Consider the following 64,266-nt stretch of genomic DNA (forward strand, 5'->3'; position numbering starts at 1 on the left):
GGACTGCTTTCTTATAACGTCACAAATAGTCGAGCAGTTGTCATCACATCGACGTGGGGGGTCATACGAAACATCTCCCAATGGCAGCGGCGCCAGAGCCGTCTGGACGTCAGCTGACTATAACTTAAACTCATCTCGTGAGACTGGGTGCATCGCTCTCATGTCAGACCGAGTGGCACGTTCTCACACAGCCCACACACTACGAGAGGAAAGCTGATGGCCTTGGACTGGACAAGCGGCAAGAACGGGCCACGAAGTTTCCCTCCGAATGGCAGGTGTGCTCTCCCTGAACCGGCGTCGGCCGGCGGCCATACGCCAGCCGAAGTTAGTCGTAGATCATTGCATTTGTGTTGGTTCTGTTTATCACTTTTGGAAACGTGAGGCCGAACGATGCAGAATTGGGTTTTAAGCGTTCTTTTTGCGTGCATTGAGTAAATAGTTAGTTATTGTGAACATCATTTTCATAATTGGCATTCAGCGTCGACATCAGTTTGCCCCCCTCCCCGGAACACTCAAGCTATTATATATATATATATATATATATATATATATATATATATATATATATTACCCATAAATAGATATGTATATGTAATGTCTTGTGGGGCATTTGACACTTACATTTAAACTTCTTTTGCGAAACTACGCCGCTAAAGACGTACCCTTGATATGCATTTACGAACATGCCTAAATATGTCCTCCACCGGCCCGCCCACCATGCGCGGCCGCTGATTGGTGTACCGGAACACCAAGACTGCGCCGACGACAGCCCATTCAAAGACGTCTGCGCAGATCCGCCGGGCTTTGCAATAAATCACGGGCCGATCAATCAATCACCAAACCTAATGGGTCGAGAGATATATCGTGTCTCAACGTTATGACAATGGGACTATTTGATGTGATTGATAAGGTCCGATGTAAGCGGAACCCGAATGTATGATAAGATCATGATAGTCCATGTTTGTCCACCTCATCTCAGCTCGGACCCGGGACTGGTGACCACAATAGGGTGCCTCCGCGCGCAGCGGTGATGTTACTGCTCTGCCCTGTTTGCAGCGTGCGTTCTGGCGCGACTGTGGAAGCAATGTGAGCGGCTTATAAACAAGCGTGCCTCGGTGCGCCAGCAGCCAATGCAGCGGCGGCTGCGTTTCACCATGTGTCGCAGCGACCGCCCAGTGTTCCGCCACAGCCAGCCGTCCCGCGAACGTAAGCAAACAGGCTGTCTGGCACTGTCGCGGGCGGTAAACACAAGGCCCTTGGCCGGCCGTGCCCTGCTCCGGCCGCCACGTCACCGGTCCGGGCGCGACCTCGCGCGGTCACCCCAGGGACAACCCCGCTCACCAGGCGGCGGTGTCAGACCGCCGGCGGCCGACCCGCCCCCGGGCCCGCCCACTGCGCGCGGCCGCTGATTGGTGGAGCGGGTCGCCCACGTGTGGCGCCTGCGGCGGCCGCGGGCTGGCGCTTCGCCCCGCCCCCTCCAGCTCGGTGCGTCGCCGGCTGGCCCGCGGCGGAGCGTGGACAGGGTGCAGGATGCGTGCGGCGGCGCCTGCCATCCGGCCACGCCCCCGACCCTTTACCACCACCGCGGTCACGCCCCCTGCCGCCAACACATAAACACATTGCGGGCGCGCAGTGAGGTTTGTCTAATTGCTCGTGACAGGCGTACACGTTGCGCCACGGTGTGGATATAAGGGTCATCTGGCGTGATGGGCCTTGTGGGTGCGGCTGTACCGTCTCACAACACAGCCCCGCATGGTTTATATACGTAACAGGGCGCAAGGTATGCCCCTATTTACAATGTGCATGGTCTTGTGTGGCGTTGCAGTGGCGTTCCCGAGAGCCTCCGGGTCTGTTGGTGAGTGGTGACCATTGCTCCCCACGCCCCACACCGATTCAGGTCACAGAGCCTGGGACGATGGGATGTGTTTGGGAAGCTCAAGATCACGAGAATATGTGCGAGCCCCAAGAAATGTCGGGAAGACACTTCGGGGCATGTCATAAATATTACAGAAGGAAGATTATAAAATAGTATGCCATTTTTGCCAAACTACAATGAATTGTACTTTTAAAGATCATTGAGGCAAAAGGAGTAAAGTTAGGTGTTAAGAACTGAATCGTTCAACCTCCTTGATCGCTCAGAAAGCGTTCAAAATAGTACACAGCTGGGTGGAAAGGGCCGCATGGATTAGCGACGTTACTAATCAGGCAATAGGACGTTGGGAACGACTTCGGCAAAACAAACCCCTTCCGGTGAGGACCTCTGGCCCGCTGACGTACCGCCCTGCCAGCGGCTGGTTGGCGGCCCGGTCAGTCCCCACTGGCCGCGCAGTGACCTCACACGGGCACGGCTACTGCCGAACGGGAGCAAACGCCGGAGGGGTGCTGGCCGACGGCGCGCAGGCGCCGAACACGAGCGCGCTTATCCGGCCGGAATCGGGGGGCGTATGGAACGGTAAGCCTTCAACAGGTCATGCAAGCGAGCTCGTGCAAATGTCAGCCCGCGTGACCCGGCGGCGCGGTAGCACCACGTGGTGGCGGCTGAATGGGACCCGGGCGGGATCCCTCGCCGGCCAAGACCGATGAAGTCCGCCGGCGCCAGCGGACCATGTAACCTTATGTATATCGCTTACAAAGAGGTTTGCGTAGGATCTGTTTGCATTTTATCTCCATTGTTTCCGTTCGATTCGGCTTCCAGCCTTCAGCTAATTCCGTAAGGCTGTCGTTTTCCACTTCAAGTGCTTTCAATCGTGGGGGTTTGATAGGCCAGCCACCAACCAAATACACGGAAGGACGGAATACCACGGCGACGCAGGCCGTCACAGGATCGGAGCCAAATGCACAGATACATGCGTGACCAATACCACTGTTAGCGCGCACGAGTATTTCGCACTTTTTATGCGCCTTTCCTCAATCCATCACCTCAACAATTTGTTCGGCTGGGGTTTGGACAGCTTCAGCCGATCAGGCGCCCTGTGACCTAGAGCACGATACGATCCGACCGGGTTCGAACCGGGCCGCCATTCCAGCAGCGATTGAACATACAGCTGCAACGGTGCAAAAAGGTGTATGGGGATGCACAAAGGTGTATATAGATGTGTATGTGCAGTGGTGCAACGGTGCAAAAAGGTGTGTGGAGATCTGCCTGGTAACGACTCCTGGCGCGATGCAGCGCAGTCTGAAAGCCAAACCTGAGCCCCGGAATGGTTGACCAGCCATGCCAGATCCTGTGACGTCACAAGCGCTGAATGGAACTGACCTGGTGTGACCTGATGCAAACATTATACAAAAAACCTGATGCGACGCGACATACGGGACGCATCAGGTGTGGATTGATGAGCACACAAGTTGACCTTACGTGACCAGTCATGGGGACATAAAGTGGTTTGCTCCTATGCGAGTGTCTGACCTTGTGTAACCTGATACACAAATCGACCTGTAACCAATTGCGTTAAGAGAGCATGGCGCACAGTTCTGGCGTAGGGAGTAGCTGTCCAAGTTTTTACTTCGTGTCAGGTTGCCTAGTGTAAAAGCAATTATTTACTTCAACATCGAATTTTACTATTCACAGGAGCAAGCGGGGTAGGATTCTTCTACACACTTCAGCAAGCACCCGCCAGGTTTCATAAACGCAACTGATTTGGCCGCTGAGTAAAATTTTACGTCGAAAGTGAAGTAAAATAAAAAGATGCCCTGCATCGTGGTAAAATGAACAGCTGTGGTCATAGAAGAGCCAGCGCAAAATCAAGAGCAGAGGCGTAAGACGTTTTTCGAACGGATGAACATACGTGGGAAATGTCTAGATCATTCCGGAAAATACGTTTATTTTACTTGCATCTCTGATGGTGGTGACTGTCCTACGTTTTCTATATGAACAAGCATGGGTTTCAAACCGCCTGGTCTTCCCGACACCGTAGCTACATGACGAGTGTTTTGGTCATTTGCTTTGGCATTGCCGTTGTGCCGGCTAAGTTGATGTCAAATGGAAAGATGATTTTCATTTTACCTACACATAAATATCATGACGACTGGCGGAGTGCGAGGATCTGCAGCATATATCAGAGGCGTAACAGCTTGTTGTTCTTAAAACGAGCCCTCCAGCCTTACACTCGCATACTTTTTTGTCTTTACATCACACGCCAATGCTCGTAATCCCCCCCCATGCTTCCAGGAACTGTTTTCAGATCTCTGCCGTGATCTGATAGGTTAAATCGGCCCTGATTTAGCCCACCTCGCCCGGCGGCACCGTGCACTAGCACCGTGCGAACAGCTGCTCACCGTGCTCAGGTGAATGATGTGAAAGTAATTCTGCCACATGTGAAGGCAGATTGATAGTTATGTATGAGGTAATTGTAATAAGCATTGGTCATAGATAGGCATGATATGATGTATGATGAATATGATGTACCATATCCATGGCTGGTACTGTTGGCACCATCAGCCGGACGTCAATACGTCATCTCGTTTATGCTGCGTGTAGTGCACTCATCGCATTGCACCCGCAACATGTGGCAGTAGCGAGGAAATCTGACGCTATTGGAAAGGAATGCCACGTGTAATAACCAACAAGACATGTGGTTTGTTTACTACGTCGCAGGCTATGCGAAGAATGTTTGGAAACATAAAAATGTAGTGGGACCTTAATTTCAGGTTCTTTGTATCCGGCCGGGTTTATTTGCTTGTGGCTGACGGCCTTTAGACTGCCGAAGACGACTGCATGCCACGTCATCCATCGTGCAAGCGCGGCAATACAGGCTCGACTAGCTGGCGCCGTGGCGTGCCCGACTGGACAAAAGCTCCAAAAAGCCCAGATAAAATTTTTTCCGTAGGCAGGGCCTTCTGGCTGTTGCAGGCAAGTGGCCTGCTGCCAAAGAAACACATCCGCACGACGGCCCTACACCTATCACGCCTTGGATAGCCCTAATCGTCACGTTCACCCATCACGCACACCGTCAAGTAGCGCTCCACACCTCATAATCGTGACGTTAATTCGAAGGCATTTGTTGCGATTGGTCGCCAAACAATGCACGTGTAATTCTACAGTTTTGTCCTCTAGTTTGGGTGAAGCTCTCCGCTCCGTTCTGCATTCAGAAAGGAATCTCATGCTTCCGGATATTTATTTCAGGGTGCGGAGATGGGACGCACGTGAACTTCCTCGTGGCAACCGATAAAGTCGACCGGTATACGAACCGCAAAGGGCAAACGAGCCTTAACGTGATGGTCGCCGCCGGACCGGACAGTGAGGTGCTCGCCCTCCCGGCCCACGAGACCGGCCATGTCCATGACGCCCCTGTTTCGCGGACGTCTGGCGCGATCGAGTTGTAAATGACGTGCTTTTGTGAAGAAACGATGCTTGCGATTAGCTCATACATATTTAAACGTCACGTGCTGACGCAACTTAATTGCAAGCTTTTGGTTTAAGCATGCCATCAGCTATGACGCTGTCTTACATGCTTCCTTATACGCATCATTGCGTGTTGCCATCATGTGCTAAGCAAAGTGGTCATTCTATAGAGAATGGTGATCAAACATCCCAAGTCGACTGGCGGTAAAAAAATGCAAAAGAGCGCCAGTCATGGCTGCACTGTTTGTGTCAACTGTATGTCGTTATTTCAACTGCTGCAGCTTTGAGAACGGAGGGCCAGCGGCCGGCACTCTCATCCTCGGCAACAGCGCCTACCTCAACCTATCCTGACTTATCGCGCTCGTTCCGGGTCCAAAAACAGCCGAAGAAAGGGGGGGGGGGTAAGTGTTGAGCATGGGCGCTTTTCATCGATAATTCGCCGAAGTACCTAGAAGGATAACCGCCGCCAGGGGCGCTTGCCCGCCACAAATATGGTTGTCATTGACAAGGAACGGGCGTGCCGGGGAAATTACTTCAGCCTCGACATTTTACGATCCTTTTCGGAGCGGTGATGCCGGTTTGTAAAACCCGCAAGGGAAGTAGGAAGCTACGCCGAAATTACTTTAGCCCGCCAGGGGTCGGAGGTAACTTTCATTTATGAAACTGGGTCCTGGTCCCAGCCACCGCAGACAAGCCTGGACCGAACTGGAACGACCGAACTGCCGACCTGTCGTGACTAACCCTGCCTCCCCGCCGGCCTGGCCTTGCCCACATTGCCCTCCCTCATCTGACCCAGCCCGGCCTCTGACCCGCCCTCGGCCGCCACTGACCTGGTCCGCCTCGCCCTCCCCTCATCTGACCCAGCCCGGCCTCCGACCCGCCCTCGGCCGCCACTGACCTGGTCCGCCTCGCCCTCCCCTCATCTGACCCAGCCCGGCCTCTGACCCGCCCTCGGCCGCCACTGACCTGGTCCGCCTTGCCGTAGGGGATGGAGCGTCGGCTGCCGTCCGGGTTATGGATCATCCGTCCGTACATCGGGATGCCGTGCTGCTCGATGACCTTCTGCTCCAGACCGACCCGGGCGAGCGCGCTGCGGCCGCGGAAGCTCAGCGCCAGGTTGATGCTGCGCCCCGCCACGTGCTCCATCTGGCGGATGTCTGCCGGCGCGGAAGACACCGCTGTCGGTGCGTCGAGGGATGGCTGGGATCGACAGGCCAGGCTCGCACGCAGCTGGCCACGACGGTGCTCAGAGCCGCAGCAGCCGCAGCCGGCCGCCACGAGGAGCTTCGTTTAACAGCGCTTAGTGCTGTTAAACAGTGCTTAAACTTAGTGCTGAGTTGCAAGAGGAACGGCAGCAGAGTACAGTTTAAGTCAAGACGGCGCGTGCGAAACAACATAAGGGAATGAATCAAGGTGCTGCGGTGGTGAACGAGCCACGGTGCCCACAGGTAAGGTCTAGCGAACTTGGCTCGGCCGCACAGACACGAGTGAAGCATGCGCCGGGGGCAGACCAACATGCCCCAAGACAGGCACGATTTTGGCATTTTTTTCCATGGCCAGAAATAACCGAAAATTCCATGGCCTGCAGATGTTGACCATGGCAGTTCGGAATATAATACGCTGCAAGAAACCGAAAACAAAAATGATCTTCCGATCATTAACGCGAGCTCAAACATAACCACCAGCTGCAGTGAACTGCCTTGATCATATCACACGCAAAAACTGACAAGTCAGCTCACAGGCATGCCGTGAGCTTGTTTACCACCCAAGATACGCTGCCACGCTTCATCGGCGCCGGCCTTGGGGGTCCGACAGCGGCCGTATTCCTAATGGACCAGGCCGACAGCGGCCACACGCACGCGTGCTGACGTGCCCCGCCAGGGCCTTGGAGACGGCCGGGAGCAAGACCACGCGCCCTGGCCGGCCCGGAATCCGCCGGCTGGATCGTCTGATCCCGATCGGTTCCGGGCCTGGGTCTGAGCCGCTTACGAACGTCCGGTCTCGACAGATGGTGGCATGTTTTCGTGTGATACCCTTCCAGGCGTGCGTCGATTTCATGCCTGCTGAATTCGTACCGGACGGTAGTTGTAATATCCTCAAACCGATCCAAGGCAACGGCCGTTAGTCATGAAAAAAATGCATCGCGTAGATCTGATCTCTAAAATCTGACCAGGTGTGTCCGACGCTTACACCTGCGTGGCAGGGGACCTGCCCCTCACGGCCGCCTGTGGTGAGTCACAGCTTGACCACCCGTCCCATGACGGTCCCACCATCCGGAACGAGGGTCCCAACAGCCGCCCCGTGGGGGTATCCCGCCGCGTACCTGGGTGAGGTCCTGATCTCACCGCACTCACACAATGCACGGCACCTGTCCGTACCGAGCGTGATCCCTCCCCACCATCGTCACCGGTGGCTTAATTTCCACACCAGCCGAAGGCGAGGACACGCTCCTAATCGCCTCCCCAGGCCGGGGCCAGCCCGACCCCGCTGCCGCGCCTCACGCCGCCGGCCGCCCGCGCGGCCGGCTTCTGATCCGGCCACCTGAGCCGCAGCGGCGGCTCCCCTGTCGTCTCGCCGGTAAGCGAAGCCGGCGCGTCGGCGCCCGGTGGGAGCGCGTCGACCGCGACGCGGCCGCGGCCGGCTCCGGTTCGCCGCCGCCGCCCCGGCAGCCGGCTCGGGTTACCGGCTCGGGCGCAGTCGGCCCGGCGCGCTGCGGCCGCCTCCACACGCGACGCCGCCGCCCGACGGTGAGCGACGCCGGCGCCAGGGGGCGCTGCTTTCCGAGAACTCCACCGGTCGGCGGTGCTCAATGGATGGCAAGGCCATTCAACACTCTGGATGCACATATCTGATGTGCAGCTCCCGTTAGGTGGGGAGCTGATACCCAGCAGCTACCCGGAGGGCTCGGGTGCCCGGTCCCGACACCACCCCAGTGTCCCGCCAGTGGTGCGTGATCGCGTGCTGCCGGATGCACGGCACGAGGAACCAAAACCCAAGCGTGAACTTTTAACCGTTGGACTGCTGACTATTTGCTGATTGACACAGACATCGACATTGACGATTGACACCCAACTCGATGACACGGCTAAGAGGCGATGAAGCAAATGCAGTCGGGCGGACGCATGTAACGTTATGTTTATGAGATAGCGGCCAGGCATTTGCCATGCTCGCGAACATGCAGCAAGGCCTACACGAACTACAGCAGCTGGAGCCACTTCAGACTACAATCTGTTCTGGTTAGGGCCATGCGTCTCGTCTTTGTAAGTTCATTCACAAGAGTTTGAGTTAGCTAACGGATGCCTCGTTGTTTGTGTTACGGCACTGGCCTCTTGAAGTTGTTCATTTATTCGTCACCTGAAATTGGCGTTACGCTGGTGCTAATCGCTTGCCGCTCATGAGGGCACCTATAACCCAATGACGTCGCAATGCAATATAGCTTTGATGTATTGCATTTCTATTTAACAGCGACGCAGTGCTGCTTAGTAAAAGTAAGGCGTGCCACTCGTCCTGCACCTCGATAATATGCATGCAGCCAATGCTTACGAAACGGCAGGATTATTCTGGTGATGGATCTCCTCTGCACCAGGCCAAGGCTGCCCTGCTCCATTTTGCACACCTTATTCTGACGTGTGATGCAAAGTTGGATATCATATATATATATATATATATATATATATATATATATATATATATATATATAATATATATATATATATATATGCGCATGTATATAAAAAAATGAATACCGTTAAATTATATTTTAAGATATAATTTTACGTTTTTGTAAAATATATATTTATGTGTCATCCCAATAAATTATGTAACACCAAACATGTTGGATAATACAACACATGACAGGCGTACTAAACGAGCACAATGTTGTTCAACATTGCTGTTCTTCAAGAACAACAACAATGCTGTTCTTCACTGCCGACCGCACATACAACACATCCACGCGTGGGAGTTACGTACCATCTCTGTACTCATACAGGTGTACCTCCACGCCGTGCCGTGCCAGATAGCAGGCATTCAGCGCTCCCACCTGCCAGGCCACAGAACCAGCGTCACCTCAGAGTGGTACGTCGAGCGCACTCCCTTCCCTTCCTCCCGCGTCACCCTAGAGCGGTGAGTCGAGCGCTCTCCCTCCCCGTCCTCCCGCGTCACCCCGAGCGGTGAGTCGAGCGCACTCCCTCCACTCCCTCCCGCGTCACCCCAGAGCGGTGAGTCGAGCGCACTCCTCCTCTTCCTCCCGCGTCACCCCAGAGCGGTGAGCCGAGCGCACTCCTCCTCTTCCTCCCACGTCACCCCAGAGCGGTGAGGCGAGCGCACTCCTCCTCTTCCTCCCACGTCACCCCAGAGCAGTGAGTCGAGCGCACTCCCTCCCCGTCCTCCCGCGTCACCCCAGAGCGGTGAGTCGAGCGCACTCCCTCCCCGTCCTCCCGCGTCACCCCAGAGCGGTGAGTCGAGCGCACTCCCTCCCCGTCCTCCCGCGTCACCCCAGAGCGGTGAGTCGAGCGCACTCCTTCCCCGTCCTCCCGCGTCACCCCAGAGCGGTGAGTTGAGCCACTCCCTCCCCGTCCTCCCGCGTCACCCCAGAGCGGTGAGTCGAGCGCACTCCCTCCCCTTCCTCCCGCGTCACCCCAGAGCGGTAAGTCGAGCGCACTCCCTCCCCGTCCTCCCGCGTCACCCCAGAGCGGTGAGTCGAGCGCACTCCCTCCACTCCCTCCCGCGCCACCCCAGAGCGGTAAGTCGAGCGCACTCCCTCCCCTTCCTCCCGCGTCACCCCAGAGCGGTGAGTCGAGCGCACTCCCTCCCCTTCCTCCCGCGTCACCCCAGAGCGGTAAGTCGAGCGCACTCCCTCCCCGTCCTCCCGCGTCACCCCAGAGCGGTGAGTCGAGCGCACTCCCTCCACTCCCTCCCGCGCCACCCCAGAGCGGTAAGTCGAGCGCACTCCCTCCCCTTCCTCCCGCGTCACCCCAGAGCGGTGAGTCGAGCGCACTCCCTCCTCTTCCTCCTTTGTCACCCCAGAGCGGAGTGTCGAGCTCACTACAGAGCGATGCAATGAGCACACCCCTCTCCCTCCTCCCCCGTTACCCCAGAGCGGTACGTCGAGCACACTCGCCTCCCCCTCCTCAGAAGCACTCCAGAGCGGTACATTGAGCACACACTCCTCTCCCTCCTACCGCGTCACCCCAGAGCCGTGTCCTCCAGCGTCGCCCCTGGCGCGCCGTACCTGCCGCAGCATGGATGGCGGGCTGCACAACCGGCGGCCGGTCCCAGCGTGGGCGATCGGTCAATTAGACCCCCCCTCCCACGCCTCCAGGATCCTTCAGCCACGTAGGAGGACCGCGTTGACGACCGGCCAACAGCCAGCACGGTTCGCAGAAGGACGGTCAGGGGAGCGCCATTTCGAACGTCAGATGGCTGGATAAACCCGGGGCTGGCCGGTTCCCAGGTCACACCGGCCCCCCAGCGCCGCGGCCGCCGCCGCCGCCGCCGGTACTCACCAGTCCACCGCCAACGATCGCCACCTTCTTCTCGCCCGAGGCGATGATCCTGTTGTTGCCCACGTCTCCGTTCATGGCGGCGCGCCTCGTTTCCCCGCCGTACCGTCCAGCGGCGTTCCCAGTCACAGACCGAATGGCCGGTGGCAGAGGCCGCGCCAGCCGCCCGGCCGATCAGCTGATCGCGGCGGCCGGCACTACGCGTTGCCAACGGCCGGCAGAGACACCTGGCGGCGGTGCGGCGTAACAGGGTCCAAGCTGGGTCGATCGTTCTCGAGGAGCGGTCGGCCAGCGGGTCGCAAATTTATAGCCGCGGGCCTAGCAACAGCGAGGCTGGGTGGCTTGCGGCTGTTGTAGTTTCGAGCTGAGACGAAGCTGACATGCGGGGATGCCCAGACGCAAAAACGTGTGATACTGTTCGTTGTTGCGCGAGGAATCAGCAAGGACCGCGAAACCCTTATGTGGCTGATCCCGGATCGGAAACGACTGCGGAATTAACCGACGTTTGGACGGGTCAAGGTGAAGTCGAAGTTTGGAGTTGTGTTGTCGGTCGGAGTCAGTTGGGTGAACCAGATCGTCAGTGAGTCGACTGAGACACAAATATACGCATGATTGTACATTCATACTCACACCTAGGCGCACACAATAATTCATACACGTATGCAAATATATTATAATTAGTCCGTCCCAGTGGCTCAGTTGGTTAGAGCACCTGTCTTCCGATCCACCCATCCGTGGCGGGGTGGGTTCGAGTCGCTTTAGGACGCTCGCTGTTTGCCCTCGACAGGTATGGCCTACGGCCGGTGGCAGTGGTCGCGTTGAAGGTCAGTTGACATCAGAGGGCAGGACGGACCGTGTCGAGCATTGCGGCACGTTAAGCTTTCGAACCCAAATTCTGCCCTTGACATGGAATTGCGCGATCGGGTGGTAGGGGTCAGGGTTCGCACAACAAGCACTGCTTAGCGTGAGCTCTGATCCCTGAAATCCAGCCATTCAAAGAGTTCGGACCAAATCTTTAAAAATATAATCAAAATAAATGCATCTATAAGAGCTTTAAAAACATAACATAACGGGTTACCTCCGATTCCATTGTCACATGAACCGACTTCATTGGAATCCGTGTCGTCTGAATCGGCTATCGGAATCAGTCCTAACAACAAACAATAGATCATTAAGACAGAACCGGAATCGATTCAAAGTTCTGCTGATCCCCACCAGAAGCCCAGATTAGAATCACCTGCATGCGCTGTGGTTCACACTCGGAATCATCTCCCCTGAAGCGAAATGGAGCGTGAAAGTCAAAACGAAGTGATGCGGAATTTAACTGCGTCTCACCGTGATCAGTTGTTGCGATGTTCCAGTTTGCGAGATGGCTGGCGTTCCGAGCATGGCTCAGCTAACCACCAGCTGCCACCATATTGTTAACTATCGTCCATCAAAACCCTTCCAATTGAAATGAGTATTTTCTTGGCGCACTGCACATATAAGTCATAATTATCCAACGCGAAGCTACAATGGAACAACAATCTACCATGGAACTGCATTCTACTAACATCCCACGCGTTCAAAAAGCAGTTCCTTTATGACGACCCTTTGGGCGCCACCATCTTGGTACGCAGTCTTGTAGCTCTCCTCCCTGCTAACACGTGCCATGACATGCATGGCACCGCACGCCCGTCTGGACTGACTGAGCAGTCACGCAAAAGCGCATGCCAGAAGCGCTGCATTCCGAGAACGCGGCGTTAGTGGCGCGGCACCGTGATTACGCCACTCCACCTCCATCTGCCTTAAAACGGCCGACCGCAGATGACGTGACGCGACGTGACGTGACGCGGAGCGCGCCACTGCCACCACGAGGAAAACCCCGCCTCGTATCTCCACGTCTGCGGCGCCCCGACGTCGCTCGACCGCGCACGGCGATGCGCATCGACCGGACGCGCCCGGTCGCCAGCCGACGGTGAGCGCGCGCGGCCCGGGTCAGCGGGGGCGGCACTCCCGTGCGGCGTCACGGCCGGGAGACGTCCTGCCGCACCAGATGGCCGCTTCCCGGTGGCAGATGGGTTTGAAGCGGTGCGACGGGCGTCCCGCGGGTGTCCTTTAAATTATCGGGCTTCGAATGCGCTCGTTTTCATCTGATGAACACCTGTGCACACGACACGTTGAGAGGATAACCCCATTGGAGGTATATAACTGAGTATGTTTATGCCTATTCGCCATGTCAGCGCTCGGACGTGGACCGCACAGGCCTTCTTCACGGCAAAAGCATTCACAATGACAGCTCAAATCTGCTCTCAATGCTGCATCCAGGGGCGCAATCGTTCGCACTTTTTGGTCTTTTCCTCGCAGCATTTCCCTCCGTGGCTCGGCGACTGGACGGTGTTGTGTATTGGTCGTGCCGGTAAGACCGCTGAACAGATCGGGGGCCAGCCTCCCCTGCATCGGGTTTTCATGCAGTGCATTTCTGGAGAGGACGCAAGAATGCTGTCCGCGTTACATAAGGCGACATCTCCACTACGTGAAGCTGCTCTGCAGCGCTCTAGTACCCGTTGGCATTTCCATGTGGAGGCCTGGGCGACCAGGTCCCATTCGCTGCCAGGCCACTTCTGTATATAAGCCACGCGATTCTTCGCGTTCGCAGCAGTCAGCGACACGAGTTGTGACACTAGCTCGCATGACACGAGCTTGTAACCTTTTTTTCTGTGGAACGCTGCCGCTCTGGCCCAATATTCATGGCGATTTGCATCTGATTTGCGGGAGTCATCAGTCCGGCTCAGACCTCACACACACACAGCCATGAGCACGCCAATCGCAAACAGATCAGCACCCGGGACGAAACAAACGCGCACCTGTTTCCACCTTTATTAGGCAGTCCGGTTAGCCTGTTTAAATACAAAAAAGTTTGTACTGGACAGAATTGGCTCATACATACAAAGATGAGGGACAGGCGGGGCACGGCGACGGCGGAGTGGAGGGAGAAGGGGGCAGGGCACGACCTCGCCCGGGGCGAGATCGTCGGTCGGTCGCGCGCGACGAAGCGACGCACAAACCCGCGACACGAGTACGTGCCGGGGCACGCCCAAGCATGGGCCAGATCAAAAGTGCCGCCAACGGGCCGGGATAACCAAACCACCACGGCGCCGAGGCGGCACCAGCGAACGCGAACTGAAACAAGGCGGAGGCTACACAGGCTGCTAACGCGGCGGACACCGTGCGGCGGCCGGCCAGCGGTCGGCGCCTAAAACAATAAATAACCGCTGTCCAGAAACTCAACAAACACATCCGGGCTCGGAGAAGCGGGGTATTCGGATGGCGTAACCAACAAAACGGGGAGACTAAAGCACCGGGAGCGCAGCTGGGCGCGGCCGCCGCGCGCGCGGGCCTCCGGGGCCGGGCGCGGCGGCGCCCGCTCCGGCCGCTCTGTACAGAGGGCGGCACGCGGCGTGGCGGCCGCCAGGCGGCGCCACCGCGCGGCGGGCGCAGGGCATCACCTGAGTTGCATTGCCTGCGCCCGGAGACTGCAGAGAACCCTCGCCGACGCGTCGCTATTGCTACGTACACTGGGATCGGCCGCCAGCCGCCGGGCACCGCCATCGCCGGCGACGGCCCGGCTCGGCGCGGCCCGGTCGCCGTTGGTCCCAGTACGCCGCGGCGGCGGCGGCACCGCCGTGCTCCGTCGTCGCGGTGCCGGCGGGCGCGAGCCTCGGCCCGGCCGTGCGACTCGCCGGACGTCGGCGGTCCGGGGCCGGCGCCGGGCCGTCCCCGGCCGCTCAGATCATGGCCAGACCAGCGACCGGCGGCCGCGTCGGCGCTGACAGCGGCCGCCCCCGTCGCGCCGGGTCACCCGCACGACCGGGCGGCGCGGGCGCGGGCGCGGGCCGACGGACTCTCAGGAACCGGACCGCACGCGAGCTTCACGCACTCACGCGGACACACTCACGCACCGTATGAAATCCCTACGCCTACTGCTGCATGCCTACAGCGTGGTCTTGACGGAGTGAGGACAGGGCTCGCAGGGCTGTGGCGCTGGAGGGCGCCACAGGGAAAACGCACAGCGACACAGAGGCACATCACAGACACGAGGGAGGGCAGAGACTGAGGACAGAGAGGGAACGCGGGCACATACGCAAGCTGAGAAAGAAAGGGTGAGAGAACACTGTGACACCAATGGGTCCCGCCCGCTGCACTAAATACCAATGCCCATACATATGCTGCTGAACAACTAAAAAATACAGCACTGTAAAATGTACACGACTATTGAATATACAAAACAAGATTCGATTCGGCTACAAACAATCCATAAGTCAGACTTTGTTACTAAAAGATCTTAGAAAAGGGAAGAGCTACTGGACAAGCCAGTCGCCGGCGCGCTCGGCTGTGACCGTGCTCCGGCACTCCCCATCACAGAGGTGGCACTCGCGGCACTCTGTACGTCCTCTGGCACTCCCCGCCAGAGGTGACGCGCGGCGGCACAGTGTGGTCCTGCGGCGTCACCCGCCCAAGGAGTCGCCTTCTGTCGGCGGCAGGCTTATCACAGCCGGCCGTCGCGCCCGGATCATCGGCAGGCCGCCGCCGCCGGCAGGACCAGCTCCGCGGGGCGGCGGCGCCGGCGGCGGCGGCGGCGGCGGCGGCGGCGGCGGCGGCGGCGGCGGCGGCGGCGCACACTGACGGCGCCGCGGACTATCGCGCCTGCGACTGCAGCATCTCGATGAACAGTTTGTCCATGTGGATCTTGCCGTCGCGACGCGTGTTCAGCCAGAACTGCTTGACGGCCGGGTCCACCTGCCGCAGCACCGGCAGGCACAGCAGCAGCTGCTGGGTGTGGCTGGCTGCGCCGCCCGACGGCCTGGCGGCACACGGCAGCACCGTCACCGTCACCGTCACCGTCACCGTCGCCGGCACCGGCACCGTCGCCGGCACGGTCACGGTCACGGTCACGGTCACGGTCACGGTCACGATCACGATCACGGTCACGGTCACGGTCACCGACTGGACACGGACCACAGCGGAACGCTACACGGCCGGGGCGTGACATTATTTCAACTACACGGACAGGTCGCGTCCCGATCCAGAGCAGGCACGGCACGTCACGTCACGATTCAGGGTAGGTACGTCACGTCACGATTCAGGGCGGGTACGTCACGTTACGTCACAATTCAGGGCAGGCACGTCACGTCACGTCACGATTCAGGGCAAGTACGTCACGTCACGATTCAGGGCGGGTACGTCACGTCACGATTCAGGGCGGGTACGTCACGTTACGTCACAATTCAGGGCAGGCACGTCACGTCACGTCACGATTCAGGGCGGGTACGTCACATTACGTCACAATTCGGGGCAGGCAAGTCACGTCACGTCACGATTCAGGGCAAGTACGTCACGTCACGATTCAGGGCGGGTACGTCACGTCACGATTCAGGGCGGGTACGTCACGTTACGTCACAATTCAGGGCAGGCACGTCACGTCACGTCACGATTCAGGGCGGGTACGTCACATTACGCCACAATTCGGGGCAGGCACGTCACGTCACGTCACGATTCAGGGCGGGTACGTCACGTTACGTCACAATTCAGGGCAGGCACGTCACGTCACGTCACGATTCAGGGCAGGTACGTCACGTCACGATTCCAGGCGGGTACGTCACGTTACGCCGCAATTCAGGGCAGGCACGTCACGTCACGTCACGATTCAGGACGGGCACGTCACGTTACGCCACAATTCAGGGCGGGCACGTCACGTTACGTCACGTCACGATTCAGGGTAGGTACGCGTTATATCACGCCACGGTTAGCCAGCCAGGGTCCAACTACGTGGCGTGCCTGAGCGCAGTGATATGATATGACGCCGTGCGTGCCTGATGATTGTGCTCAAACGACGCCAATGAGCACAATCATCAGGCGCGCGCGGCGCCCAATCATAGCTGAATCATAAGATTAGATCCCTTCCAGGCCGGTCGGCGAGCCGTGGTTCGCAAAAATGCCACGAATGAAAATTAAACCCGGGGCCTCCCAAGCAACACAAAGCCCAGGCACGCCCAGCTTGCACACGTCTGGTCAGCGTGACGATCAGTACACAGGAACAAACGGCGCCGCAAGCGAAGTGTCCCGCCACAGCTTCCTCTTAGGTACTCACCAAGACAGACTGACAAATAAGCATGCACGAATGTCCGCAGACGCGCAATATGACATGAAGTGTATTTGCGGCTTAGGAGGCGCACCAACGCGCCTGCGGCCGACAAGGCAAGCCGCCAAACATCACGGATGATCACGACTAAACTTGAACGACGACTCAACCGAAAAGCTTGATCACGAACGACAGCAAAACTATCGAGCCACAGCGTGAAAGGCTGGTGTGCCCACCGCCCGGCCGCTTTCACTACCCCGCGAGGCGCGATCAGACCGCGTGCTATATGGGGTGTCCGTAAATATGTGACAAGCCCAGTGAGTATCACAGACTGTCCATCGTAGCAGGGAGGAGAGGGGGGGGGGGGGGGAGGCGTTGTCCGGTAGACCGGTAAAAGCACACAACCAGCACTGGATGCCCACAAAACATACGATTGCATGCCATAGGAAAGGAGAGACGACGAAGGAACAAGGAGGGGGCGTGGACAACGTAGAGTGGCTCACACTCGCAAAAAGGATGTAAGCGACATTAACCGCGCACTTCCCCTTCGGGTCAACAACTGGTGATGACTTCACGCGTGCCTTGAATTCCGGCCACAAACAACCAGGCCTCTGCTCCGTCAACATATGTCGACCAGCTGAAACACATGGTCCATCGACCGGAAAAGATGCCCCGGGGATCCTCCCTCGGACCAAGCCTCTTCAACGTCACGATAAACGATCCCAGCACCAACGTTCCGACGAACAACAGCGGCTTCCGAGTGACCGCTCCCCTGCGCACTGACGATATTTGGGTCGACCTGCCGGGTCAAAAGGGGAAGGGAACGGAGGGCCACAGCGCGCATCAACCGCCTGACGATCCAGTCGAACACTGGGCCGGCCGAACACCACTCTGTCCTGCCATCCGTATCGGACAGCACGGTGGCATTGTACGTGTAGCTCAAGGACGCAGCGGCTGCTCGTCGGCCCATGCCGCAGGCTGCCCCGACTGGAAGACGACGCACCAGCTTCGGTCCCGCGCAAGCGGCAAACAACGCGGGCGTCTGAAGGCATGTCGAGTGGCGGTGGTATGACAGACACAACACTGGCCTGGGCGAAGCACATTCCGAGAACCGCCAACAAGCGGACGATGAAGCAAGGCAAAAGCTTCTGCACAGCACAGCTGCTTCCTTGCGGCCGGGCCCTTCAGCGTTATGTCGCACCAGCATACAATCTTGTACCGCGTGGCCTGCACTATGCCACGCTCTCCGGTCCCCATGTGTTCCCATCAGCTCATCGGCGAGGATCGCTCCCGTCGCCGAGACCCGCCCGAGAATCCCCGAGACCCGCTGTCGGCGCGCGCCAGCAGCGCACGTCCGGGTCTGCCCGCTGCCGCCCGGCTCACCTGATGGCGGCCACGCAGTCGGCCAGCGACTGCACCAGCGTGTCGCGCATGCTGCGCACCAGCGGCGCGTTCACCACGTGGATGTCGCAGTTGACCAGCACCAGCGCGCGCAGCAGCACGTACTCCTGCTCGGTCATGGCCAGCGGCCGCAGCCGCTCCACCACGCGCAGGTACTGCCGGACAGAGACAGGGGGTGTCAGGTGTCACGCAGGGGCAGTGCCGAGTGCTCCTGCATAGAGGCGTGGGGTATCAGGTGTTACGCGAGGGCAGTGCCGGGTGCTCCTGGACAGAGACGGGGGATGTCAGGCGTCATGCAGAGACAGTGTCGGGTGCTCCCGGACAGAGACAGGGGATGTCAGGTGTCACGCAGAGGCAGTGCCGGGTGCTCCTGGACAGAGACGGGGATGTCAGGTGTCACGCAGAGGCAGTGTCGGGTGCTCCCGGACAGAGACAGGGGATGCCAGGTGTCATGCAGAGACAGTGTCGGGTGCTCCCGGACAGAGACAGGGGATGTCAGGTGTCACGCAGAGGCAGTGTCGGGTGCTCCTGGACAGAGACGGGGATGTCAGGTGTCATGCAGAGACAGTGTCGGGTGCTCCCGGACAGAGACAGGGGATGTCAGGTGTCACGCAGAGGCAGTGTCGGGTGCTCCGGACAGAGACAGGGGATGTCAGGTGTCACGCAGAGGCAGTGTCGGGTGCTCCCGGACAGAGACAGGGGCTGTCAGGTGTCATGCAGAGACAGTGTCGGGTGCTCCCGGACAGAGACAGGGGATGTCAGGTGTCATTCAGACAGTGTCGGGTGCTCCCGGACAGAGACAGGGGATGTCAGGTGTCACGCAGAGGCAGTGTCGGGTGCTCCCGGACAGAGACAGGGGATGTCAGGTGTCATGCAGAGACAGTGTCGGGTGCTCCTGGACAGAGACGGGGATATCAGGTGTCACGCGAGGGCAGTGTCGGGTGCTCCTGGACAGAGACAGGGGATGTCAGGTGTCACGCAGAGGCAGTGTCGGGTGCTCCTGGACAGAGACGGGATGTCAGGTGTCATGCAGGGCAGTGTCGGGTGCTCCCGGACAGAGACGGGGATGTCAGGTGTCATGCAGAGACAGTGTCGGGTGCTCCTGGACAGAGACGGGGGATGTCAGGTGTCACGCAGAGGCAGTGTCGGGTGCTCCCGGACAGAGACGGGGATGTCAGGTGTCAAGCGGGGCAGTGTCGGGTGCTCCCGGACAGAGACGGGGATGTCAGGTGTCACGCAGAGGCAGTGCCGGGTGCTGCTGGATAGAGGCGTGGGGTATCAGGTGTTACGCAAGGTAGTGGCCGGGTACCGCTGGAAAGAAGCACGGGGTCGGGCACCCCGGGGAACATACGTGAACATCACACGGGGTCCGGAATCGTGCAGGACAATGGCGACTGGCACATGGGTTGGGTGTCACGCACGGCGAAGCTGATACTGCGAGCTTTACATTTATTTCTATATCATATAATTACTCTACGTTAAATTATCACTGCATTTCTTAATACCTTCATTTTCATCTCTATCTATTTTAAGTAACTGATGGCCAAACAACCGCTATTTCGAGAACTCCTAAGCGCGCTGCCTACCAGACACACCTCCTTAAGCGCCGCTAGCCCCATTTTACGATAAATATTTATCTCCAAGAGGCTACGAGACGATGTATATATATATATATATATATATATATATATATATATATATATATATATGATCTCACACCTGTTGCCGACTTGGACTTTCTGGCGCAATGACTGCAGGGTGTCATGCAGCGCCAATTACTGTGCCACTGAGACAGGGTCGAAATCAAACGGGTTCTAAACACAAAAAGCAACAAGCAAAACGAACAAACAAAAAATCGCCACCTTGAAATGCCTTGGGAGCTCGTGATGATATAATGATGAGAACGTCACGGCAAAACGCGCAACAGAAAGGGACTGGAAACCCCGACAAGCCTCAGCTGCGTGGGAATCATCTTCTAAAACGTCAGCTCGTGTAAGATTTTGGTCACGCTCTCCGAAAAATCACGCTCGCCGTACAGAGGGAGACGGCAGCCCAGCAACAAACGACGCACCGCCGGCGGGTCACCACATCGACGGCAGCGTGATCTGTTGCCAGTCAACAACACGCAGCGGTGTGCGTCATAAAGTGCGACCTGCACGTCAACAGCAAGAAGCCGCTTCCTTTCCCCCACTGTAGTGGCAACACGACAAAGCTGATTACCGTGACCGTTGCTGTTGGAACAGGATTCGTGTCCTGCAAGAAAACTCTGCTTTTCACGTGGGGGTGACCTGGAAACCGTGCTCGCTCGCACCTGTGGCGCGGTCCCGCCAGTTCCCCTCGCAATGCTATTTCCGTTGCGCGTTTTGCCGTGACGTTCTCATCATTATATCATCACGCAATGGGGCTTGCGGACCTCCATCAGAAGACTATTGATGGCTGATGCACGAAAAGCCCCCGTAGCTATACGGTGCGCACCGGGATGAACCGCGGCCAAGAGCGCGTTTGATGGGTCCGGTGCCCGGTCGTCAACACACAGCCAAAGTCCAGTTTTGAACGCATGAGGGAACGGCAAACAACAAAAAGTGCCCTATCTTCCCCGAGCGACGTACGACACAAGCACCTTTAAACTATGGCCTTCATCTGCGACCAATGAAATATGACTGGTTTTGGTTACGACACCCAGTCCGGAACGACCCATGAAATCCACCGCCAAGAGAAATCGCACGAGGCGCGTGGACAACATCGCCGTCGTATTTGTTTACCACACCGCGCGCCCACTAATCAAATATGCTAACCACTGCCGCTCCAAAACGCTCAAATGATAAGCAATCCGGTTTGGCTTCGGCGGGCGTCACGGGCGCGGCGAGTTCCGTTCTCGGCAACGGTCCCACGACAAAAAGTCAAACGACAGAGGTCAAGTGGCGAAAAGTCAAACAGCATATAAATCAAATACAAGGTGAAAAATCCAAAAGGTCGAAAAGACAAAGTCACATTGCAAAAGGTTTAACAGTCAAAAATCCAAACGCAATGAGTCAGATGTACAAGTCACAAGCAAAACGTCAAAAAGGATAAAACTAAAATGAACAATGACATACCAGGCTATCAAAAAATCACAAGGGGGATACGGACCTCGCCCCCAGGCGGGGGGAGGGGGGGGGCTCAGGAGGGATGAAGCCCACCCCGGGACAAGAGGGGGGGGGGGGGGAAGGGCATCAAATGGACAAACGGAGCGTCCCGAGCTAGCAAAAGAGGCTCCTTAACACAAAGAAAGTCTTCCTGATCCAAAGCGGACTATTAAATTGGCAACTTGATGCAACAAGGGTCTTACAAACACAACTTAGGATCTACTACCTCAACCAAGGGGGCGGGTAACCGCCCACTCGCTGGCTTCCTGCTGCGCCGCTCCCAACTACACCTAAAACAAAACGGCTTGCAAGGGGCCTGGCTGACATGTTAAGGAGTCCCAGCCTGAGAGTAACTGGGACGCACTGGCCTAGCGGCTGTGCAGACAGCGGAGCGCCTCGGATTTGACTTGACAGTACGCCTGCCCAATGGACGATGCTGCGACGTTCTCAGCTTATTTCCTTCAGGGCTCTCAGGAACCTCTTTCATTTGACTTGTATTTCTTAGGCCCGTCTCTTTCCTTTTTACAGACGAGTGGGGAACTTAACGGCAACAAGCAGCCATTTCCTTTATTATCACGTGGTCTTAATCAGTTTTGGCTTTTACCACATTACCTTTGGCCTTAAACTTTAGACTTTTATCCATTTGACTTCTCCCTTTTGACTTTTTGTTCTTGAGACTTATTACCGTTTGACTATTGTCTCTTTGATAGTCAAAACAATACCTTAAAAATCTGCTTGACTTTTACTCATTTAACTATTTGTCCTTTGACCTATTCGGTAAACATTCCGGGTTTTCACTTTGTCCGGTTGTCGTCCTCACGTGACCGCACGTGTGCGTGTCTGCCCGGCACCACGTGACCGCACGTGTGCGTGTCTGCTTGGCACCATGTGACCGCACGTGTGCGTGTCTGCTTGGCACCATGTGACCGCACGTGTGCGTGTCTGCTTGGCACCATGTGACCGCACGTGTGCGTCTCTGCTCGGCATCACGTGACCGCACGTGTGCGTGTCTGCTTGGCACCATGTGACCGCACGTGTGCGTGTCTACCCGGCACCACGTGACCGCACATGCGCGTCTCTGATCAGCACCATGTGACCGCACGTGTGCGTCTCTGCTCGGCACGGTGGCAGGCCGGCACCACGGCCAGCTGTGTGGCGGTACTGCCGGTGTGTCAGCGCCGCCGATCCGGCGCGTGCGGCCCGACTACACCCGCATGGGGACACTGAGGCGTCAGCACCAGTGTCCGAACACTGAGCCACACTCAGCTGAAACCGACGCTGACGTCACGCATATAGTGCCAGTGACGGGTTTTTGGGCACGCCGGCTACTGGCTGCTGGCGTCACACGGCTTCCCACAATCTAGATAAAGCCCTGACAGCACTGTGGCGTAAATACCTTCCGCCACCGAACTTTGTCCGACCACTATGCTGCACTGGTGAAAAAGGGGCAATGTTCGGGCGAGCCAGGGCAGGACTCAGCCCAAGTCTCATCCCAATAGACGAGGCGCTCACGTCAACGATCTGCGTGCAGGTCACTAGCGCAGACGGTTCCCGTGTCAGGACCGACACCAACGCGCTTCGCCGGAAGTGAGTGACACACCTGGCGCCGCGCTCACTCAGAGAGCCCAGCGCGGAAGCTCTGCCATAACCTCACACGAAGGTTCACCTTGCCCGCCGTTGACATCGAAACCACCTTTTTCACACCGAGACACAAATGCATCGTTAGGTCGCATGCGAAAGTCACAACAGGCGACAAAATTATTCCGTGTCAGCCAATGATACTGCGGCTCGATATAAGCAAAGACCTGGAGCTGCTAGTTTTCGGCATTATGAATTCGTATTCTTATGTTGACAGTTAATGGCCTTCACTGTTCCATGTGATGTTGCTTCAATGGCGTATCAAGCAACATTGATTGCATTATCAAGGCTTCACGTTTCAAGCTGTGGTTATGGTTACGAATTAACATATCATATAATATAACTATATATTATAAATAAACAAGTAACAGGTTCCTGACGTTCACGCGAAGTTGATCGTAACCTTTCGGCTTACCCTCCTGGGTTTCGTACAGCAATTAGCGGAGAATCGGGTATCGCATGCTATGACGTAAGAGCTAGGATGATTCACCATGTTTAAATATTTTCAGCGCTAGTTTCAACGCGGATATCGAGCATTTTCTGACGCCACAAGGCTTCGTTTTTAATCCTTTGTTCTCGACCCAATTCGCTAGTGATTAAAAACACAGCCTGAAACATCGAGTACCGACACAATTGCCGTGTTTACTTGATAACGTCGCTGAGCCGGTGCCTCCTGCTTTTGTGAAGGTCGATAGCTGCCAGCACAGGAACTCTCAACTGGTAAGAAGGCTCGTCTCCAGCCAGTACAGAGCCCTGACCCAGCATCTTATCGCATGTGATCAGGACACTGTCTGCGCCTCGGCGCGTCCCGGCCCGGCCCAGCGCAGCTCGCGTCTGTCCCGCCCCCCGCCCTCCCCCCCCCCTGCACCCGCGCCGGAGCCACTGCGGATGCCCTGGGCGTCCCCTGACGCGTCCCGTCCCGGCCCAGCGCCGACCGCGTCTGTCCCGTCCCCCCCCCCCCCCCCCTGCACCCGCGCCGGAGCCACTGCGGATGCCCTGGCGCCCCCTGACGCGCCCCGCCGGCCCCGCCCCGGTCCGCGCGTGTCGCAAGGAACACCGACTGACCAGGACCCGTCTCCTGACCCCTGGGCGTCGGCGGGACGGGCCGGCCGCCTGCCGTACCCCATATAAGCCGACGCGCGCCGCGGCCGAGGACTTCCGAGCGGCGCGACCGACGAGCACCGCACCGTCCTGAACCGGCGTCATGAAGGTAGGCGGCGTCCGTGCCGAGCGACCCCCCCCCCCCCCCCCCCCTCCCTCACCCCTCCCGGTCAGCGTGCGCCGACCGTGCAACGCTGCTGGGTCGTCAACACTCAGGGTCACGATCTCATCTGACTGATCAACGGCGCACGTGCACGCATTTGCAATAAAGTGATATATATATATATATATATATATATATATATATAGATATATATAGATATATATATATATATATATATATATATATATATATATATATATCATTGGTCGATAACCGGGCCACGGAAACAACTTTCCATCTGTGGACGGGAGCTGCCCCTCCTTCCTCTCCCTTTACATCTCGGGCACCTTCAGGCCTCTCCAAATTTGACCCAAAATCACAGCAAAAACCGTCAACAACAAGCGAGCCGCAAAATAGTCTTTGCGGGAAATCTCGCTTCGACTCGCTCCCAATCCTCTAAACTAGTCTCACGCTTTGCACCGGTGAACTGGACGGCATGAGCATGAGACGATGGCTGGCGTGTGGTGCGCGTGCGTCCGGCTGACCGTCCGTCGGCGCCGGCAGCCGATCCACGGCATGTTCCAATTGCTGACACGCCGCCTCGAACACGACATGGGACATCAGCTGCAGGCAACATCTGAGCATCTGAACCAAACTATTACGCTGACCCGGCATAAAATCGCAGCTTCCCGCGGCGGAGATTTGCATGTTGCATGCCACGTGCACGCAAACTCTCATAATGCGAGCACCGGCATGACAACCAAACCGCCGTTTGGCGCGGGAAGTATTGTTGTTATCCGGTAAAATTCCACACTTCGTGAGCGATGTAGAGCAGCAAAAACGAGCCCGAAACACTGCATGCAAGAAGTGTTGGCCTTGTACCATGAGCCTCCCACCACCCTGACTTTCTGGGGGAGGGGAGGGGGAGGGGATTAAAATGCCCAATCCTACAGGTCAAGCTTTCCTACCGGCCTCGTTCAGTCAAACTTACGCTGAGGTGGCATGGAAATATGTGAATAGGTGACGGGTCTTTTCCTGGAATTTCAGCAAACCACTCATCACTGTTCCCAACACTGCGCTTTTTGCGTTTTACCATGGCTTATCTTGAGGGATATTCATTCCAACACTATGAATACGAGAACCATGCCGACAGCCACGTGCACTCTTGCCCAGCAACTGGCAGCAGCTGTCCAATTCATACCCAGTTATCACACTCTACATCATCAACCACCGAGGCCTGGTAGGGACTATCAAGCCGCTGAATGGAGCCATTCTGTACTGCGTATTACTGCCCCGCAGTCACTATTTACAGGTCGGGCTGGAATTAAGGCGAATGAATGAAATGAAGTCTGATGTGCTATTTAACTGAGCACGGCACAGCTGGCCCTCCAACACCACTTGAACGGACCAAATGGGGACGGAAAAACCGTTGCACTAAGTTTATCGCCGGTTCCGCCGATTCAGCTTGCGTCAAAGCTGGCACAATGATGGTCTGATGCTCCACTTTCTCATAGGCGCATTTGAATCGGCGAGAAACCAGCCGACACTTGCACTCTATCCGTAACACCGACCAACTGCCCCACTACCGGTGCTGCGACTGAGCCGCCTCGTGCCGGCAGATCTCCATCGCGCTGCTGCTGCTGCTGGCGGCGCTGGCCGCCGCGCGCCCGTCCACCATCCGCCGGCCGCGCCGCCTTCTCAATCCGCCGTCGGTCTACTACCTGCCCGTGCCGCAGTACACGCCGACGCCGGCGCCGGCGCCGCGCTGGCCGGACCTGCACGCCACCGCCGGCGGGCCGCACGGCGTGTGGCGCGCCATCGCCGACCCCCAGTTCAGCCCCCAGTACATCAGCACGTTCCGGGACGAGGAGCACGCCGACGCCGGCGACAGCGGCGGCCACGAGGGTGACGTGGTCGGAGATGACGCCGCGCTGCAAGACGCCGGCGCTGAGGCCGCCGACAACGGGAGCGAGGCGCCCGCATCCGACCAGGGCTCTGACATCAGCTCTGACGAGGGCTCCTACGGCGGCCCCGACCAGGGCTCCGACATCAGCTCTGACGGGGACTCCACCAGCGGTACTGACGGCGGCCATGACGACACCTCGGACGACGGCTCTGCCGCGGCTGCTGTACACGGACAGGACGGCGTCGCGAACGACGAAGCGGGCGGCGACGGGGGAGAGCCCGAGGGAGGCGAGGCGGTCGGCGCGAGCGACCAGGTCTACCACGACGGGCGTGCGGCGCCCCAGTACGGCGAAAGGATGCGCCCGATCCCGCGTGGCTTCGACGTCTATCAGGAGAACACGGACAACCTCGCCGGCCAGCAGCAGCCGGCTGCACCCGCAGTGGAGGAGGCCGCCGACGACAGCCAAAATATGGAGGACATGGTATTTGTGACCTTCGATGACGACGGCAGCGGTTCTGAGGCGACCAGCTCTTCGTCGTCATCGTCTTCTACATCAAGCAGCGATGATGCAACGGGGGACACTGATGTCATTGCAGATATAAACATTTCGTCAGAGGCCTCCGGATCCGTTGATGGCTCTGGATCCGTGACCTCCGAAGTCAGTGTTTCAGATGATACCTCGTCGGTATCGTCTTCGAGTGGCGAGAGTGCCTCGGAAGACGCTGACGCTAATGGAGATATAAACATATCGTCAGAGGCCTCCGGATCCGTTGATGACTATGGATCCGTGACCTACGAAGTCAGTGTTTCAGATGACACCTCGTCGGTATCGTCTTCGAGTGGCGAGAATGCCTCGGAAGACGCTGACGCTATTGGAGATATAAACATATCGTCGGAGGCCTCCGGATCCGTTGATGACTCTGGATCCGTGACCTACGAAGTCAGTGTTTCAGATGACACCTCGTCGGTATCGTCTTCGAGTGGCGAGAATGCCTCGGAAGACGCTGACGCTATTGGAGATATAAACATATCGTCGGAGGCCTCCGGATCCGTTGATGACTCTGGATCCGTGACCTCCGAAGTCAGTGTTTCAGATGACACCTCGTCGGTATCGTCGTCAAGTGGCGAGAATGCCTCGGAAGACGCTGACGCTATTGGAGATATAAACATATCGTCGGAGGCCTCTGGATCCGTTGATGACTCTGGATCCGTGACCTCCGAAGTCAGTGTTTCAGATGACACCTCGTCGGTATCGTCTTCGAGTGGCGAGAATGCCTCGGAAGACGCTGACGCTATTGGAGATATAAACATATCGTCGGAGGCCTCCGGATCCGTTGATGACTCTGGATCCGTGACCTCCGAAGTCAGTGTTTCAGATGACACCTCGTCGGTATCGTCGTCAAGTGGCGAGAATGCCTCGGAAGACGCTGACGCTATTGGAGATATAAACATATCGTCGGAGGCCTCCGGATCCGTTGATGACTCTGGACCCGTGACCTCCGAAGTCAGTGTTTCAGATGACACCTCGTCGGTATCGTCTTCGAGTGGCGAGAATGCCTCGGAAGACGCCGACGCTAACGGAGATATAAACATATCGTCGGAGGCCTCTGGGTCCGTCACTCCTGACGTCGAGGAGATCGTTTCTGAAGAGGCCAGCTCTTCAGCATCGCCCCCCGCATCAAATACCGAAGAGGACGGCTCCGGAGACGACAGCTCCGCCCCCGTCGACACCTCGCCGCCCGTCGTCACGCCGTCACCATACTACCTGCCCGTGTTCCGGTTCCCCCACCCCGTGCCCGCCTTCGGCATCCGCAAGACTTTCTACCGCGAGAAGAACGAGGGCTACCGCACGGTGGAGACGCACAAGGCGCACCAGAGCACGCGCACCGCCACCAACACGGACACCGGCGAGAGCGTGCGCCTGGAGCGCGTGCGCGAGCCGGTGTGGGCGGTGGTGCGCGGCGGCGGCCGCCTGGTACCGGCCTATGTCACCCGCTCCTACGTGGCGCGGCCGGGCGTCGTCGCGGCCACCGCGTACGGCGACGCCGTGGCCACCGAGGAGCGACGGTGACGCGGCGGTCGCGGGGCGGGCCAGCCGACGCGTCGGACGGCCGAGCCAGCGCGGCGTCGGGGGCGGGGGCGCCCGCGGCCGGCGGCGAGGCTCGCGTCGGCAGCCGCGGTGCGAACAGCGACGGTGCGGCCGCAGTGACCGCGCCGACCCCGCTCGGGTCGCCGAGAGGTGGCGAACAAAAAACGCGCCGCTCTGGCCCCGATCGTGCGTGCAATGCGGGACCGCGTGCGTCTCGATATGGTGCAATAATGTGTGAAACGGACGTAAAACAGCCGATATGAGTATTGTTAATGTGCTGTGCGCAGCCTGTTGAACGAGTTGTCCCGTCTGAACCTGCACGCGCCATGACTCTTGCATTGAGATATGCTATATATATATATATATATATATATATATATATATATATATATATATATATATATATTATTCTAGTGGTTGTACTACTGTTAACAGATGGCAAACAAAACTTGTCGCCCCCGCTCGATGCGCCAATACACGTAAATACAGGCTCTTTGCGTATTGCCCTGATCGGCAAGATGCCAAGGATTCAAGACATGTTTCCAGGCCTAGAAATGGTGGTTGGGCGTTTCGCCGAACAAGGTCAACTCCTACGGAGTCCTTGCATCGGCTCCGTTGACCGCTAACGAATCGCGGTGACTAATGTTGACATTCTAAACCGTAAACGTTCAAACACTGCACGTTCGAAACAGAACACTTATTCAAAACAGCACACGTTCGAGGTTCTGCGGCAGGCTGCCCGACGACAAATGCCGTGAGGATTTTCAATCCCCCTCCCGCAAAACGATCCTTCAATCAGGAAATGATGGCTTGATGAATTAACGAAACCCCTGCTTCCAAAACTAGACCTATCAGATGACTTAGCGTCACAACCACGCCCGCCTTCTGATCAGGAGCGTTGGACCCGTTCGGGAGGGCGCGGCTCGCCAGCGCGGTGCAGCACCGCTGCGGTGATTGGAGCGCTAGGGTACGAGAACACGCCGACAGTGCCGCTCAACAAAATACTTTATAGACATACATTGGAAATACTTCCACAGGCGGCTCCGACCTCAGCGTGCACACCTCGACGGCCACGAGCGCCGCGAGCCCACCAGTGAGCCCAGCTGCACCCACCGCGCGTGCAGCCACAGTGCACCGGCTAACGTCGCTCGCCACGCTACCGTCGGGCCAGACTTGGGAGGGCTCCGTCACATGTCACGTCACGTGTGTGCCGACACCAGAGCCCGTGTCGGGCGGGACCTGTCCGGCCAGCGGCCGTACCAACGCTACACCGGTCCGCCCAGACAAGGCGCCTGTCCCCTGGCATGAACCCACTGCTGCGGGACCTGTCCGGCCAACGGCCGCACCAACGCTACACCTGTCCGCCCAGACAAGGCGCTTGTCCCCTGGCATGAGCCCACTGTTCCACTCGTCCCTGATTCGTTCATTAGAGTCCATTGTTCGGCTTTGAAAACGCATCATCATCTGTAAAGACGTCGACACGTGGCTGTGGACATATCCTACGACGGCAGGTGGGCGCGGAGGCCTACAACAGGCTTCAAAACCGGCCACCGTCTTGCAAAACAAGACCGGATTTCTGGAAATTTTCCACGAGTGGATAAAATAGACGGAACCAAACTAAATGCTTTGTTTATTTTTCGCCGCTGAAGTAATAGCTTTAGCTATTTTAACAACGAAGGTTGCTTCTAGTGGGACCATGTACAACTGTGAAAACGAAGCGATTGTATCCAATTAATGCTGCTAAACATGACATTGAGACGTCGATGGACGCGACTAGAGACACAACTTTTCTACCAGCCAACCCACCAATTTCAGACTCACAAGAACCCGCGGACTTTTGGCTGGGTTATTGGGCCGGCTGGACTGGGACTTGTCAGGCTTTCAAAGGTCAATCATTCAACGAGCAAAATCATGCATTTTTGGTATTCTTTAAGTTTTAAAACCATCAAAAACAGGATACAATCACACAAAATAACCATGGAGCAAACGTACTTTTATTTTTCACAGCAAGAGCACCACTGATAGATAACCTATGGTAGATATGACACACCGGTAAACCCGGTGCACAAACTGAACAGCTTTAAGCAAACATCTAACTTAAAATTAAGCAAAACAGCCCAAATATAAAAAACTACGGCCTCATTTCATTGAGCAGCAGCTAGGTGGGTCATTAATGTAAATACAGCTAAACAATGCATTTAAATGTCGATCGCTTTGGGGGGGGGGGTATTGGGGGGGTATGATGCACTCAATCTTCCTTGGTTTATACAATGACCATACCTCACAAATTACCATCAGTATCCATAATCAATGAAATAAGTGGGAAACTGTGTGCCTTTCAGCCTCACCCACATGCTGTTGTTGGGGCTTTACGACGCACCCGGCTGCTGAGGCTACATGGCGTCGCCTGCCTCTCAACATGGCAGGAAGGGCAGGCACCGCGAGGAATCGAACCCCGTACCTCTGGTTTCCCAGACGCGCAGTGGCTAACGCATACGCGTTAACCGCCACACTACCGGCCCCAATTCACTCACTTGTCAATACAGGCAGCAGTCACTGGTGTATCAACTGCGTATCAGTTGTCACGATGGGAAAAGTGGCGGCATACAGCTTGTCTACCTATGTCTGAAGAACATGTAATTCGCGATCACAACCACCGAGCACTTCCGCCACACGGTTCTCCCTTACTGCGATTGCCACTATTCTTCAATGTGTTTTTCATTAAGGCTTTCGTGCTGTCTGACTTGTCCTTTTGTTCTAAAATTTATCCCCGTATGCAGTTCTGTGTGAAAAAGGCATCTCAACATATGACGTCAATGAAGCATTCAATACAGATCAGAAGTTGCAGTCTGCGGACTGCGTGGTCTGTAAGGAGTTGCTCGATATTAGTTTTATAATTTTGGCTTGTTGTCAAAAGGAGTTTTTCTGCAGCATGCAACGGTATGTCACATACTTTGTGACATGCTTGACGCCAATGTTGTCACTGGAGGAGAAAATATTCGTGAACAAAATATTATTGCTACCCTTGCTTTCAAAAGTGTACTTTCTTTACTACCCCCACTTTCAGTATCACACAAATGGTGCGGTGTTGGCTGTGGGGTGAACAAAGATAGTGGTAAGAGAGAAATGTGGATCATTTCAAGGCTACCATGTGGTTTTTATGTGCTGTTGCCACATAATGCATTCGCATAAGGCCAGCAAACACCAAATAAGAGGCTATCCCTGGTTCTTCAATGCGTATTGTGAGATAAGCCGCTTTCACACAGGAATACGGTGCACAAATTTTTAAACCTTTTTCTAAAATCAGCATTTATTTTCCAACGACACAGCTTTCAACAGCCCTTTTCGGTCAGAAATATTTCGTAGATTTAAAGCGCTTTTGGAGACGCAACTTCATTACAATTGCGGTTAACTGGCAACATACAACATCATGTTCTCATAGACAGGCGTGATATCAGATCCCCTCCTATCCAAACTTTTCAAAACTTAAAAAAAAACATTTGATGGCATCTCTGACGTAAACGCGACAAACAAACTCGCATACCCTTGTACCGTCCGTGTTCATAGCTTACAGTTCTTACAGAGCTAACCTGTAGTACTCACAGACTTTACAAGCCTCACACACCTTAACATGATGCAAGATGAATGATTCTTAATAAAATGACTCTCAAAACCCGCCCACATCCACACACCACCGATGTAAACAATAATTGGGCAGCCGGCATCCAACGCCATCGACCGATGCGTATTGTTAATCGACAGGCCGAGTATTTTTCAGAATTTGGATGACCTAAAGGCATGGACTGAAGAAATGTCTACAAAGGGTCTCATTTAATATAACAAACTTATTCTTAGCTAGATACATGTTGTTTACCTGTTGCACCCTGGTGGAATTGCATGCAAACAATCTTTTTCTTGTCAGATTAAGTTTACACTAAAACTACACTGGAGCATCAAAAACCTTCTTAAAATTTTTCAGCGCAATGATCAGTTGTGACCAAGGCTATCGTGCCCATTGTAGCGCAGTTCCAAGATGTTTGAGCGTATGTACGGTGAAATGGACAGAGGGACTTCCAATGACTTGAAACATCCAGTATTATAACTCTATCAGTGCAAAGTTATCAGTTGATGCTTGCAGTTGCAGAAGAAATGGCCTGCGGCCTTTTGAGACGGGACAGAATGGTGAAATCTTCGGTTCAGTTTGATGAAAGGGAAATTTTATTTCCACCGCATTCGTTCTCATTTGAAGTTGAAAACTGCCCTTACAGCATTTAACATCTTCGTTGGCGCACCACAAATTTCACTGACGCAGGTACTCTCCTTGCTGCTCTCTGAGCAACGTAACTGGTGTTAGGACAAACAATGCTACGAATCGTGTGACGCTGACAGCCATTTCATGCACACTGTAAGGTACATGTGTAGAATTAAGGCGAAATGATAAACCGCATTTTGCAATAACTTCATACTTGCAGGCTAATGGCGAGTCAGCATTGCAGCAGAGCGGGCTTTTGCGGGCTGCATCACTAGCTGAGCGGGGCGGGCTGGGCTGCGGGCTGACACATTGGAAAAGGTTGCGTCCCTAGACGCCACCGTGGAAGCCATACCAGCGCCATCGATCACCATCTCGGGGTTTGCTTTTGATATCCGATGGAGTTGTTGACCACACAGCGAGCCACACGCCGCGCCAGTGACGCAGCAGCCACACCAGCCCCAATAGCAAGAGCTCGTGACGAAATCCGTTCCCTTTATCTCACGCTCAAACCAGACAAAAGGAAAAAAAACAAAACAAAAAACTGAGAGAACTGGAAACAAGCAGGATAGGCCTCGATCTCCTGTTTTGGGGGGTCGGAGTTGGGGCTGGGAGAGATTAGGAGTTTGGGGATGCTACACTTGCAAAAATTGACCTTCAGCGTACCAAGAGGTAGAGTTCACGCGACGCATTACGCAAACCTGGCTTCCCTTGTCAAAGTTTCAGCCGTGCCCATGGCCGCCAGCGGGACGTGCACCACCGCACTTCTCTTCAGAACGTCGCCGCCACATCCCGTCCCCGCCGCCAGCGGAATCAGCCGGTGCGTGCCACGCTCTACAGTGCGGCCGCGTAGCTGACGGGTCCCGACCCGACCGGGCGGACACGAGCCGCGGGACCGCCGGGACGGTGTCCGGCGCCGCCCCACATTCTGGGTCGTGAGGTGCTGACGGACGAGGATCCCACCACGGGCCGTTGCTCAACACGGGACAGTGGACGACACAGACGACAGCGCGCCCCACTCCGCGCGACAGTGGGGCGCGCGGAGAGAGGGCAGCCTCCCCGGCTCGCGGTGAAAGGGATCAGATACGGGAGTTTCATTGACGTCTTACTATAACGTGGACGTACCTCTGTCGCGGTATAGCGTGACATCGACCTTTCTAACGACGCGCTTCATTTACCTGAATAATAATGCTCTATTTAACATGAAGCGACGTTCATTATCGCTGGATCCCACTCGCCTGGACTGCGGGGTTTGACAGCCGTCCTCCGCTTCCCCAGAACTCGCCACAGCCAGCAGCGCGCTGCCAGCGTGGCCTGGTGGACCACCTGCCCCCTGAACCGGCGTCACAAGCCCGCCCGCCGCGTCAGGCGAGAGCTTGGGGCCCTGTCGGAGCGCGCTGGCCCGACAACCAGCATTCAGCAAACGATGGTGGTGATAATTTAGTCACGGTTGTTACGGCGTGCGACGACAGAATAGACTTCACGACCGCATCTACATTTTATGGCAAGAATGCCATGCCGTATTGTTCAATGGCAATACAGACCGCAGCGTACGGTAATGGCTCCATGAAAAACCTTACTCCCGAGTTTCAAAACTTTGACGTTTGCTGATTATGCCGTCCTCGAAAAAACAACAACATAACCATATGCTTCACTCCTATACTAGTTACGCTGCACAACGCTCTACACCCTCGTAAAAGTGTTCTACCCCCGGAGCATGTAAAACACACACCCGTTCCAGTAAGCCTCAGAACCGGCTACGCCTTTTAATAGCGCTGGGTAGTGTCACTGCTGCACCATCAATATATGAGGGGATTCATTTTGATTACTTTCTAGTGCAAATTATTCTGTCAATGTTTTGCCACAGCACTACGCTTCTTGCTTTCCTGACAGCTCGAGAGTGTAGCCGTAGTCCTCGATTAACTCAGTTGTCGCGACCGCCGCCGTCATGACGACGGCAGCATGCTAGTGGCCGCTGTGAGCTGTTACGGAATGGTGGTATCACTTTTGAGCTGTTTTAACCCGCCCATTTAGGGCCTGCGGGCTTGAAAGTGGCACCTCCTCCGGTATGAATGACGTGAGTACAAATGAGCTTCTGTGTTGGCACGGCGGGCGCCAAAGGCCATTTTACGAGAAGCGTGTTCATTGAAGTTTAAGTCCGTGCGTAACTATAGGCTATGTGATACTCTTGATTTCCAAAACCAAAGTGCGCTTCGGAAAGAGCCACGATGCTTAATGCGATGGGGGAGAAATCAAAAGCACAGTATAACGCTTCGTTGAATTCGCATCATGTTTGCACATCCTTTCCGCTAGGTCGGAGGTTTCGAACTTTCATAGCACGTAAGACAAGCATCTCGACGAATAGGTGCATTTCAAGCAATACAAAACACGATGGAAAAGCAAAGCAAATGAAAAACATTCCTATCAGCTATTTCAAATAGAAATTCAGGGCTGTTCAGGATGATTACCAGAAAACTGGCTATGACCATCGGAACGGAGGCGACTCATCTTGCAATAAGCGAAAAATACAAAAGGTGGCATGCTCCTTTCAATAGCAACGTATAAGGCCGCTGCGCCCGGATCCCTCGCAGGTGCGTTTAACACAAACCGTAAAAGACGTCAGCAGCCATGGGGCACGTGCCGCAATGGAATGCTGAACAATGGAATGGAATGCTGAACATCTAGCATGTTCGCGGTTCCGGGACGACGAAAGCGATGATTCGCTTCCCGGACGGCTGTGCAGTACAACACTTGTCTTACTCACACCGATCGATGCACTCAGTCAGCGTTAAAGGCGACTTCTAGACGTCAGCTCAATCATCACTGATCCAACGCCTGTTGTGGTATATTTTGCTATTTCTGTCTATCGCTACCTACGGACTTGCCTGCGCAGTGCGCTTTTATGATGCATCTTTCCTTTCTGCTACTGCTCAGGCACGTAGTTTCCGGAAATGATCGGGAGGGGGATGGGGGGGGGGGGGGAAGTGACAAATAATCCAACCTGCCTCTTAAATATGGTAGCGGACCCGGCTTTTGCGCACTTTCTTTCCAAAGTTAGGGGGAGGGGCTGAAGCCCCATTAACTAAATAGGAAACTGAAACCCTGCTGCTGACACTGCTGCTTTCCACTTATTTGTTTCTTCTACGTCTTGCTCAAACTGACCGCGGGTTCGAACAGTCCCCAAATTCAGATGTCGGGGCCACATCCAATGGCGTAAATTAATGAATAAGTCAATATGTAGACCAGGCGACATGTTCCTATAGTCGGTGAGCTGAGATTACAGCACTCGAGCGGCCCTCCAGGTAACCGGGCGTGGGGGGTAACGGGCATTGCCGGCCCGGTCAGCACAGGGCAGGCCCGCCCCGCCCAGACGCCGTCTGTCCGTGCCTGTCAGATGACGCACAGCGTGGTGCTGCAGCTCGGGACATGCACTGTCGTTCACAATTTCACTTCACAGCAAACCACAACACCAAGACACTCCGTTTAGCTATAAATTATCTGTTGTTGACAAATACACCGAGCAACAGCATTCCTGTGAGTGACCGCGCCTGCACGCCGTATTTGCACTACATAAAGCATAGTGCCCTTCAGGGCGATAGAGCATCGTGGCGAGGGCGGGGCGGGGGAGGGGGATCATAAACTACAGGATTATAACGTCTGCTAAACGTATTATCTTGTTTACACGACGTGTTCTGAACCACAAATCTCCAAACACGTTCACTCAAATGGGAGATCTGCGACGCGACAGGCAATCCTGCGACCTCTCCGCGAGCACATTCCATTGAAAAACGCTACGCGTGCCAAATAACCTCCTGTGTTTTGGTGCGTCCATTGGTGTATAGCGATACCAACATGCTGGTGATTGTGCACCAGAATGAACGGGGCCCCACTGCGGCGCCACGAGTCTCTCAGCACGACCATCAGCGACGTACAGATCGGTATGCTGGACGCGAGGCGACGGGCGCGCTGAAACGGCCGAGATCAGACCTATTTCCTTCTGCCCTTGTCTAAAGCTGGTAAACCGACCAAAGCCGGATCATGAATGGCACCTGAGGTCTGAAACGCCCTCGCCGGCACCCAGACAAGCCTTGATGTAATGTCGACGAAACTTCCAGTATGGGTATCGACCACGCGCCTATGATTCACTGCCCCAGCCCACGACGCAACGGACCATCGTCCCGCGGTGGCGCCTGTGAATAATGTCGCGGCTAGTACTCAATTTCATCGGCACCATCACAACTGGCTGCCGAGTTCAAAACCTGACGGCATTCACCAACACGGGACCGCGTCTGAGTCACGAGCAGCTGCGTGCATCGCACGCGCATCTGAGTTGCGCGTCTCGTGCGTGGCGCGGCGCCATAAGCAACGTCGCCGACGAATCCTGACCAGCGACGGTCCAGTGTTCGCGGCACGAACAACGCCAACCGTGATTTATTGAATATGTCGTGATCGCTTTCAGCAGGCCCAACATCGCCATCAGTCCTTTCCCGATATCATCGACCAGAGCACGTGCCCTGCAGCTCAGGTCACAGCACTCCCGTGGGACCGGAGTGCGTTGCGGTGGTCCCAGAGCTGCGCGTGCACGACAGAAACAGAAAAAAAAACATACGGGACAGAACAAGAGTTTGGGCGACGACAGACACTCCAGTGAAGCTTGTTGTGTTGTTTCCCGAAAATAGCATTATGCAAGTACGATATAAATCTCCCTCTCCCTCTCCTCTCCTCTCCCTCTCCCTCTCCCTCTCCTCTCTCCCTCTCTCCCTCTCCTCATCCCTCTCCCTCCTCCTCTCTCCCTCTCCCTCTCCCTCTCCCCTCCCTCTCCCCTCTCCCTCTCCCTCTCCCTCTCTCTCCCTCTCCCTCTCTCTCTCTCTCTCCTCTCATCTCTCTCTCTCTCAATCTCTCTCTCCTCTCTCTCTCTCTCTCTCTCTCTCTCTCTCTCTCTCTCCTCTCTCTCTTTCTATTCTATAATATACAATACACACGTATCATAAAATCTAAATTTTAGATAAGGTGCATATTACATATATATATATATATATATATATATATATATATATATATATACGCATGAAAGGCTGGGCCAAGCATGAGCGCTTCGGGACCCCGACACCACGCAATACGCCGTCCAGTCGAGAGCCTACGCAAGAGTCGCTCTCCGAGTTCGGAGATATCCCACGGCAGGTTTCATGCCCTGAACACGTTTGGACCGCTTTGAACACGCTGGTCCCCGCGATATGTGCGATAGTCACTCGAGAGACGACAGTCCGGGTCTACAGCGCCGAACTAATGACTGAAAGGTGGTAAGCCCGAAACGCGTCGTCAATCTAGGAATCCGAGACAGCAGGTTGCGCTGCGCAGCTTTCGCGTCTGCAGTATGCCAGCGTTACAGACTCGTTGCCAGCATGTACCGCCGCAGAAACACGCGCCAGGGACTGGCCCTGCCAAAAGATGTTTCCGAGGGCATCAGTTGGAATGTAATGCGTGTTTTACGTGATCTTTTCACAAACCGATCGCTTTATCTGCAACGATGTCCGCAAAAATGTCTCCTCACGGTGGATTACCGGGAGCCAGCACTCCAAGCCCGGCGCTGCAGTCCGGTAGTCCAAACCTACACAGCAGAAGCAGCGACGCAGCTTTTGCTGTGCAGTGGTTGGCGCCGAAATGCTGCTTTACGACATCATGATATTACCTAGTTCGAGTAGCTCTAAAGATCATTGGAAAACGGTGGGGAACGCCAGGAAGGCGTTTCAGTAGAGCCCTGTCCTGTACAACCACCTTAACCATTGTAGTTCCATGTTAAGAATGCGCCCTCGTCATCGCCCGTTCTCAGTTATTGCTACATCCCGGGCCCAGAGAACCGCCCTCCTGACCACGAGTGATGCCCGGAATTGGAGCACCGCGCCGACCGGACACCACCAACCAGCCACCAATCCGAACCCGGACTCCCCCCCCCCCCCCCCCCCGAGCGATAGCGCGGCATTGTCGCTTACGGCGATCTCCATATCGGGTACCATCGGTGATCAACGGGACAGGAAATGAAGCAACTTGACTGTGGCTCCCGGACGATCATGTTGGCGTTGGCATTCTGCGCGTTTTTAAAGCCGAGACCGTACATTCTTACACGCGATATTCATGGCTTCGGTGAATCATATGCACAGGAATGCTGTCGCGTCTAATTATCTGAAATCTAAAAGCCACCGTGGTGTGCACGCTGTTTTGACAATATCGCTTCCATTGCCAGGAACCTAGGGATCTCACACTTCTCGCGCCAGTAGACATGAACCCACACCGGAAACGACTCACGCGGCGCACTGACGTTTTACAGCCGTTCAGCTGTAAAACGTCAGCTGCAGGGTCCTGTCAGCTGTGGCACCTATCTGTGGCGCCGTCTGTGGGAAGGTAGTTTGGCATGTCCCGACAAACGGCATACCATCCTTTTCGCAAAGGCACCTTTTCCAATGCACTTATTGTCACATGGTCTGATGACTCCTCGACATCGCTCCTTAGAACTTTGACATATAAAACAACAAGCTATGACACCGGGCCATAGGTTTTCCATAACAGTAGAACACGCACAGCCAATTTTTTCGGAGAGCCCGATGGCCTGCCGCCCCCTAAGATGAGACTGAGCTCCCTACGACTTACATCTTACGAACCAATGCTAACCAGGCTTGCATCAACCTTGGATGTGACTTCAATTGGCTTTTTTCGTTCCGTTACCTTGAAAAGGCGCGGATGGCCCTTGGGCCCCGGAAGGCTCTGATCAACGCTCCTGACTCTGAGAGAGGCCCCCATATTTAGCAAACATGGCCTCTTTGGAGGCAATATAAGTACTTCAAGAGGCGTTCAATTTTTACACTTGCTCCTGGGCGAGGCTGTTTTAAAGATGCGCAAGACGTGAGAGCCCTTTCCTCTTCCAAGGGAGGCCCTTTTAAGGTGTATGCTAACCCGAGGAGAGGTTCTTCTTGAAGGTCCAGACTCTCAAAGACCCTTGACTCTTAAAGATTCTGGACATTTGCCATTTTCGCGATCTTGTATTCAGCTGAGCTGTTGTAATGGCGTCACACAGGAGTGGAGCCACTTTTCCAGGTGCCAAAGGTGACGTGGCAGCGACTGCCGACTGTTTGTTATTGCCGGATTTTTAAAACTCGGCGCAATCTCCTTCTGATCTTTGTCTGGCCCCGCCGACAGATAGCGGAAAGACAGTTCCTACAAAGAGTTGCTTAAAATGCCGAAAAATATTGCAGCACTCGCTGTTTTCCATCAACGACGGGAAGCTTAGGCTCCCAGGAATGAGCTGAAAGAGTGGAAAGTCAACATGATGGCACCTAGGGATACCGCAAGGCGCTGTAAGACGTCTAAAGACAATTGCCGCTTTGGCACTCGCCCTAGACTTATTACATCCCTGGAAATAGAAAACATTAAATCATGACACATTTTGATAGTCAAAAGACTAAACTGTCCTGTACTAGTACGTTATCAGCATCCTTTTATCATTCGAATGTTTGTGGGTGCCCGTGCGCCATTTGAGAAGCAATGATTCCCCTCAAATAGCCTTTCTTCCATTCTTCAATGACCACAAACATCCGAGCAACATTCGGATATTTTCCACATATGGCGCCATTGAAGGCGTTCCTAGCGACTATCAACATGACTTGCAGTACAATGGCGCCTTACTCGCCTGACTCGCGTCGTACGAGGACAAGAGGAACGCGCTGTCATGGCGCCCAGAAAGGGCGTGTCTCCTTGACAACAATGGAAAATGTTGTTTGTGACCTTTTCTCGCAATAAAACGGGGTTAGCTGGCACGCAATGACGTGCTGCCGGTCGTCTTCCACTTGTCAAAGGATTCATGTCCGGCCGTGAGCCATTTTGCTTTCGATGCCTTAAACTAACGATGTTTCGTGAGAGCTGGTCAAAGTTGTATGACCTCCATAGATTTTGGCGCAGGACTTTAAATTCGAAAACCTCTGATTGCTATCCTTCGAGCCACCTAATGAAAATAATTTATTTATCCACGGCCAAACACGACATTTGTTTTTAATGGTAGCACAAAGTCCTTCTGAGAAATGACAATACCGAAATCCAGGGACAGCGCCCCGGCATGCCTTTTCATCTGATGAGCCAGGCAAAGGCGACGCAGACGAGAGGTGGACATTTGAGTGGCGGCGTTAAGCGCGACGCTTCAACGAAGGTTGCTGCCAGTCAAAAGAATAGTTCATCTGGACAATGTACGGATTTCCAGTGTTCAGCCAATATGCAACGCCAAAACTGACGCCAAATCAGGGTGGACTTATGCCCGAGCGCATTTTTCCCCTTACAGCGCCATATTGTTCGGCAGAGCACCAAACAGTACGCCCAGGCCTCAAACCTATTACCGCCTAGGACGGCGTCAATTCAGCCCTCGGCATGGTCGAACCCCCGCCTTCTGACCGCCCGAAGAGGGGCACCAAGGCTGGACGTGGACGCAAGAGCGTAGCCTTCATCGCTGCGAAGTCGCTGCACAACTCGACCGTCACAGCGCGGGGCATCTCCGAGCCAGTCGGTGGCGCCGCCTATCCTCGTGTTGCGAGTGGGAGTCTGCTGTAGTACATCTCCACTGTCCTGCATCTCTGCGCCCGCTCTCCGACCGCGTCAAAGTCGACAAGCTCGCTCTGCGGCGTCAAACATCTATCAGTCGTATTCCACCCTGGCCAGGTGGTTGTTGTTCGCCTTCTTACGTTCGGTGCACGCTCGCGTCTCCCGCTGCCCTCCGGTTTCCGATCCGCCTCCCCACGCCAGGCCAGCCTCGCGCAACGGCTCCCGTGGCGCGAGCGGGCCCCAGCCGCACCGCCCTGCCGCCTCCCAGCGCCACACTCATCACCACCCCGCCGCCCAGAGCCCCCGCCTCCGCTCCTCCACCACCTCACCGCCCCGCCCCTCCACGGCAGCCCGACAGCCGGGCGGCACCACCCACTTCGACGCCTCCCTGCGCCGCCATCTGCCCTCCATCCATCCACCCCAGCGTCCCTCGGTGCGCCCGGCCGCCGCTCCACGCGGCGTGCTCACCTGCAGGAACACCTGCTCGAGGCCGCAGTCGCGCGCCACCTTCTCCTCGAGGGTGAGGTCGCGCGCGAACGTCAGCTGCGGCCGCGCCGGCGGGCTGGCGTCGCCGGCCGACGCGCCCTCGGCCAGCGAGCGGTAGGCGAAGCACAGCGTCAGCACCTCCACCCACGAGCTCTGCAGCAGGTTCATCTGGTCGTTGAGCTCCAGGTTGCCGAAGCCTGCCGGCGGGAGCGAGGTCAGAGCCACGCACGCGCCGGGGACATGCGAGACGACGCTGGCGGGGGGGGGGGGAGGGGGGACGGGTGATACATGCATGATGGAGGGGGGGGGGGGGTCAAGACCTAACTGACCTGGCGATGGCGTATCAAGCCGCCGAGTGATGGTTTGCTTGAATCTCCCCTAGCATGTATGCATATCACCAGTGACATTCAGGATAGTACTGAATCTGCGACGGATCACTCTACCCAAAGACGAACCACGCACGGTATAAATCTTACGTTGAATAAAAATAAACAACGCATTTCGACCGACTGAAGAGCAAGGAAACTGTCCACGCCCATGTCAGAAAATGCGCAAGTCGTATCAAAAAGCGACGCGTAATCCATCACCACGAGTTTCGTAACCCACTGCCATCCACTCTACGCTCCCTACCTCTCCACTATGCCAGCATCCTGCAGTCCAGACCCCTTCCTCCCCTTCCCAAGCATCGGGCCCCCTCACCGGGCAGCTGTTTGGCCCATCCGATGAAGTTGCCCAGCTCCTTGTCGAAGAGGTAGGCGAGCGCCGAGACGGTGCGGTACTCGAGGTCGGGGATCGACCGGTCGGGCGGCACGCTCGGCACCGGCTGCTCGTACTTCATCAGATGCCGCAGCAGCGTGTTGTCTGCCGGACCAGCCATAGGGGCCACAAACGGTCAGGTGAGGTCAGCTGAGGTCAGGTGATGTCACACCATACAGAGCTCCGGCTGCTCGCGGTGCGCCGGGTGCCGCGGCCGTGTGCCCTGTGTCGAGTGGTCGGTGCGAGTGGTGAACCCATTCAGCCGCCGAGTAAGGCAATACACTACGGAAGAAGAGCGGATGATGACAGCCGATGAGGCCGGCCGCGGACAGCACGGCGAGAGCTGCGCAGCCGCACAGGCACCGCAGCGCCGTCTGTCGGACGCCGTGTGAAGCAGCGGTCCGCCAGCCCGCTCGGATCTCACAGGCGCCAGCGACCTTTGCGCGACATCTGTCACCGAGGTCGGTCGTGCGCCACCGTATTTATTACGCCAATTACCAATTACCCCACCGTGCGCCACCGCAAAATTGCGTAAAATGAGTCAAAAGGGGAGGCCGCTGATCACACTACTTGCTCCGCCTTGTAGTGCTAGGAGACGCTTACTGAAGATGACACGCTCTCACATGCTTGCAAACATCCGGAATTTCAGGCTGTTTCAAATGTACGCTATTTGCGTGGCAATTAACACATGCATGCAGAAAACCCGCGTTTGGACTAATTCGGATGCGACTGATTAAACAAAGGCATACAAAAGTGCGCACCAGCACACCATAAATATGCGGTCTGCGCGTCACATCTTCCCTGGCAGCCACACGATGGCACCCCAATGACCAATGGCACATGACGACTGATCACGAACGCCATTAACAAACGCTCGTCGGGTGCCGGCGAAAGCATCAACTGCTCAACTATCGATTGCGTGCTGAGGTAATATCAGTCGGCTGCAGACGCCGAGCCAGGGCCGGGCCGTCTCACCTTCTAGCGACGGCTTTTTCACCTGCACCGAGTGCATTTGATACGGTGGCTCTGGATTCCTCCTGTACTTTTGCCGGCCGCCGCGCACGCGGTCCAGTCGTACCCCCTCCTTCAGCATGCCGACTTTGAGACACTTCTGGAACCTGCCAGAGGGGGCGCGCGGTCAGCGGAGGTGTCGCCGCGCGCGGGCCACCGAGCCGGTGCGCTCGGCTCGGTCCGCCTGACGGGGCAAGCTCGGCAGCTCCCTGACGTACCAGAGCGACACTCAGGCCCGGGACGGCACGCGCCCGGCGGGTCCGGAACGTACCAGAGCGACACTCCGGCCCGGGACGGCACGCGCTCAGCGGCTCCCTGACGTACCAGAGCGACACTCCGGCCCGGGACGGCACGCGCTCGGCGGGTCCGGGACGTACCAGAGCGACACTCCGGCCCGGGACGGCACGCGCTCGGCGGCTCCCTGACGTACCAGAGCGACACTCCGGCCCGGGACGGCACGCGCTCAGCGGCTCCCTGACGTACCAGAGCGACACTCCAGCCCGGGACGGCACGCGCCCGGCGGGTCCGGGACGTACCAGAGCGACACTCCGGCCTGGGACGGTACGCACTCGGCAGGTCTGGGGTTCGCCAGACGACGCAGACGTCACAGTGTGTTGAGAGGCCGACCAGCCAGCGCCTGCACACGGCTTCGACCTCCGCAGGTCAACGGTCACTTTGGCTCGCAAACGTCGCATCATCAACAGAGATGTCAGCCAGACCAGACCAGACCAGACCAGACCCAGACTCAGACTCAGATTCAAACCCACACCTACACCCATGCGCACACCCACCCACCCAACCACCCACACGCACACACGCACACACACGCGCGCGCGCACAGCTGGTGACAGCGAAACAGTTTAGGAGCGTTCGGCCGCGGTCCTGCCCACAATACTGTTACGGTAGGCGCCGCGTGCATCGCTCAGTCACTTGGCGGCCGCATGGCTGGGGCTCGCCGGCGCTGACCGAGTCAGACTGCTCGCGCCGACGTCTGGCGCTCCACAATACAGCTGCGCGACGGCCTTCACTACGACTCAACATCCGTCCAATCGTGGCCCGGCCACTTGCGGGGTGTTACATGCAGGAGGCTTCAGCGCCAACGACCAGCTACATCAAATCCCATCCAACCGTGAACAAAGACATCCAAGCACGCAACGCACAGCAAAGCCTTTCCAGCAAAGCGCGGACACAAGCCCAGCTTCATCAAACCCCAGTGCACATGGGAAGAACAGCGAGTCCTGACCAGCTCCTACCGAACGGAGCCGCCCACATCACGTACTTAGCCAAACGAAAGTACAACGCGGAAGTTCACGCCCGCAGCCCGGGACAAACTCTGGCAGTCGCGTCACTGCAGCGGAGCTCCCGTGAGTTCCACTGAAGTCATTTCCTGCAGAAACCGCGCGGCAGGCTGGGGTCCCACGGAACAAGTGCCTGACCTCCCCCCCCCCCGCGCCCCGGCGGGATGCGGTAGACAGCGTCCTGGGGAGGGGGGGGGGGGGGGGCAGTGGCGTGCGTGCCACGTCACCGTCACCACATCAACTGAGCCTCCTGTCATCGCCGACCCGACCCAGATCGACTCGACCTCGACCGACGCGACCCGGATCGTCGCGTCCTCGCGGGGACAGCAGGCGCTATATCCGTCAACAGTGAGTCACCAGCCGCCGGTCGGGCTTACCGTTACCACCCGCCGGAAGGAGACGCGCGCCACCGTTCCGCTCATGCGGCCACGAGAGGTCGTCCTGCTCCACGCATCCCCAGGCGTTACTTAATAAGCCGGATCCCCGCTGGCAGTGACTAATGGCTCGGTCTGTCGCGCCTACGAACGTCATCGCCCGGCAGCAAAACCAGAAGCTCATGAACGCTAGTTGAACAAAATTGTTGGACAGCAGTCTGCAGCTACTCATGCCCGGGGACGAGATGCTGCCAGTCGAAGGCGAGGCGCATCTGAGACATGTCTCAGCATCACCGAGAGCACTTGAGAGCGCAATGGCAATGCGAAATTACCAACTAGATCGGAGCCGGTACGACGCGCTGAAGACAAAACGAAACTAAGACGGCCTGTGTTTGACAAAGAAGACAAAACTGGTGTTTGGGATGTTTGAAGCCAATCATGTCGACAGTGAACGAGGATAATTGCAGAACACCGTGTCCACACCTGAATGCTAACTTGATTGATCCATGATACACGACTTGATCTAGCGATCGACAGCAGCCGTTCGCACTTAAATCAAATCCTGGCACTGCGCCGCAACCCATTTAACCGGCCGCGCGTCCATAACGATACAGCGCAGCGCCCCATGCGCTCCACGCCGACCTGATTCGTCACCAACCAGCTGACATTGCCACAGCAGTTTCCTGGCGACGGCGCAGGCCGTTGCGCGCCACCCCTGCCCCGAGCTCCGCCCTGGTCGGAGGCGACGACTGGCGCCGCCTGGACGCACGCCTCTGCCGCCGCCAGCTGCGCGGTCCGTCGTCGGCGCCCTCCGGCCGATACATCGCAACGGGCGTCCGCGGGCGCCGCGGCCTGGGAGCTGCGCCCGCTGCCTGCCGCCCCTGACCAGCAGACCGTTCCAGCAGCGACCTCCGAGCGGTGCCGAGCCGTTAGCGTCGCCCGCACGTCGCTCCCCTCCACGGGTCCGACCGCCGGCTGACGACGGCGCAGCAGTGACGCGCCGGGCTCTCAGCACGCGGCGCTCGCCACCCAGCGCGCGTCAGCGTCGCCGATCAGCCACGGGCAGACACCGCGCTGTCCACCCTCGCCTTGCGGCGATCTGCGACACACCCCGCGACATGGTGCCCAGGTCGAGCGCGGCGGGCGGACAGGTGCGCGGGCGGCCCCCGCCAGCGCCGGGCGGAGCCGACGTGATGACGCCGACACGGCCGCGTGATGGGTGGTGTGGCGCCGTCCTGCAGGCGCGCCGCGCCACGGTGACGCCCCTGGAGACCGCGCCGGCCGGCTGCACCCGTGCGGGGGGCGAGGGCGGGAGGCGGGGCCAGCTACGGAGTGTTGAACACGCGCACAGACTGCGTGGGCTCCGAACTGGAGCAGTGACGGGGGAAACTCGGGCCGCCTGCCTAATGTGGGACCAGTAGCCACCGCGGCCGAATACACTCTTAATAGGACTGCAGCGGTTAGCCAGACTCTTGGACACGCCTCTCCGTTGCGGGGCCGAGCCAGGCCACTCCACCCCGTACGGGCCGAGTGGAGGTCGGAGCGGGAGCGGCGGCGGAACTGCACCTTCCACACCCGTTGTAATGAATCCACAGCCCATCCTATCAGCTCAATCTCTCGTCGAGGGACCGACTGCACGAACAGTCACTACACGCAGCTCAATCTGCCGTCAAGTGGGCCGACTGCATGAACAGTCATTACACACTGCTCAATCTGTCGTCAAGCGGAACGACTGCACGAACAGTCGCTACACACAGCTCAATCTGTCGTCAAGCGGACCGGCTGCACGAACGGTCACTACACACTGCTCAATCTGTCGTCAAGCGGAACGACTACACGAAGTCACCACACACAGTTCAATCTGCCATCAAGCGAACCGACTACACGAACAGTCACTACACACTGCTCTATCTGTCGTCAAGCGAACCGACTACACGAACAGTCACTACACACTGCTCAATCTGTCGTCAAGCGGAACGACTACACGAAATCACTACACACAGTTCAATCTGCCGTCAAGCGGACCGACTGCACGAACAGTCACCACACGTGCCCGCAGGCTCACGCTCCTCTCATCCACACACGCACGCACACGCCCGGGTAAGCGGCCGCAACCACACTCGCCACGCGCCCCCGCGCACACGCCCCGCTCGCACGAACACACCGATCACGCAGCCTGCCCGCCCTGGCCAGGACGAGGCGCGTGGCCCGCTGCGACGTCCGGCACATACCTGCACGCCTGGCAGGCCTTCCGCCTGCGCTTGTTGATCTCGCAGTCGTTGTTGGCCGGACACGTGTACTCAATGTTACCTGCAACGGACGCGGCACCGCCGGGCGTCAGCGGGGGCCCCGCTCCGGCCGCCGCTGGCCGACACATTGCCGGCCCGGCAGAGGGGCGCCGTCAGGAGCCGCTCAATGTCGGCGTGTCGACACGGAGCAGCATCGGCGCTGACACGCGCCACGGCCGCAGATGGGACTGGCGCGCCGGAACGACGGAGGTGCTCCCCCAGGTCAGCAGAACCTCCACAGCACGTCAGGTGTGTCCGGGCGGACACAAGGAAGCTCGCCGAAAACTTCCGCAGGCTTCTACACGGTATACGCTGCTGGTGTGCACGGATAGCATGGGTGAAAAGCCTACACTAACGGAACAGTGGATCTCTCAGCACGCGCACACCTGGCTACCTGCGCCAACCACTCACGATGCTGAGCTGTCCGTGGTCGAAGACCCAAGCAAAACTTCCATCAACCTAGAAACAGATCATCGGACATTCCAACGGCCCGGGCTTCTCATCACCAGCCGCACGCCGCGCGCTCACCCTGTATGGTGCGCTTGAAGAAGGCCTTGCAGGCCTCGCAGCTGGCGACGCCGTAGTGGAAGCCGCTGGCCACGTCACCGCACACCAGGCAAGTCCGCTTGGGCGCGTCGTCCTCGCCGCGCACCTGGGCGGAGCGGAGCGCACTCAGTATTGGCGCGGGCAGGCGACGACAGCAGGGCGGCATCGACGCACAATACAGCACCGATCAATGGCGCCTCGCGCCGCGACCAGCCGGGAAAAAGAGACGCAAGAAGCCGGTCGATACGTTGTGATTCAGCGGGGATCTGGTAGACCACGCGCAAGTGGCTTCCCAAAGTCGTCTAGGGCATGTTCGACGCACGTGGCAGCGCTTGCGGGATTTCGCCCCAATCACAGCAAAAAAGCAACGCGTAATCAATCGCGAGCCTCGACCAACCAAGAGCCCAGCACCTACCACCGCGCCAAGCACCGCTCACATGAACACACAAACAATGTCGAGCCAGTATAAAACGCTGCTATCACGGCTGCCGCGCTGGCGGTGTCGGCCGTGCTCCACGAATCTCCAGCAGAGTCGCCCTCGGCACGGCTCCAGCGGCTGGTTCAGAGCACCGGGCCGGAGCACCGGCTCAGAGCTCCGCACCGGAGCACCGGGCCGACGCCGCCGGACGACTTCGCGCGAGCTCGCACCTCGAACTGCACGCCCTCGCTCAGCGTGGTGGACGAGCAGAACTGGCGGTCGGGCGAGCAGGGCGACTCGTACAGCGCGCCCTTGTCGAGGCCGCTGGGCGACGACGGCGGCCGGCTGTCGCACAGCTCGCCGGCCGCCGGGTAGCTGGTGCCGCCGCCGTCCGGCACGTCCATCACCTCGAACTCGGCCCGGTCAGAGAACTCCACCTGGCCGGGGCAGACGGCGGGGGTTAGCAGCGGCTCAGACGGGGCACAGGGCGCCGGAGACGGGACTGGGGGGAGAGGGGCGGGGGGGGGGCGCCGATGGAGGCCGAGACAGGGCAGACGGCGTGGTTAGCAGCCGCTGAGGGGGAGCGCGGGCCACCGGAGACACGGGAATGGGGGGGGGGGTGGGAGGCAACGAGGCCCAGGCGGGTACTGGGGGGAGAGGGGCGGGGGGGGGGGGCGCCGATGGAGGCCGAGACGGGGCAGACGGCGTGGTTAGCAGCCGCTGAGGGGGAGCGCGGGCCACCGGAGACACGGGAATGGGGGGGGGGGGGGAGGCAACGAGGCCCAGGCGGGTACGCGCCACCTCGGAGACAGGGCTGTCAACTGCCGAGCGGGTCGCCACGCTGCACTGAGAGCACCACCACAAGCGTTCCACAACGCGGCCAGACAAACACAAACGTCACCGGGGATAGCATAGCAACAAGGGGCGTCAGCTGAGTCCTTCGCGACAACACTTGCGCTGGGGAAGTCATCACAGGCGGGTTACTGAACGTCGCTCCAGCTGCGATACAGCCCCGCCCCCCCCCCCCCCCCCCATTTCGCCTGGACAACACTAGTTCAACCTCCTTCCATTTCAGAGGCTCCCTCCACGGGACAGGACTAAAGGCATAGCCGGGGCGCAGATAGCACGACAGCTGCAAGCCACACAGCGCGAACTGTGCGCGGGAGAGGACCACAGGCCGCAACTGCAGCTGAAACAGCGCAAGCATCCCGGGCCACCCGTCACAGGTCGCTGACTGCGTCCGGCGCCACCGAACACCGGTGGCGCGCTGCCGACTTCACTTTATCACAAGCCCACCACGTCGCGTTGTGCCGCCGCCACCTTCCTGGTCAGCTGGAGGGCACCGCCCAGCCACGCTGCAGCAAACAGCACCAAACGGCGCTGGGGCCGCACGGCCGGCCGTGAGCTGCCGGCGCCGGAGCGCGGGCTCCCCGCCGGCCACCCGCCTGTCGGCGACGGCCGGCGTCCGCCCGGGATCAGCCACCGACGCGTCATCACACCAGCGCCAGCGGAGTACGCCGGCACGCGTCACCAGTCCAGACCGTCACGTGACGAACCGATCAATGGGTCCTGCGGCTTGGCGCGTGCGGTTTGTCACTGCCCTCCAAAAATAGCATGTGTCCTGCTTCAGACAGTCTGTTATGGGCTCGAGTGGTAGTTACCAGCCACGACGTCATTAAGTTAATTAATAAGGGGCATTAAGGGGACGGAATACCCGCGCTCACTCCGCCCACCATCACACCAGGCTTCTGTGCTCAACAGGAGCCGGCATGCCACCCAAGGGCGACCAACAATCGGCCGCAGTTGTGGCACGGACGAGCGGGCGAGAATAGGGCGGCAGCAACGAAAACGGTGGTTAATGGTCTGAAATGCATATACCGCTGAATCTAAACAACAATTCGCAAAAAGATAAGGGTAAAATTTGCGCATGCTTGACGAAGCTTTCAACACAGCCTCAGAGAACGCCCTGGATATGCTTTTTGGCAGAGCTTTTGACAGCAGTCCGTGAAAACTGTAGCCTGTCACTCACATACGTTAACACTTAATCACAGGCCGAGTGTGAGTCCCACGCACTTAAAACCTCAAGCCCCATGACATTACGGCCCCAGAGCAAAATCCAATATTCGTAGCTCATTTCCTCTCCATTTATCACATTATGTAACCATCTCCAGTATGGAGTTCAGGAGACAAAGGTATTGCCGGAGGTGCGCGCGGATAATTCCCGGTTTTTGGTGCTTCCCATGGACGCATTCCACAACCTGTACATGGTTACGTGAATGGAAGCCTTCATATTCTACCCGACGAGCGACTTCTGGGGCATACGGGTCATTGGCTTGTCTGATGTGGAGTTACGGCCACTTTACGACACACTTTTCGCCTTGAGCGTTCGCAACATGCTCAAGACGGTAGCGACAATGCGAACACAGTTTTAGCATTGTTCAAGTCCACTGTCGATGTCGACGTCATTGAGGCTTTACGACGCACGCAGCTGCTGAGGCTATGTCGCATCACTGCCTCTCACCCTGGCAGGAAGGACGGGCACCGCGGGGAATTGAACCCCGTACCTCTGGTTTCCCAGACGCGCAGTAGTTCACGCAGACGCGTTATCCACTACGCCACCGGCACCCACACGTCCACTACGTGGCTGGTCGCAAATACCTACCGACTGCCAGCAGCAATTTACAAACTATTACCGCCAGCAGTTAGCCGAATCTGTCCAAGTTACTCTAAATATTGATTCGGATCCCGACCTTAATGCGGCCCGATCGTTGACCATAATCTGCCAATATGGCCCGACCCCCGCCCATCGCGACACACGAACCGAGTGGCGATGTGCAGTACGCCACGAACTACGCGGAGGACACTTATCCGAATCGGTCGTAGGCTGTCCAAGTGTATTCATGTCACCAACGCACCCCGATCTGCATATTCATCCGCATGAACCGGCTTGACCTCGTGTGCTGCGTCAGCATGAGGAGCTACATGACAGCAGCTCACACCTGGTGGATCTCGTTCAACCGCATGGCGCTCCATCCCCAGGCTCTGCTTCAGGTTCTCAATGGCTGGGAGCACGCTTCAGTCAAAGGCCTTCGTCTGGCGAGGGGCCGGGCGGCCAGGGGCCGAGGCCGGGCCACGGGGTGACCCCGCAGCTGCCCCACTCGGCGCCGCTGACTCAGCGGCAGACGGGCTGACCGCACCTGTAACGTCGGCACGTTCGCCGCCGGACCCGTCGCGTCTCGCGGCACGCTCGCGGCCCGTCGGTCGCGTCACGCACCGCGCTCGCGGCGGCACACGTGCGCGCGCGGCGTAACCCAACGCTGGACGGCGGCACCGGCCGTTCTCCCACGGTCGGGCGTTCACGCCGCGCCGCGTTCGTCTCCCCAGCGCGATTTTCTGTTATTTGATCGTCGGGTGGTGGGAACGGACGAGGCGCACGGTTGCTGAGCGCCCAGCGCCTCAGCCCAGTTCCAATTCAGCGACTGCCGTGATTAACTTCTATAGCTGTCCGTGGTAGAGACGCCGGTCGGTCTGGGGAACGGGCGATGACAACTGCTCCCGGTTACGAAGGGTGCTGGACCGCGCGCGAGCCGCCGCAAGCGGCAAGACCAGTTCCCGCCGAACGCCACTGACAGACCACGAGCGACCTTGGCCTCCACCGGAATCGATGACCGTACATCCCTCTGAGGTGTGGGGGGGGGGGGGAGAGCGCGATTTTTACCTCAGTCCTTTTCATACACCGCCAAAGGGCTAACGTCATCAATTTCTAGTGAATGAGGCGCGGCGGGCGGGGCTGCCTGCCCTGCGCCGCCGCTTCCGCCGGCCGCGATCGGTGCGGCTGTTCAGCGGCGCGGCTCCACACGCGCGTGCCGCACCTCGTGACGTCTGTGGGCCGTACATTACGCGCCGCATGCCACCGCCGCCGCCCGTGACACATCGCGGCACGAAGCTCTTAGACACCGGGTCCACTGCAGGGTCCCCGCCAGGTCTCATTACTAGAACACCGCTGGAATGCGGTTGGCACACAGTGCTAGGCCGTTCCGTGAGCGGTGTGATAAGGCGCGCAAAACCTCTCTTCCGAACCAGCTGCGATGGCGTGCTATCGGCCACAGTGCTGCAATATGAAACCTGCGAAATCTTCTTCACGAGTGTCGAAGGTAACATTTTGCGGCGTGGTGACCCACCATTCGGTCATGCATCGCACTGCCCCCCCCCCCAAAAAAAAAAAATAGCAGGACTAACCGACTAGCTAGGTGTGCGAATCACATACGCTGACACACCCGCATTAAACGAGGACACTAACGCCGCTGCAGACAAGCAACGACCGCCACTCCGAATGGTACGATCTCAGTGATTAAGTTCTATTCAGTCCTGCCGGGCTCGCTCGTCTGGCGTGATGTCAACCCTAGCCGAGAGACATCACGCCTATCCCGCAACACGCGACCACAAATACATCGATACCGTGTCACACGATAACGCGTGAGCCCGGCGCCGGCAGACGAGCCCGTCTCCGCCACGAGCCCGAGAAGGGCGTGGCGGAGCCAGCGCGGACCACGAGGCAGCCAACAGCAGACCACCTCATCCGACCGCAGCACACCGCCAGCGCCATGGACACCCGCCCGCGCTCATCGCGGCCATCTGGCACTGCACGGCCGTGGGCTTGTTGAGTCGCCGTTGCCACTTGCGCCGCAAATGGGCCGTGACGGCCTGGTTCAGCTCCTGACAGTCAAGTGTGAACGGCGGTAGCGACTTGTTTGCGTCCCGCGTATCGCGGCGGCGCCGGCTCGGTCGCCGGCTGACGAAAATGACCCGGCATCCAGCATATCGCTCTCATCTTCCGCGGACGCTGCAACGGCTGTCAGGCTGCTGAATGGTATTCACCGCACCGCATACGGGTTACTCTTGCGATAGGGCGGAGTCTTGCTAGAGGCGGCACGCTCCAGCAGGTAACCGTGGACGGTCCACAAGCCGTCAGGCTGCTGAATGGTATTCACCGCACGGCGTACAGGTTACTCTTGCGATAGGACGGAGTCTTGTTAGAGGCGGCACGCTCCAGCAGGTAACCGTGGACGCTCCACAGGCTGTCAGGCTGCCGAATGCTATTTACCGCGCGGCGTATGAGTTACTCTTGCGATAGGACGGAGTCTTGCTAGAGGCGGTGCGCTCCAGCAGGTAACCGTGGACGCTCCACAGGCTGTCAGGCTGCCGAATGCTATTCACCGCGCGGCGTATGAGTTACTCTTGCGATAGGACGGAGTCTTGCTAGAGGCGGCACGCTCCAGCAGGTAACCGTGGACGCTCCACAGGCTGTCAGACTGCCGAATGCTATTCACCGCGCGGCGTATGAGTTACTCTTGCGATAGGACGGAGTCTTGCTAGAGGCGGCGCGCTCCAGCAGGTAAAACGTACATCCGGATATGCACACAATGATCAGGGCGTGAACGCAGCTAGAATAATCAAGCAATGATGGCCGCCAGAATGATCGCGTGAAGCGGGCCCATTCCCTTTTGAACTGGTTGCAGGTTCGCGTAATAATGGAGAAAATATTTACATGCTGCATGCACCTCCCATTTGTAAAAGTTATATTCTCATTTACGTTCCTGGCTTGCGGACTTTGGCTCGCATGCATATCCCGACATTGCCGTAATTTAGCATGATGCACACATACTTCGGCAACGCTACGCTTGATTTACTCGTTAGTGTTACTAGACCCGTCCTTTAAACGTCTCCATTATTTGGCTGACCTCACATGGCTGCGCCAGGCTGCTTCAGATCGCTGCCCCACGACAGACCTCAAAAACAAACAGACAGCGGGTCCACTCCTGACTCATCGGTTTGTTACGCCGCCCACGCCCTGGCGCGGCGAGCAGCCCGTCCTGTCCGCACGGTGTGCATTGTACGGAACGCCACGTATGCTGGAACGGGCGTCGAGCGGCACCGCCAGCGGGGCTGTCTTGCTTCCCCGCTCACAACAGGACCACAGGGAGGAATGCTGACGCGCGCAGCTCTTGGAGCGCAGGCACAGGATGGCACGTCCGCGTCACGCGTCCAACATCGCGGGCCGTCTTTAAAATGACGCTCCATTCGTGCCGAAAAAGGCCCCCTTGATAAGCCTGTCGACCACTGAAGAAAGCCAACGTAAGGCACTGAGAGCACTGAGCACTAAGAGCACTGAGAGCACCGCAAGACGGGAAGGGCAGTCTTTGAAACTATTCTTGATTCCCACACAAAATAGTGAACGCGAAGTAATAAACGCAGCCAGCACGCCCGAAAGCATCAATACGTGGCGCACGAAACGGCAATCTCGACAGATATCCTCGAACCCAGAGCATACCTACCGCGCTCTCTGAACAAGAGAAAACAACAAGCGGGTCGGAGGCCTCCGGAACAGTGCCGATTTCTGGTGCCAGAACGTTAGCGCCAGCTTTATGGGTTTACAACTAGGACGTATTGTTAAACAACCGTGAACCGTAGCAGGTAAACATGTTCGCCATCGACCGTCGTTACGGCCGACGGTTCAGACAAGCCACGTGTCGCATGGAATGTCATATATCGATATGCATGCAGCAACGAAAGCGGCTTCCCTCCTCCCCCACAACTCTTGGTGCGCCATACCGATGCCCCAGCACTAGTACGTCCTCTGGAACAGAACCGTGGGTGACGCCCGCTGAGGTGCACTCCGCCGCCAAAGCATGCAGTCTGCTCGCGACACATCGCTGCCAAAAATCACCGCCGAGGCATCCCCATTGATCTCCGGCGTAAGCGCGCCCTGACATCTAGGTGGCACGCGACCAGTTGCCAGCCCATTAATACTAAAAACCCTCAGCGATCTTACGACACGATGGCCAGGCCGAGCGCGATCGTTCTGAGCAGCTGACGACAGACTCGAGCTCGAAAACCTTGGGCAAGATGACGCACTCGACGGACACCTCGCGGCGCGTGCCTATAAATACGCAAGCGCAACGCAGGTGCCCCTCTAGGCTGCCCGAACACATTTGGTACACTCCAGAACATCACGAAAAGAAACAAAGGAGTGGGATATTCGATCCCCAGCTTGGCTTAAACCCGCCGGCGGGATCCCGACGGAAAATGATGGCTTGCCTCACGGGGCCTTCGGTGAGCGCGTGCTGAAGAGAAGCCGAAAAAAGACAAGAAACAAATCAAAACGCAGTTTTTTGATCGCTTTAAAACAGGAATATCGCGCCACTCTTCATCGCACTCCCTGTTTATTACCAGTCAACTGCTTGCTGTTCGGCAGCTGTCTCTTGGTTTACCCACCTGGGGCCGAACCTTTGCACGACAGGCCTTGTGATATAATCTCTATGGTAGCGTGCATGAGTGGATCAACGATTTCGCCAACGTGGGAGCCATTTACCTTTCCAGGGACTCACGATGGGATGTCGTGCCCGTGTGGTCCGACGACTGCTGCCCCAGCATTTTCTGTCCTCCAGAAGCGTATCACAAGGGCCATATCGGTCTATATCTGTCGAACTTTAGTCGCAACGCATACTAGAAAACAGCTTTTCCATCAGGCATAATTGTTTGATTCGGGTTTGGCACGCTGATAATAGAGACGATGATTACCTTAACGATCGGCCGCGACAATGAAAGTCGAGCGCAAAGCGCAGGAGAGAGAAGAAAAGATACAGTAACAGATTATTTGGAGACGAGTGAGAGAACAGCCTGAATGGTCTCAACGGAATCAAAAATTTGCTTGGGCGCTGATGCGCACCAACCAACCGCATTGACTTCGGGCATATAGTATCAGCTTCTATTGCTGCATTCGGCTGTCTTTTTTATTTGTCCAGTTTCAGGTTTCTTGAATAAAAAAACAAACTTCAGTCCAGTCGAAGTGTACATCATTCGTTGAAGAAAAATATTCGGTCATCAACTATTACCACACGCAACAAACTTCAGAACCGAACACCTAATGTTACCATCCCAGGACAAACGGGGATCAAACGAGGATGGCAGCTGGGAACATCCCGGGACAAACAACGGCGGCAGCTGGCAACATCCCCGGACAGATCGCTGCAACAAGGTAGAAAGGAAAAAATGGGACGACGGAAAAAAAGAAAACAGTACAGAGGAGCGGCGCGGAGAGTGAGTGTCGGAGTTAACGAGGAGATCAGAGTGACACCCGACACCACGCGCCGGGCCGCCGTTTACACCGCCGACCCCGATGCCACGCGACATCAACATTCCAGCGATGCCCCGTTGAGCAATGCCGCGGTCACTCTCAAAAACCGCGGATCCGTGCAGTGCTGCCGGCTTGCGTAACCTTCCCGGGGTTAAGGCCACGCGTGACGTCACACCACGCGACCAGTGCTTCGGCGCGATCAGGGTGATCTGCAGACGCCGTTCGGTTTCCAGATCGCCGGCGATCACCAGATGGCGTCCTGTCATGCTTATGCGATTAAACCCTCCGCAAGCGCGTAATGTTTAGAATAACCCAAATTATGTCATGTAAACATCCCGTCCGCAGTGCTTTTTAAAGTAAAAAAGGCGTTTCGTGCGACAGCTATGAGCCCTAGCGATGGTCGCACAGGAATGCGTAAATTCGCTTCATTCAAACCAAAAGCCGCTCCTCTGTTTGGCAACGGCGGGCTCGGTCCGCGGCGGCCCAATGTCGAAGGCCCCGGGCTCGCTCCATGGAGGCCCAATGTCGAAGGCCCCCGGGGCTGGGTCCGCGGCGGCCCAATGTCGAAGGCCCCGGGCTCGCTCCATGGAGGCCCAATGTCACTCCGTGAACCAGTCGGTCACCAGGGCATTAAAAAACATCGGCTCGAAGCGCAGGCTGAATGGAAGCATCGAACGTCCAACTGTCCGCATTCGCAGCAGCCCAACCGCGGCCCGCTTCAATCGAACGACCGAGTCCCGCGCCGGTAGACCGTGGTGGGGGTGAGCTTTCAGGCTTTCAGTGGGGCCAACAGCCGAAATTGCGCCACCATCGGAACGCCACCCACCCTGAGGCACGAAAACAGATCGAACGGCCCGCGGAATTTATGACCATCCTCATACATCGCCTACAACACTATCAACAACAGAACACAGAAGACCAGACTACTGGCGTGTGACAGTTAACGCCCTTGAAGGAAGCATGCCACCTTTTTATTCCTTTCACTTATTGTTAGGTCAGACGCGTACGATTTGATCAGCAATGCAGTTTTCTCATTATCCTTCCAAACAGCTCAGAATTTCAATGTGAAGCAGCAGCTGCTGAGGGAGAAATCTTATTTGACTCTCCATTCACCACGATGCAAGTAATACCCTTCGTTGGCGCAGATTTTTCCAACGTGTGTGTTTTGTAAAGTGATTGCGACACACTTCTGTGTCAAAATATATGTGTAATAAACGCTACGAAAGCTAGAAACACCATTTGAAAAAAATGCGCGAACATGGAGCTATCATCCCACCAATTCAACGAAACACTACACTATGACTTCGATTTCGCCTCTATGGCGTTTACTACTGTAGCTCTTTTCGAAGCGTACTTTGGCTTTGGGAAACTGAGTATCACATGGTTTATCATGACGCATGGTTCAAACTTCAACCAATGCACTTTTCGGCAACTGGCCCTTGCCGCCCCCGTGTCAATCACAAATGCTCGTTTGTGCTGACGTCATGCAGGGGAATGTTCCACACTGGAAGATAGCGAAGCAAGCATTAAGTATGATTAAATAAGATAACTTGCAACTATTGGTAGACATTTAAGTGGAAAAGTCAGCCCTGAACAACACAATTTCTCTGCTTCGTAAATGAGTTCCTTAACACGTCATTGTCTTATTACGTCATCGCACCTTGCACAACATTGATTGAGAGCCAATTGATCGTCGTCATATCTGGAAACCGTGTTCACGAACGTCATTTATGAACGACTCGACAATTACATTTTTCTTAGCCTTGATCGCCACATGGCTAACGGCATGACCGTATCTAAATTACGTCATAATGGCGTCATGGATGCCCGGGTGATCTTGAAACAATCCTCCCGAAATAGCCTGCATATCCTCGCGGGAGTGTAGCTCAGAAACTAGAGGGGTTTAAGTCTTAAGACGTGCAAGGCTGTGAACTGCACCGAATGATCTTCAAGATGGTCATTTCAGTTCAAAATCCCACACATATGTGGAACACTCCCTCTCAGTAAAAGATGACAGCGGGCAGCCAGCAGATTCCGCCGTCGCCACGACGACTGTCGCGACTGCGGGAAAGAAGTGTCCGCTGTTGCAAAGCGTCACAGCGTAATTTGGACCTGAAAATAATTAAAATTTGCATTCTTCTCGTGTTTTGATGGCGTTGCAGTAGTGCTACCGAGTGCTATCATTAAGCTAACTGGTCCTGAGGTTTCACCAGAGTATGCTTCTGACAGAGGCCCCAAACGGTGGGACACTCCCTTCAACAGCAGTACTCTCAGTATCAGACAACGTCAGACTCCCATTCAACTGCAGATTGCACACGGCTTCTTCGAGCCGGGCCCATGGCTGACGGTAGTGACGTCAGCGCTGTCTGGTGCACCCCCGACAGTGGCTTTCCTGACCGCCATGTCCGCTGGTGAGGTCACGCGGAAACGTCCCGAGGCAATTCAAGCTAGATTCCAGTGTGATCATTCACGGGCTGGTTTCGTTGGCTATACATAGCTCGGACATAACTCATGCCGGGAAATAAACACGGCGACTGGCCGGATTTGAGCCGCAGGACTGATGAAGAACTGATTCAGTACACCGCATTACTTACATAGTTTTGGCTCGCCTGTTTCAGGTAACTTAACTTTTTGGACGATATCTTTTTGAGCAAAGACAAAAGGCAAGTGAAATGGCCAAGCTTCTTTATCTCCGCGTTCACTCGCTTGCCACGCCACATCTCCAGGACGTACGTTTTAAGCCGTCGCCAATTGGGACGACCCCAGCAAACGCAAACCTCTCCGCAGGCCCCGGACAGCGCGCCGGATAGCTGCGCGGGGTCAAGCGACGCTGCAGTGAGGCGCGGCCGTGTCCCTCGCGCCGCGCTCGCGCCCGGTTGCACAGCACGTGCCGCGACCACGCGCCGCCGGCCCGGCGGAAGCGGGGCTGTCGGCGGAAGCGTGCGCAGCCTTATCTGCGGCGGCCACCGCGTCGGCGCAGACACAGACGGCCGGCGGGGTCGGCTCCCGGGGGCGACGGTCGCCGGGCCGCCCCAGCCCACCCGCTTCCGAGTCGCAACATCCGCACGCCATGAGGGCCGGCCGCCGCCGCCGCTGCCGCCGCTGCCGCGAACTGTGCCTCCCCCGTCGGAAGAGGCGCGGTTCGTGGCAGCGGCGGCGACGGCCGGCCGCTCGGCCACCGCGGAGGCGGAACCGGACATCGCTGGAAGCGGCTGGTGCGGAAGCCGACGCGGGCTTTGTTGAGCGTCTCGGCGAGCGCGGGACGGCACGACGGCGGCGCACGAGACCCCCGCTGACTCAGCGCCGATCGTATCCGCGTTCCGATCGGCGCGTGACGCGCGGCCGCCGAGCAGCCGCCGCATGCGCGTAGCACGCACGCACAGGTGGCGCAGCGTGACGCATCATGCGATGACGGGGAGAGGCAATTAGCCGGCGATTGCCTGTCGGAGAGGCACCGGCGGCTGGCGCAATATCGCACGCGGCTGCGCTCGTGGCGAGATTTCTGGGACGAGCGGGGAGTGTCGGCACAGTAGCAATGTTTTCCGGAAAGCGCTCCGCTTCCGACATGACTGGAGTGTATCCATCCGTGAGTTGTGCACGGTTCTGGAAACTGCATGAACGCTGCCGCCATCGCTTCACGCCGCGACCTTGGCCTAGGGCGCCGGCTCCTCCGCCGCGCGCCGCCTGGACGCCGTCCGGGAGCCAGCACCGCGCCGCTGCTGCATCACCCAGCAGCATTGCTGCGTCTGGCGCCTCGGACCGATGACAGGGAAGGAGCCTCAGCACGGCCAGCAGGCAGAACGTGCTGCCAAGCCGTGGTGTGAGGGTCGGGCTCGCGTATCCACACGCGAGACTGGTGTTACTGGGGAGACGCATGGACGCACGTGGCGGCATTGGTGCTAAGACAACGACCCATACCTGGATGGGGAGCACATTCTGCGCGCGAGGGTGTTAGTGTGGGGTCAATTACCTGCGGCAGGTTGGTAGTGCTGGGGGAGTACATGCCGCTGCTGTGCGGCGTCTCCACTTCTTCCCGCTTCACCTGCGCCTGATGGTGCCCCTGCACCATGCGAACCTGCAGTACAGGGACGACGGCTCAGAAGCGGGCCACGTGCATGTTTCAGCGGCAAACACTGAGCCAGCGCGACTCCTGGCATTCCCACCAGCACGATACCGGCCCGCCTGACCAGCGCGGCCCTCCCCGGGCATTCCTACCAGCACAATACCGGCCCGCCTGACCAGCGCGGCCCTCCCCGGGCACTCCCACCAGCACGATACCGGCCCGCCTGACTCGCGCGGACCTCCTCGGACAACAGGGATGATGAGCTGAAACACAAACCGGCTCGACCCCTCCCTCCCGTGCAGTGTCCACAGCGGACACCCGGCTCTGAGCCGCTGTCCGGCCGGCGTGGACAGCGTCCGGCACCGGGCCGACACAGCTCATAATCCGGCCCCAGAGCATGTGAGGCTGGGCTTCGCCGGAGCCATTCATTAGTCGCTGAAACATCGCGGACACTCGCGCCTCACGGCGCGTGACGGTGGGGGCGGCGGGCTGGCATTCCTGACGTGACGTCAGGCCCTTAGTGTCACAGCGGCTCGACGGCGGAGGGGCCGACGGGGCGGGGCCGGGTGTGAGGAGCCGGAGAGCGCTGCACCGCCGGCAGGAAAGACAGGAGGGGCATGTAGGAGGGCCTGGGGAATGAGAGAAGGGGAGGGAAGAGGGAAAAGAACAGCCAGAAACTGTATAAAAAATGACAGCCAGAAACGGTGTAAATAAATGAACAGGGAGAAGGAATAGGACAGCGGAGCAACATGGAAGGGTTTGGGTAGACCTGCAAAATAGAGCAAAGAGAGAAACGACGCGCAAAAGCCGAGGCATCACCACGGTTACAAACCAACGTTAGGCTGTCCACCGACGCCTGTAATTGTAGTGACTACCGCCATCAGCGGCCGGCATCCCTCGTGAAAACCGAAGCCTCATCGTCTTAAGCCACTTGCCCTCGTCCCATCGTACGTCCTCCACGGACGGCAAACCAGGCGGGGGTTCCCGGATCCGGAAGTTCAAGGTAGCGACCAACGGAGCCCAACATTCGTCGTTTCTTGCTGCCAACTCTCAGCCGTGACACCATCCGCGCCGCGCGCAACGTGACCCACAGAACATCCCACATCGGCGACGCACGGCAGAACATCATTCATCCACCACGTACACACCGCCATGACCGCCGCGCTAACGAGCAAAAATCGCCGCCTGATTGTTCTTCGCGCCACCGACGCCTTCCGCCGGCTTTGTGTCCGCACGGGGGCCGGCCTCCGCGTCGGGCCGCCGGCGGCCAACGGGGTCAAGCGGCGGACCCCAGAGGCGGCGGCGCGCGCGTAAGAAGCGGCGCCGGCGCCGGGCGCCGCCCGGCTGACTCAGGCCAGCGGCCGCGGTCAGCGCCGCCGGGCACGCGCGCCCCGACAAAGAGCGCCGCGCCGCCGGCCTTTCCGGCGAAAAAGCGGCGCTTTGTGCCGCCGGCAGCGGCGCGCGCCGGGGCGGCGCGCCCCCAGTGGTACCAGGCGGCGGAGCGGTCACAAAGGCGGCTTCTTACGAACCGGCGTGGACAGGACGCCGGCAGATGCGCTGGGACGGACGGACGGGCGAGCGGGTGACACCGACGCCACCGGACGAGGGCCAGGCCGGCCGCGTCGTACCGTGGCCCCGTTGGCGGGGCGCCGAGGCGGCACGGGGCGGGGGTCAGTGTCGGGTGGGCTGGGTGTTGGGCCGCGCCTGGCGCGCCCCGGCCGTCTGACCGGCCGCTGGTCGGCAGCACGTGCGGCCTGCCGGGGGCGCCGGGACAACGCACCCTGGCCCGGCAGGTACGACCTTTTGCTGGCGGGCGGCGGCCGCCGCACGTGCGACCGGCGCGCCGGCGCGTAAACCCACACTGACAGATGCGCGATGCAAACTGATCCGATCACGGAAACAAAGGCGACGGAGGAGACGGGGCGTGCAAGACGGACGCCGGTTGATCTCGAAACACGACAGGCGAGCTAGACTATTAGACGCAAGGTGGCCGAAACAAGACTGCAATATATAGAGGACGCGACAATGTGCGCCTGCTGATCCCGCCAGTGTTGCATACTCAGAGGGTGCGCCATTTGCCTCGCCTGGTTATCAGATGCCAAAGTCGCGACGCCGACCCAGGTCGCGTTACAGCTGATGAGCCACGCAACAGGCCGATCTGTCAGAACACCGGTACTCTTGCACTGTTCGTTTACACTGTTGTCGGTTGGAGCTTCGCAACACGTGCTAGTGTGACCCCCGCCCAGAGTGCGGAGTAAGACGCCGCCCGTAGTCGTGGCTTTAAGGGGTGGTGACGGCTTAACCGTCGAGCCACAGATCATTCGCGGCCAAAACAAATCGATCAAAATCTGACGAATGAAAAACACAACATTCCGAACCTACAGAAGAGCTACAATGATTGAGAGCACTTCTGTTCCCTACACAAAATATAAACGTCGCGCGATATCTCGTCACGTTTAGGCACGAACAAGACCACACTATATACATGCAAGTGCGCAAGAAAAACACGAAAAGGACGCTTCTAACAATTCCAGAGTAAAGCTGTCACTGCGTGGGCGACTGTAGAAGTAAATATTAATGATTGTCGAGCTGGTGGCATCGTTGGATGAATCGCTGGTAAACAAGACGCCGCACATCCATGCGTGCACCACTCCAGAAGACGCGATAAAGCGAGGTTGCTTTCTTCTTACACCTTTCCTAACTACAACTCAAGACGCAGAATGAGCCTGCCGAGTCATTCGCAGCCAAGAGTGTGCGCTGTCTCTCGCGCTTACGCGAGCGGCGGCGACGCTAACGGGAGTCATTATCAATGTTAGCTTCTTCGATATCAAACGAATAACATTTTGTTGCAGTCGTGTCGTTTATCCTGCAGATGGTCAGACAGTGGATAGTGGACAGCGGGCCGGCTTACACGGCGACTACTGGCACATGAAGTATAAACAAATCGTAAAGACGTGACAGCTGATGGTGGCAAGGAGACCGGACAGTCAGCTACCCGGAAACGTACGCTGTCGCCATAATTCTCATAACCGATTTCTCTTTCCGCTGAGCTTAGCCATGAACCCCTCCACCAGCCGGGTCGGAAGCGGTCGCTGGCGGCCGTCGCCAGAACGGCCCCTGTGACGCGCCCTCGAGCGTCGGGCGGAGGATAGCAGCGGGCGGAGGGCACAGGACCAGCCCCAGAATCGGTCGGCGATGAGGTCAGCCGAGAACCTCACCGGTGCGCTAACTGTTTGTTTCCGTCTTATTGTTTGAGCGCAGTCGGGCACGCTTTTTGCTCCAGTGGAGTCGGAGTCAAAGTCATCGCACGGCATGGTCTTTTGCGTTGGCAATGACCCCCACAAACAAAGGTCAGAGCCATGGGATCATTTGGCCCAGGTACGTCACCGAAACGTAGCGGGGATCTTTAAGTCTCGTGCAAACCTGTCATACAGACGCTCTGCTCACTCCCGCACAGGGCGTCGAGGCAAAATGCGGCATTTCTCTCCGGTCATAATGCTTCCTTGTCGAGACAAGCCCACCCATTCGGTGGGAATCGGACTCCCGAGTCCAGTGGTGCGCCTCGGACTCGCACGTCCGCCACTCGCACGCGTGACACGGAGCAGGCGTGCGGCCACTCTGCCGTCGGGACGGCGACGCACTCCGTTCGGTTAAGTCATACGTATACAGAATCCGCTGATCGCTCACATCAAAACTGGGTAAACCATACGACTAGCTATCCGTGGATAGGA

The 64,266-nt window shown here is 57.3% G+C and overlaps 2 protein-coding genes across 2 annotated transcripts; both read right to left on the reverse strand.

The window, feature by feature from the left end:
• Positions 1-1,588: 1,588 nt before the first annotated feature.
• LOC119094519 (kynurenine 3-monooxygenase-like) lies at positions 1,589-10,994 on the reverse strand. The gene is made up of 4 exons (XM_037217576.1): positions 10,849-10,994; positions 9,314-9,383; positions 6,308-6,498; positions 1,589-1,597 (listed from the first exon to the last, which is right to left on the reverse strand). Exons 1-4 carry the CDS (start codon positions 10,921-10,923, stop codon positions 1,589-1,591), a joined length of 345 nt encoding a protein of 114 aa, XP_037073471.1. The 5' UTR covers positions 10,924-10,994.
• A 4,527-nt stretch (positions 10,995-15,521) lies between these two features.
• Positions 15,522-60,547, reverse strand: LOC119094053 (steroid hormone receptor ERR1; the record flags this gene model as incomplete). Its single annotated transcript, XM_037217119.1, is given in 9 exon segments — positions 15,522-15,688; positions 18,350-18,522; positions 41,627-41,841; positions 42,344-42,505; positions 43,376-43,518; positions 47,315-47,393; positions 47,900-48,023; positions 48,566-48,772; positions 60,443-60,547. Coding segments are annotated over 9 exon segments (1,374 nt in total), but the record flags the coding sequence as incomplete, so codon positions are not given.
• Between the last annotated feature and the right edge of the window lie 3,719 nt (positions 60,548-64,266).

Source organism: Pollicipes pollicipes, unplaced genomic scaffold (assembly GCF_011947565.3).
Source record: "Pollicipes pollicipes isolate AB1234 unplaced genomic scaffold, Ppol_2.1 Scaffold_4002;HRSCAF=4701_pilon_pilon_pilon, whole genome shotgun sequence".
In the NCBI taxonomy this organism is placed as follows: domain Eukaryota; kingdom Metazoa; phylum Arthropoda; class Thecostraca; order Pollicipedomorpha; family Pollicipedidae; genus Pollicipes; species Pollicipes pollicipes.

What these genes read in the sequence shown, in the direction of transcription:
- LOC119094519 (XM_037217576.1), bottom strand. Translation starts at nt 10,923, where the DNA reads ATGAACGGAGACGTGGGCAACAACAGGATCATCGCCTCGGGCGAGAAG. An exon ending in CGATCGTTGGCGGTGGACTG is followed by an intron (nt 9,384 to 10,848) that starts GTGAGTACCGGC and finishes GTGGCCTGGCAG; the next exon opens with GTGGGAGCGCTGAATGCCTG. An exon ending in CCTGTATGAGTACAGAGATG is followed by an intron (nt 6,499 to 9,313) that starts GTACGTAACTCC and finishes CCGCGCCGGCAG; the next exon opens with ACATCCGCCAGATGGAGCAC.